Below are 72,089 nucleotides of genomic sequence, written 5' to 3'. Positions count from 1 at the left end.
CTTAACGTCCATGGACAGTGGGACCCCAGTGATGAGGAATATGAGTCTTCGCTGTGCGTTATGATATTACAAAGCTGGGGTATTCGTTTATCAGGTGAGAGCTTGTGTGTTCCAGCTTTGCCTTCCAATGGCCAGACGTAACAGAGTTGAGGTGATCCTGGTAGTTCGCTTAACAATCGGCCTCTTGCATGTGACAGTCCGTTGCAGAACACGTCGCTTGATTCTACTTGTGTCTGTTTTATCAGAATAGGAATAATCACTTTCCGGTGTTTAAGCGCGTCAGATAATTCCAAATTGGTTCCAGAAGGGGGTAGATCTCAATTTATGGCCTGCCCATGGCGCCAGTGGGCAATTCTCATGAGCGCGCACAGTGGCGTGTTGGATATGCGATCGTAGGCCAGGCAAAGTCAGAGGACTATCGGGGATGTGAGGAGGGCACACACCCTGTGTCACAGGGGCCCAACTCTCAGTCCCTTGTTGCCACAACAAGGCCTTGTAGTGCCCACTGATTCGGAAGTCCTATGGCGCCGTAGTCCGTTCCCCCTTTCTGGGGCCCTGGTCTCGTTTGATAAATCACAGTCTATAATTGTGCCCTACGCAGCTCCGAGATCAAGGGCGGCCTAGGCAGCTCAGAGATCAAGGGCGGGGGGCCTGACACAAAAACTGGCTGTGGCAAGCATGGTACCGGACATCAGGCTCATGCTTGGTGCGGTCTTCCAGGCGGTCAGGCACCCAGGAGGAAGCCCGCAATTTGTGTTGTCCGTGGCGCTGGAGGGGCAGACTGCATGTGACGAGATGTGGGCAAATGAAGCAGCTTATAGTGAAAGGTTGGTGCCAGCCCTCTATGTGTGCTGCGCTGTGAAAGTTCCCAATCAAGTGTTTGCACTATGAGGAGCCAGTACTGCTCCGTTGAAGAACGGGGGTGGTTTCACGTTACGCAGCAGTGCGTGGTCTCCGCGCGGGTGTCTCTGAGCTGTTATGAGACGAAATACACGCCCGCAGGGGAATCGGCATCGGGGGTCTGTTGCACTGACCTTATCCCGCGGCGGCCTCCTCACGGGTGTGCAGGGATAGCGACTGCAGTGCCTGCTCATCCAGTGGGCTTCATCTGGGTCCATCCTCCACAGGCGTGTGATTGTGCTCGACCATCCAGGGGCTGGGAGCAGCTCTGGTGGGCTTTGCGGGTCCACTTAAGGGCCAGGCGTGGCGTGGCACAGGTTCCCTCTGGTGGGCCCTGGCAGCGGTATGGGCTGGTGTGAGAGTTTTGGATCCGCTCGTAGCACAGCTTTGTGACCGCGCGAAAGTGCGGGACAGGTTCACAGGCCTTCCCTGCAATCAGCCATCGGATCGTCAGGAAGCAGGTTTCTCTGTTAAGGAAGCTCCGTTTCTGGTCGGGTTTTCTGCCAGGGCGTCCTGGTCACTGCCGACAGCCAAATCCAGTGTTATTTGAGTCGGGGGGGTCTCGTGGTGGGGGCTCAATCCACTTTTCAGGACCCTTCCGCAGAATTCACACGAAGAGGGATCTCATTCGCGCGCCCCCTCGTGGCCAACCCCCAAACCCCATTTTGACCAGGATCAAGAACATATAGTTCCATGAAACAGAGTCAAACACTTTTTTGGCTTCTAGAGTGACTGCAGCAGCTTTGACATTGGGATCTAGTTGCGATGTAATGGCGAAAAACCTCAGCAGGTTCAGTGCAGTTGATCGAGTTGGGATAAATCCCGACTGGTCCGTGTGGATTAGTTTATTCATGTACAGGATCAGGCAGTTAGCTATCGCTTTGGCGTATATTTTAGTGTCCGTGTTAATTAGAGATAGGGGGCGATAGGATGAGGGGTCCTGGGGGCGCTTGTGTGGCTTAAGCAGGACAGTTATTACCGCCTCTCTCATGGTGTGTGGTAATATCCCTCTCTCGAGTGCCTCCTCCCATACTTCCAGTAGTCTAGGGGCCATCTCGGACTTGAATACTTTATAAAAATTGACAGGGGTACCGTCCAATCCCGGTGCCTTGCCTGCCCGTAGATCCGCTATGGCTTGCTCGATTTCATCAGACGTCAATGGGAGGTCCAACAGTGCCCTCTCTTCTTCACCTAACCTGGGCAACGGGATGGAGTCTATGTATTCTTTGAGTTCTTTCAGGCCCACTGTGTCAGCATTTGTGTATAGTGTGGAATAGAACTGTTTAAATGCTTAATTGATTGCTTCTGGAGACATCTGTACTGACCCTGGGGAGTCACAGATGCTGGTAATTTGTCTCGCTCCCTGTTCAGTTTTGATAAGGATCGCCATTAATTTGCTGGCCTTGTTCCCCTCTCTGTATCTCCTTGCCTGCATAGGTTGTGTTATGTGATACAATTCTCTATCGGCCAGGCATTTTAATTTTTCCATTTGAGCCTGTATTTTCATCAGGTGTTCTCTCCCTTCATTACTGGGTTGCTGGATCTCGAGGTCTTGTAGTTCTCGTTCAGTATGGGAAAATTCCTTCTTTATGTTTCTTAGTATGCCATAGGATGTCCCCATCAGTTGGCCTCTCAGCCAAACTTTGAACGATTCCCATACCGACTTCAGGGTCTGCACTGATCCTTCATTCCGAGTGAAGAAATCTTCTATTTTGGTTCGGAGGGGTTCTATTATTGATTCAACTTTCAGCAGGCCTGGGGGCATGCGCCATTTTCAGGTCGTGCGTGTCATATTCCTCGGCATCAGCTGCAGGAGGACCGGGGAGTGGTCCGACAGCGTACGCGGGAGGATAGTACACTGCTCTACTTCAGCGATCAGTTGAGGAGAGCATAGCCAGTAATCGATCCTTGAGCTGGACCTGTGTCCCCCGGAGTAGAATGTATATTCCCTTAGTTGAGGATGTAATTCACACCAAGTATCCACCAGGGTTAATGTGGTCATTGCTTGCCTCAATGTCATCGCCGCTTTGGTGTGTTGTCTGCAGTTCCCTGTTGAGCGGTCTAGGCCCAGATCCAGTATTAAATTGAGGTCTCCTCCCCAGATCACTGACGCAGTGCCCACGGGTGACATCTGTTCTATGATTCGCAGGAAGAACCCTGGGGTGTCCAGATTCGGGCCATATAGGATAATGTCTTTGTTATGCAGTTGCCCCCATCTGATCACATACCGCCCCTCATCGTCTGCTATGGATTTGAGCATTTGGAAGTTTAGTCGTTTGTGCACCAGCATGAGTACACCTATGACCATCGAGGAGTAGTTTGTGGCAACTTTCACGGGTCCTCAGTTTCTTGCAAATGTGTCAGTGATCTTTTTAGTGGCATGCGTTTCTTGCAGGAGGAGGATGTTCACCTTGTGTCAATTTGCGTATGGCATTATTTTCCTTGCCTTTATCGGGTTCGCCAGACCCCTTATGTTCCAGGTGAGTAACTTAACTCCTTGTCCCTTTATTGCCATTGCGTTCAATGTCGTAGGCTTGCCATAGCTTGCGTTTAAGGCTTGTGGTGTCTTGCTACTTGTATTTCTCCCATCAGTGTTTTTGTTGTTTTCATACCGTCCTTGGTAGACTTTGTTTCCCATGTCAGTGTATGCCATCCTGCTTCTTGAATTGTGAAGCGGATTGTCCCTTCCAACTTGCGGGCAACAGGCCCTGTAACTCCCACTCCTCCCTTCCTCACTATCCCCCCAACTGGACAGTGTAAATCCCATTTTAAACTTCAACATTTGAGACAACTTTAGGGTGGCTCTGTTTAGGTAGTCTGAACTTCTCCCTCTTCCGACCAGACTGGTCCGATGGCCGCTGCTCTGTTATTGTATGAATCCAGATGGCTTGTCTTCAAGTGTTCGAATCGGGCTGTGAGTTCTTACCCTTCTGTGATTGCAGGATATTATGTTCGATATACCCCAAGGCCTCTTCTGGGGATTCGAAGAACTGTGCCCTCCCACTGTGCTGAAGGTGTAGCTTGGCGGGGAATAGCATTGCATATGGGATGGATCGTGCCCTGAGTGCTTTCTTGACCTGGTCGAAGGTGCGGCGTGCGGCCTGCACTCCGTTGGAAAAGTCAGGGTATATGTGTATCCTGTTGGAGTCAAATGCCCTTTTTCCCGAGAGAGGCAGAGGATCATGTCCCTGTCCCAGTAATTAAGAAGGCGGGCGATGACTGTGCGTGGTCCAGGTTTAGGAGGGGCCAGTAGGGTTCTGTGGGCTCTTTCAATTAAGAATTGTTGTGAAAACTGTGCATCCGGGAAAATGGTGCAGAGCACTTCCTCTGGGTACACCTCCATTGCGACATTGAGTTGCTTTTCCGCCAGCCCCACCACTCTTATATTGTTGCGGCGAGACCTCTATTCAAGGTCGTTCCACTTCATTTGTACCTGGGCTACGTTCTTTTTGATGGTTTCAATGTCCCTGCCAGGGTTCGTCACAACGTCCTCTACCATGCTAATGCGACACTCTGCCTCCGCCACTCGCGTGTTCACTTGGTGTAGGTCTGCTTTAATAGATGCCATTGTGGTCCCCATATCATCCAGTTTAGAATTTACTGCCGTGAAGGCAGCTTGGAGGGCTGTCATCTATGGGTCTGTTGAGTCATCTGTCAGGCGCTGGGGTGTTGATTGGCTGGCTTGTGGTATCCCCTCACTCCTACCCTCCTGAGCATTATTCGTGTATGCATCCATGGGGCCTTTTTTGTTTGCTTTGCTGGCTCTTGGCATATCTTATGCAGTACTTATGCGTCGGCCGGATTGCAAGGCTCAGGATGGACAGTGTTGAAAAGTTCCAGGAGTTCGGCAGCTGGCTTGTAGGGATATTTTGGCGCAGGTAGTGTTCTGTATTTCAGTTCTGCCTGGTTGTGTCCCATCAAAGTTTGGAAAAGATTTTTTTTTTTGGGTTTCGTATAGTAAAAATAGTGGGTTTTCCCCAAAAAACAGGGGTCTGGGGGGGACCCCCCAAAGAAAAAAGAAAAAAAAAGAAAACGTGCATTCGAAAAAACAAATTCTCGATGCTTTTGAGTAGAAACTGTTGTATTTTGACACTATGACTGTCGAAAATTTGACTATAAACCCTGCCTGGTGCTAGCTTTGGGGCGTGATGGCTGGCCCCCCGTCCTGTGAGGTGTACACTGCACAGTTCCCGTCCCTCCAGGAGCACAAGCTAGTGGGTACAAAACCTGACTGTCAACTGGGGTCGTGTCTATGCAGCACCCCGTGGATGGGGCAAGTGAGCTCTGCCTCACGGCTATCCTCAATTATGGCCAAGCACAATGGTAGATGGGAATAAGTTATGGCCCCAGATGTAAGTATTTGGTGTAGAGGGCTGTCCCTCTACCTCCGGAGTGTTCCACCTACCTTGTGGCTTGAGTGTGGATATTGATGGGGCTCACCCTCTATCCAGCAGGCCGGCCGCTCGCTCACAGCGTACACAGTGGCCACCGGGGAGGGGAAGCCCGCTCAGCCCACCATCTACTGTTTGTCAGTGGTCGCCAATGCTGTGTTGAATTATGGTGGATGACAAGGGGGAGAGACCCCCCTCGACCCAGCAGACCAGGCCGCTCGCACACAGCGTACACGGCGGCTGCCGGGGCGGGGGAGCCCCCTCCACCCGCTGTCTGCTGCCAGGTAGTGGATGATGGTAGGCGGGGGAGGGGCTCACCCCTGCCTCTGCAGGCCGTCACACCCGGCCGGCGCATATACAGCAGCTGCCGGGGGAGCCCTCTTCGCCCGCCGATTGCCGTAGGATACTGGTCCCCGCCGGTAGTTGGAGTGCGGATGGTAGCGAGGAGCGGGCTGCCCCACGATCCTGCAGGCATGCCGCTTGCCTAGCTCACACGTGGCCACCGAGGAGGAGGAGCCCACTCCGCTCGCTGCTTGTTGCAGGACAATGGTCCTCTTCTTCCGCGGGAGGCTTCGGCAGTCCCGACCTGGTTTTTCTCTGCCTCGTGACTGTTGTCGGTCCTCACTGCTGGGGTCCCTCGGCGACACCCTCGGTGCTCCAGCAGGCATCTGTTTGTGCACACGCCGCCTCACAGCCCTCAGGTCTCGGAGGGGGAGGGGAGTGCAACAAGGCCACGTCTCACTTCCAGGGGAGCTGCGCGTATCCCACCACGGTATTTCTTTGCGAGTATTCATAGTTAGACTGGCCCAAGTAAGTCATCAGATGCTCTGGGAGTCCAGCTACACAATCCGCCGTTTTGCAAGTGGTCTTCCCCTCTGGATTCGCAGGATATTAGTTCGGATTTGTTTTTTACGGCACAGCTACACAATGGGGCAGCCATTACCATCGTTGTCCAATAGCGCCCCCCATCCTGCTCCTTCTTCTGCAGCCAGAAACCTACATTGGAGTCATATTTGACAGTTCTCTATCCTTCCTCCCTCACACTCAGGACATTTCTAAGAAGTCACACTTCCAACTCTTCCTTCTCAAAGGAATTCTCCCATTTCTCACCTTCCCCCATAAACCCAATGTTTCCCGAACTCTGGTTCTCTCTAGGCTTGACTATTGCAACAGCCTCCTCCTCAATCTATCTTCATCCACTATGCGACCCCTTCAGCTAATCCAGAATATGGCAGCAACACTTATCTTTGGCCTTAAGCCCAGGGACTGCATCTCTCCTGCCCTAAAAAAAGCCTTCACTGGCTCCCGGGTTGTTGCACAGATCAAATTCAAATCCCTCTGCATCATCAACAAGGCTGTCTGGGTCCGGGAACCACTCCATCTTTAACGCTTCCTGACCAAATACTCCCCTTCTGGACTCCTGCGTTCCCCTGACACTGACTCCCTGCGTTTGTGCGGTTTCCTAAACAGAGTGCAGGTGGTCGCTCACTTTCCTCAGCTGGTTCCCTACTCTGAAACAGCCTCCCCCTGCCTCTGCGTGTTGAGCAGGACCTTTTTAAGTTCCGTAAGTACCTCAAGACTCTCCTCTTTTCCTCCTCCTTCCCTTCTGCCTTCCTCTGCTAATCCCACAGTTGCTGTGATTGGTGTCTTGGACCCTTAAGCATCCTCTGGGCCTCCGACCATTCACACCCAATCTCCTCAGCTTCTGTCTTCCTTCAGCACTTGCTTCGGCACACTCTGCGCATTGGATACTCGCACTTTCCACCCAACATGGGTCCTGGCTGCATAGCACTTACCATACCTTGAACTTCATCTGCTGCTCACCCTCGAGCACGGACATCACAGCAGCTACCACACTGCCCTCTTCCTTCCTGCACTTGCACGCTCTGAATACTCACAAGGCATGGTAAGTTTGGCCATCCCTTCCCCCACTGAATTTTTGTTTAAATTTAATAGTATTGTGATCCCATATTCTCTCCCTGCTGCCAGTGGGCGCTTTGAAACAGAATTTTATGTCCTGTATAAGCGCCTAACAAGCAAACAATAAATACATTACAAAAGCGCTCACAAAGCACCAGTTAGCTGTCTAAATCTACCTTCTCCTACAGGTCAGTTACAATATATCACACAAAACTCACGCAGCCCATGCCTCACCACGCCCACCTTATTCCGTGTTCTTCCTCATGCTACTTGGGGAATGGGGGAAAAACTTTGTGCATGCCTACAGGCCAAACCGCTGGACGGATTTGCACCAAATCTGCGGCAGGCGCTTGGTCCCGAAAGCGTGCTTTTGTAAATTTCGGTGACAATCCGTCCAGTAGTTTCCTTTAAAACGACCAAAAAAGTAGATCTGACAAAATTAGTGATATCTATGTCCGCTCCGCGGTCACACTTCCCTGTTCGCTCCGCGGACAAGAAATCGATTGGCTAATCCGTAGCGTCATGTCCGCGGACATGTGGCGCTTTCACTGATTGGTTGTGGAACAGCGTGAAGTGCGTCAGATTTCTTCGCTGCCTCCGCCATCTTTTGTTCATGTTTTGGTGTACACAGACATTGCCGGTAACACATACAAAACAAGACACCAATGCACTTGCTATACTTATGAAATACTGTTTCCGAAGGTGAGCTTTAATTAGGTTGGGATGGAATGTGGCAGCGCAAACTCAAAAAGTGGTGTTTTCTTGCCACCAAATTCATACGTAAAGTGGAAGTTGGTGCTCAATGTACGGCGACCAATGCCTGCGTCTGTGTTACAATGTTTTCGGATTAATATTGAAGTCAGACTGGCATCCTACGTTTTGAAATCTGAGACCGCCACCTGGAGTGTTTGATGGAAACAGTGGTTCTGGAGGCGTATGGGAGTAGCGGTTCTCATGATTGGATTCTCATATGTTGTTGCATAGTGAGAATGTATTTGCCTTCTGAGTGAAGGTCACTTGCTTTCCTTTTTTGGTTGCGAGCTCAGTAGGCCCACGCATCCAAGTCAATCCATAAGGGGCTATTGTTTTTTGACCTTGAGCGAAAGGGAAACTTCAAAAGCTATGCAAGGAATGAAAGCTTGGAAAAAAATACCATTTGATAAGGTTATGTTTTAAAAACGTTTGTAAGGAACATGAAATATCAGTTCACGACCATTCTTTGATGCAAACACATTGCTGTCTGACTTTGCCAAAAACAATGGAGGCAGTCAAGATCATGTAAGTTTAATTTGGACGACTATACACCGACCCGCATTTTAATTTTATATTACCAAACACTAATTGTGACAATGTAACTGAAGTATTATCTTTTTGCGCAGTTGTAATTTTCCTCCAATAACAGAGAGTGCACATTGTCCGCGTTTGCAGGCTATGACTAGAGTCACCCTTGTTGACCGTTATTTCTTCTTCTTTGAAATGTTATGCTTGCCCACATAGCTTTGTGTATCAGTTTGCACATTCTTTTGGTCTTGTGTAACATCAAGACATGTCATTTTTTCTTGCTTGTCCATTCATGTTGGCTTCATAACTGAATTACCATCTCACTGTGTAATTGCCCTTTTTTTAACCCTTACGGCGAGTGCTGATTCTCGTCGTTTGTAGGCTGTCACTGTATGTACCCATGGTCAACGCTAATACTTCCTTAAAATGTCATGTTTGTCCACTTCCATTTGTGTACTACTTTCCACAATCTTTGTGTCTTTTTTGGAATTTTTTCCTAAAGGTTGGGTATTGACACAGATTTTCTCTTACGTTTTCCGCCTAGCTACATCTTGCCGTACTGTGCGTGCATGGTTTCCAGATGCGTAGTGACGGCTTCTTTCAACGCCAGATGCAACTGCTCGTGACCGGCTGCCTGTCCATTACAATGTTGTGGGATGACCGTCCAGGCCCCCTCTGTCCCTACGCTCAACTAGCCATTAGGAGTAACTTAACATAATTTATGGTGGTGTAGGGCAACGGTGATGGTGCCGTTTTAGAAATACCTGTGCAAACAAAGCGGGTGCTTTAACAGAAACGCATACTTTATGTGTGTGAAAATAACTGCATGTGCCTCACCATGAACATTTTCAATGTCGCCCTTAGATCCATTGTTACAATTTAATTGAAAATGGGATTAGTTCGATGGTCTCTGACAGTTGTTTGTTAAATAAAACTACTTTACAAATTCTAAAATGTTAATGTTTTCTTTTAAAATCCAGTGTATCATTTCAAAATGTAAGGTACCACGTTTTATGTCGCTGTATGTTTATGTACAGGTTCTGCGTCACAGCACGTACTTTTCCTTTTTGGAGGCTGTGATGGAAAGCGAAGAGGGGCAATGTATGGAACAACCGCCTTCCCTTTCTATGGTGGCCATCTTGAAAAAGGATTTTGTTTTGTAATCGCTGTATGTTTATGTACAGGTTCTGCGTCTCGGCACATACTTTTGCTTTTTTCTGGCTGCCATGGAAAGCGAAGAGGGGCCATGTTTTGAACAACCACCTTTCCTTTCGATAGTGGCCATCTTGAAAAAGGATTATAACCAGAAATCCTATTTTTCAGTAGCACACGTTAATGCTTTGCACATCTATACTATTACTGACAAATCTTATTGCATCTATGTCCTTTACTGAGAAATATAAAGTGCATGGAGTGTATGCGATTTTTAAAAAATATATTTACACTGTGAAAGGTGATTCTTAATGCAACATTTACTTTGTTAATGGATGGCTTTCTTTTTTGGTAGGACAGCTAATAAGGCCATTTGCGAACGGAAATGAGGAAGAAGGCATCAAACAGAGATATGGAGGGGTGGGTGGATGGTGCAAAAATATTGTGCGTTTGTTATTTCTAAGGTTGGGGCAGTGTTTGTCATGCTCCTTCATTACAGCAGTGCTGCTGTTTCTTGGGGAGGAGGGATGGCCTTAGCTGGTGTCATTTTCAGATAACTAGAACTTTTGCGAAAAGTATGTAATGTGTACTACATTGTTAATGGCTGACTACCAACACCTGTTGCCGCTGTGCAAGGCAAATGTTTCAGGTGGACATTCCTACATCAATATAAAATCTGTTTCCACACTGTCCACGAGGCAAACATCTTACTGTTAAGTGTTTACAGATTCTGGGATACGTTACCGTGCTGTACACCAGCATATTAAGCAACAAAGAAGAAGAAATGGGGTCACGGAATCCGTCCCACTGGAAGGATCAAGCAGAGTAAATTGCTCTCAATCTAGGAGCTCAATGAGCTCAATGAGGGGATAGGCCAGGTCAAGGATAGTATAAAATCAATCAATCACAGACTGTTTAGGTCGGAATGGTGACAAGTAGTGCAAATCTGTTTACAATCATTGCATTTCCAACTTGTCAGATCATTTTAAATACTATTTGGAATTGGGGACAATATTAGAAGATCACAGGGGATATTACTTCCTGTTTTCACACTCAGTGTATTTTGCCTTTCCCCTTTTCCTCTTTTCCCTTTTTGCTATATATTTTTTGGTTGGAATTGTGTGATATTATTTTTTGAAAATTGGACTTCTTTCTTGTGCATTATGTTTCTAAATTGCAATTGCACTATGCACTTTATGTTTATCCCGCATTGCAGGATGATCAGTAGATAACTATGCACTTTAATTGTAGACATCTAACATTGTTTGGTTGTTTTTATGCTGTTTTGCCCTGGATTCAGCACTATGTGTATGTAATTTGATATGTGAACAATAAAGATTGATTGATTTTATACTATCCTTGACCTGGCCTATCCCTCATTGACCTCCTAGATTGAGAGCAATTTACCCTGCTTGATCCTTCTAGTGGGACGGTTTCCGTAACCCCATGTCTTCTTCTTTGTTGCTTGTTCTGTTACTCCCCTGGGTTCACGGAGTCTGGGGACGCCTATCCTTGATCATTTAGTACACCAGCATGTAGTCATGTGGTATTCTCCGCAAGGTGTGTAAATAAGTCAGAAGTTACTTTAGATTATGGTTACGTGCCACTACTATAAACCGATCATCTTTAGCAAACAAACTTTGCAAAAGGGGCGGTATGGTTAAGTTGCGCTACTAAAAACCTGTGAAATTCACTAAAAAAAACTTTATAAACGTGACATTATGGTTCGAAGTAAAACCGAAAACCCCCTGAAATTCGCCAGTTATGGTAGGCTAAGGAACCATAACTGGCCGCACCACTGTGCACTGCTAACACTAACACCCAAGACATCAAAGATGACATCACAAATGTCATTGATGACATCACTGATGACATCACATGTACATTTAGTTTTCATGCAGAGGCTCCACAAGGAATTGCAGTTATATCATTGGCAGAAAAGTATCAGAGATGATTGACGAACTAAGATATGCCACGTAGGTCATTAAGCAATGCATTGCTGAAAAAAAACAATTTATATATTAAAAGTGCACATATAAAAAGGGTATAATGTCATTGTATAAAAGTAGTGGGACTCAATCTAGGTTTGCCGGACCGGTAACAACGGTGTCGGTAAGCTCACCGGCACTGTTGTTTCCGGACCGGCAAACTACAAGTCTGCCTGCTGGGGCCGCTGTGCCCGACAGGTTTGACGCAGTGGTCATGGTAGGCAGACTTTTCACGGGAGCACGGACACCGTTAGCAATGTTGCTGGTGCTCCCGTGTCCCTACTCCCATAGAGTCCCGTAGGACTCTATGGGAAAGGGGATTAACAAATATACCGGCATCTGAGTTCCCGTCCGCTGGACTCAGAATGAGCCAGTGTCACCGGGAGGTCAGGCACCAGTAAATTATTCCGAGTCCGGCGGCAATCCGCCAGTAGCACCGGCAGAGTTACCGCTAGACTCACAATAACGCCCAATGTGCTTAAAACGAACAGCAACAACAACAAAAAGTATAGCGCAAGACAAATAAATAAATAAACAATTCTTTCCTTACTTTTTTTGGCAAAGGATCGACGTCAAACAAAAAGATAGAATTAGACAAAACCAAAGTAGAAGTAAAGAAGACAGTCTAAATATACTAAAAAACCAAGAACGAAATAAAAATAATGAACAGAAAGTACAAACGAAAGAGTTTGAAAACTAGCGTTGAAAACATTGGGCCTCATTCCGAGTATGGCGGTAAGGGATAGCGGCCACCGGTAACGAGACCGGTGGCGGTATTCCCTTACCGCCGTACTCCGAGTTCCCTCTGCGCCCTCGCCCTTAACGCCTGCTTTGAGCAGGCGTTAAAGTCGAGGGCGCAAAGGGGCCTCCAAGCCAATAACGGTGACCGTAATGAACGGTCACCGTTATTTGCATCTTCCCCATTCCCATTGAGCCCTATGGGGGCTCATTTGGGAATGGGGAAGAGCCTTGGTGAATGGGGAATTACCGCCCCGCCAACCTTGGAATGGGGCGGTGATTCCGCCATCCACCAAGGCACTGCCGGTCCGGGTACGGCGTCAACCAAGGCGTTAATAGCGCCATTGGTGAGCGCCGTACTCGGAATGAGGCCCATTTTGTTTTAAAAAATAATGAACAAAGATAGGGGAAATATCCTGATCTTTTGGAATACGAGTGGTGACTGATGGTGCCTACTCAAAAATATTGAAACAATATATTTAATTAATTTGGAAGTAAGAGAAACATTTGAGTAAGTATTGACAGCCTGAATCAGCTTGTCGTAACACTTCTCACACACCTGTGCAGGACACTGCCAAGATATACAGTCAAGATTATGCAGTACCATTCTGAATGGATTATGGGCACGGTCAATAAGACATTTGTGCCCCGGCCTCCAGGAGGTTCAATATCAAATATCATACCACCTTGTTATGAATATTGGCCTAAACCCATTCGCGTTGCACAGAAAACTGCATTTGAAATGCTCCAATCTCTGATCAACTTCGCTGCCATTTTAAGAAGTATCCGCCATTTTGATTTTAGCTCTTGCTTTGTGTCCTAAAATGGTGGAGTGTGTTTTCAACTACAGCCGAGCCGAATGAACCTTGAGTTACGTGAACATTTAGGCTGACCGGGAGCAGACTGCTTGTTCTGTGCAAATAAACCTTGTTACTCGTATGAACTGCAATCCAAGTGTTGTCTGCACTCACAAGCCTCATCCTCATCTAAACAACAGAACAATGTAGAGCAAACTCAAACCGTTTGGTTGTAATATATTGTGTTCCTTCTTGAAACTAAGCTTACTATGGGCCTCATTACGACCCAGGCGGTAAGTTACCGCCTGGGCCGTCACTTTACCACCATGGCGTAAACTACGTTTACGCCATGGTGGTTGGCGGACTTACCGCCCCATTCCGACCTTGGCGGGGCGGTAAGTCCCCAATCCCCATTTACCCTTCCCCATTCCCATTTTTGCCCCATAGGGCATAATGGGAGTGGGGAAGGCGTTAATTACGCCACCGTAAATTACGGTGGCGTAATTAACTCCATGGTCCCTTAGCGCCATGGATTTTAACACCCGCTAAAAGCGGGTGTTAAAACCTCCATGGCGCTAAGGGACCTCGTAATTGGCGGTAAGGGGTCGGCGCAGCTAACGCTGGCGTAAACCCCTTACCGCCAGGGTCATAATGAGGCCCTATGAGTCTGAGACCCAACACTGCCATTGCATCTTCATGGACAAGCAAACTTGTTAAATATGTTAACCAATATTGTCATATTTGTCATATAAACTGGGCACGAACCCTAGCATGTAAATTATTAGTTTGGAGAGGGGCTGGGCAATGATTGGAAAAATGTATAAAAGAACTCGCATTAAGATGTCCAGCACTCTCACCCCTCACTGTGTGTGCTGGTACACACTGCAAGGTGTTGGGAGCCAGATAGCTATCTGTTTTGCTTTGAATTTTGTACAGAAATAAAGATACTTGTATCTTTCGACCCGTGATTGGCGGATTTCATTTTGTGGTACTAAGCCTCGATATGTCTTTGGTCTTTCAGTATCAGTTTGAGATGATATAATAAAGGCGACTGATGAGGGTGGTATCAGTATGTTAGTCATGCTGGACCTATCAGCCGCTTTCGATACAGTGGATTTTGATATCCCAATTTCTAGACTTTCTTCAGTGGCTCATGTGTCTGATGACTCACTGAAATGGTTTACATCCTTTCTGACCAGACAACCCAATAGGTCAAACTGGGCTTGTTCAGCTCTGCCTCGCTAGCAGTGAAATGTGGAGTTCCTCAGGGCTCATCCCTCTCTCCACTGCTATTTAATATTTACATACATTTCCTATTGGACATCTTTTCGGAGTTTGATCTGCAGTATCACTAGTATGCGGATGATATGCAGATTTATGTCCGATTAAGAGAACCAGTGGAAACTGTGGATAGAGTGGTAGCTTGTGCTACTAAGATTATAAATTGGATATTGACTAACAAACTCCAATTGAATCCAGCCAAAACAGATATTATAATTTTTGGTTCCAAGCCAAAAATTAGTATAATCCCTCAATATATGTCCTGTTCTACACTCTTCGGGGCTCACGCAACATTTGCATCTAAGGTAAAGAACCTTGGGTGCATCTGGCAGGCTAACCTTGGCAGTAATCTACAGATAAATGAAAAGGTTTACTCTGTGTACTATCTTAGATTGCTGAAACCCCTGCTGCCCCTTGTTTCAGAGAAAGATCGACCTCTGATTGTCGGTACTTTAGTAAACTCTAGATTAGATTACTGCAACGCGCTGCTAATCGGAATTCCTTAAGGCCAGATACAGCATTTGCAGATGACCCAAAATGCAGCTCTCAGGCTGATCTACTCTTTACCCAGACGCATACATATTTCTCAGTTTCGGAGAAACCTTCATTGGTTACCGGTACAGCAAAGAGTTATTTTTAAGGTTCTCTGTTTGATCTTGTGCTGGCAAGGGTCTGCCCCCTATATCTCTCATCAAAGATTATTGCTTACCATCCTGACCGCTGTCTATGGTCATCAGGGCAACCCTTGTTGGTAGTCCCTCCGTCTAGGTCAGTGTCCTGGGGTAACGGATGCTTCCCATGTGCAGGACCTCGTGCCGGGAATTCCCTGCCCCATGAACTGCAAAAAATTGAAACACTCGGGGAGTTCAGAAAACAACTGAAAACGTTCCTTTTTGTATAAGTGTCTAGGGTCAGCTCTGGCTTTTTGCTTCTCGCTTCTGCATTTTCATATAATCTGCGCCCAAGTGCAATTTGTTTGCTCGTTGTCTGTGTACCTATTTGCGATATAAATCTAAAAATCAAATCATCAGCTGAGATATCCGACCCGTGCTGTCATTGCTCACTGCTGTCTCATGATCTTCCACTGAAGGCAGCATGCCCTGCTATATACAGTTCTGAGGATTACTTCAAATGGTTTCTACTGGATCCAGTAGAAGGCAGCTGAAATATCCCACCCGTGCTGTCATTGTCCACTGCTGTCTCATGATCTTCCACTGAAGGCAGAGTGCCCTGCTATATACATTTCAGATGATTATGTTGAAATGGGTTCTATAGGATCCAATTGTTCACATTCGAGTGTGTGTACAGCTGCTAAAGTTCTACCTAGAAAGAGCTCGGGGTGATTTTCTTTCATCAGGTGAATTACATTATTAAAACCCATGTGTTGCACCTGGCTTCACAAGAAACCATATCTTAGAGGTTCCACTTGCACGAGCTACTCACAGCTGGCATGGCACCGCTTCCCAGCTCAGGTTTTTCACTTGAAGGAAGGTTGCCCTGTGGATGTTCTCTCACTTCAGCCGAGCTCTCTCTCTTTCTCGTGGATCGGAAGTCTTCAACATGGCCCCCCAGCTCCGGAAGCATCTCTCACCTCAGATCTGAACCATCCCAGATCAGTTGTCCTTCCTCTGGGCGATCACCTCGGGGACCGTCACACTCTACAAGAACTTTGGGTATCATTACAAGTTTGGAGGCATCCATGCCCGTAATAAGGGCATGGCTGCCTCCAAACTCGGGTGCGTGTCCGTGGTCCCTGAATGGGGAAATACCGGGCCATTCGACTTTGGAGGGCCCGGTATTTCCCCATTCAGGCAACCCGGACCATCCCCATTCCCATTTGAGCCCCCTTAGGGCTCAATGGGAATGGGGAGCATGCTAACAATGGGCCCCTTAAGGACGGGCCCATTGTTAGCATGCTCGTCCCCTCGCGGGACCCGCTAAGGACGTCTAGTAAAACCAGACATCCAGAGCGGGTCCCGCAAGGGGACCTCGTAATAGGGCGGTATGGGGTTAACGGATCTGGCGCCTTTACTGGTACCGTTAACCCCTTACCGCCCACCTCGTAATGAGGCCCTAAGTATCGTTGCGGTGCATGATTAGTGTATCGGTAGTGTAGTTGAAGTGTCTGATAAGTATATCTGTAGTGTTTGTTTAGTGTAGTTGCAGTGCATGATTAGTATATCTGTAGTGTTTGTTTAGTGTAGTTGCAGTGATTAGTGTATCTGTAGTGTTTGGTTGGTGTAGTTGCAGTGCATGGTTAGTGTATCTTTATTTTTAGTTTAGCGTAGTTGTAGTGCTTGATTAGTGTATCTGTAGTGTTTGTTTAGTGTGTTTGCAGTGCATGATTAGTGTATCTGTAGTGTTTCAGTGTAGTTGCAGTGGATGATTAGTGCATCTGTAGTGTTTTAGTGCAGTTGCAGTGCATGATTAGTTTATCTGTAGTGTTTGTTTATTGTCATTGCAGTGCATGATTTGTGTATCTGTAGTGTTTTTGAGTATTTGCAGTGAATGATTAGTTTATCTGAAGTGTTTTAGCATAGTTGCAGTGCATGATTAGTGTATCTGTAGTGTGTTATTGTAGTTGCAGTGGATGATTAGTGTATCTGTAGTGTTTGGTTGGTTTAGTTGCAGTGCATGGTTAGTGTATCTGTAGTTTTAGTTTAGTGTAGTTGTAGTGCATGATTTGTGTATCTGTAGTGTTTTAGAGTAGTTGCAGTGCATGATTAGTTTATCTGAAGTGTTCTAGCATAGCTGCAGTGCATGATTAGTGTATCTGTAGTGTTTCTTTAGTGTAGTTGCAGTGATTAGTTGGTGTAGTTGCAGTGCATGGTTAGTGTATCTGTAGTTTTAGTTTAGTGTAGTTGTAGTGCATGATTTGTGTATCTGTAGTGTTTTAGAGTAGTTGCAGTGCATGATTAGTTTATCTGAAGTGTTTTAGCATAGTTGCAGTGCTTGATTAGTGTATCTGTAGTGTTTTAATATAGTTACAGTGCATGATTAGATTATCTGTAGTGTGTTATTGTAGTTGCAGTGGATGATTAGTGTATCTGTAGTGTTTTAGTGTAGTTGCAGTGCATGATTAGTGCATCTGTAGTGTTTTAGTGTAGTTGCAGTGCAAGATTAGTGTATCTGTAGTGTTTCTTTAGTGTAGTTGCAGTGATTAGTGTATCTGTAGTGTTTGGTTGGTTTAGTTGCAGTGCATGGTTAGTGTATCTGTAGTTCTAGTTTAGTGTAGTTGTAGTGCATGATTTGTGTATCTGTAGTGTTTTAGGGTAGTTGCAGTGCATGATTAGTTTATCTGAAGTGTTTTAGCATAGATGTAGTGCATGATTAGTGTATCTGTAGGTTTTTTTAGTGTAGTTGCAGTGATTAGTGTATCTGTAGTGTTTGGTCGGTGTAGTTGCAGTGCCTGGTTAGTGTATCTGTAGTTTTAGTTTAGTGTAGTTGTAGTGCATGATTTGTGTATCTGTAGTGTTTTAGAGTAGTTGCAGTGCATGATTAGTTTATCTGAAGTGTTTTAGCATAGTTGCAGTGCTTGATTAGTGTATCTGTAGTGTTTTAGTATAGTTGCAGTGCATGATTAGTGCATCTGTAGTGTTTTAGTGTAGTTGCAGTGCAAGATTAGTGTATCTGTAGTGTTACTTTAGTGTAGTTGCAGTAATTAGTGTATCTGTAGTGTTTGGTTGGTGTAGTTGCAGTGCCTGGTTAGTGTATCTGTAGTTTTAGTTTAGTGTAGTTGTAGTGCATGATTTGTGTATCTGTAGTGTTTTAGAGTAGTTGCAGTGCATGATTAGTTTATCTGAAGTGTTTGAGCATAGTTGCAGTGCTTGATTAGTGTATCTGTAGTGTTTTAATATAGTTACAGTGCATGATTAGATTATCTGTAGTGTGTTATTGTAGTTGCAGTGGATGATTAGTGTATCTGTAGTGTTTTAGTGTAGTTGCAGTGCATGATTAGTGTATCTGTAGTGTTTTAGTGTAGTTGCAGTGCATGATTAGTGCATCTGTAGTGTTTTAGTGTAGTTGCAGTGCAAGATTAGTGTATCTGTAGTGTTTCTTTAGTGTAGTTGCAGTGATTAGTGTATCTGTAGTGTTTGGTTGGTTTAGTTGCAGTGCATGGTTAGTGTATCTGTAGTTCTAGTTTAGTGTAGTTGTAGTGCATGATTTGTGTATCTGTAGTGTTTTAGGGTAGTTGCAGTGCATGATTAGTTTATCTGAAGTGTTTTAGCATAGATGTAGTGCATGATTAGTGTATCTGTAGGTTTTTTTAGTGTAGTTGCAGTGATTAGTGTATCTGTAGTGTTTGGTCGGTGTAGTTGCAGTGCCTGGTTAGTGTATCTGTAGTTTTAGTTTAGTGTAGTTGTAGTGCATGATTTGTGTATCTGTAGTGTTTTAGAGTAGTTGCAGTGCATGATTAGTTTATCTGAAGTGTTTTAGCATAGTTGCAGTGCTTGATTAGTGTATCTGTAGTGTTTTAGTATAGTTGCAGTGCATGATTAGTGCATCTGTAGTGTTTTAGTGTAGTTGCAGTGCAAGATTAGTGTATCTGTAGTGTTTCTTTAGTGTAGTTGCAGTGATTAGTGTATCTGTAGTGTTTGGTTGGTGTAGTTGCAGTGCCTGGTTAGTGTATCTGTAATTTTAGTTTAGTGTAGTTGTAGTGCATGATTTGTGTATCTGTAGTGTTTTAGAGTAGTTGCAGTGCATGATTAGTTTATCTGAAGTGTTTGAGCATAGTTGCAGTGCTTGATTAGTGTATCTGTAGTGTTTTAATATAGTTACAGTGCATGATTAGATTATCTGTAGTGTGTTATTGTAGTTGCCGTGGATGATTAGTGTATCTGTAGTGTTTGGTTGGTGTAGTTGCAGTGCATGGTTAGTGTGTCTGTAGATTTAGTTTAGTGTAGTGTAGTTGTAAGTACATTATTAGTGTATCTGTAGTGTTTTAGTGTAGTTGCAGTGCATGATTAGTTTATCTGTAGTTTTTGTTTAGTGTAGATGCAGTGCATGATTAGTGTATCTGAAGTGTTCTAGCATAGTTGCAGTGCATTATTAGTGTATCTGTAGTGTTTCTTTAGTGCAGTTGCAGTGATTAGTGTATCTGTAGTGTTTCTTTAGTGTAGTTGTAGTGATTAGTGTATCTGTAGTGTTTGGTTGGTGTAGTTGCAGTGCATGGTTAGTGTATCTGTGGTGTTTTGTTAGTGTAGTTGCAGTGCATAACTAGTGTATCTGTAGTGTTTCTTTAGTGCAGTTGCAGAGATTAGCGTATCTGTAGTGTTTGGTTGGTGTAGTTGCAGTGCATGGTTAGTGTGTCTGTAGATTTAGTTTAGTGTAGTTGCAGTGCATGATTAGTGTATCTGAAGTGTTTTAGCATAGTTGCAGTGCATTATTAGTGTATCTGGAGTGTTTCTTTAGTGTAGTTCAGTGATTAGTTGATGTAGTTGCAGTGCATGGTTAGTGTATCTGTAGTTTTAGTTTAGTGTAGTTGTAGTGCATGATTTGTGTATCAGTAGTATTTTAGAGTAGTTACAGTGCATGATTAGTTTATCCGAAGTGTTTTAGCATAGTTGCAGTGCATGATTAGTGTATCTGTAGTGTTTTAATATAGTTACAGTGCATGATTAGATTATCTGTAGTGTGTTATTGTAGTTGCAGTGGATGATTAGTGTATCTGTAGTGTTTTATTATAGTTGCAGTGCATGATTAGTGCATCTGTAGTGTTTTAGTGTAGTTGCAGTACATGATTTGTTTATCTGTAGTGTTTGTTTAGTGTAGTTGCAGTGCATGATTAGTGTATCTGTAGTGTGTTTTGGTGTGGTTGCAGTGATTAGTGTATCTGTAGTGTTTGGTTGGTGTAGTTGCAGTGCATGGTTAGTGTATCTGTAGTTTTAGTTTAGTGTAGCTGTAGTGCATGATTTGTGTATCTGTAGTGTTTTAGAGTAGTTGCAGTGCATGATTAGTTTATCTGAAGTGTTTTAGCATAGTTGCAGGGCATGATTAGTGTATCTGTAGTGTTTCTTTAGTGTGGTTGCAGTGATTAGTTGGTGTAGTTGCAGTGCATGGTTAGTGTATCTGTAGTTTTAGTTTAGTGTAGTTGTTGTGCATGATTTATGTATCAGTAGTGTTTTAGAGTAGTTGCAGTGCATGATTAGTTTATCTGAAGTGTTTTAGCATAGTTGCAGTGCATGATTAGTGTATCTGTGGTGTTTTAATATAGTTACAGCGCATTATTAGATTATCTGTAGTGTGTTATTGTAGTTGCAGTGGATGATTAGTGTATCTGTAGTGTTTTAGTATAGTTGCAGTGCATGATTAGTGCATCTGTAGTGTTTTAGTGTAGTTGCAGTGCATGATTAGTTTATCTGTAGTGTTTGTTTAGTGTATTTGCAGTGCATGATTAGTGTATCTGTGGTGTTTTGTTAGTGTAGTTGCAGTGCATAATTAGTGTATCTGTAGTGTTTCTTTAGTGCAGTTGCAGTGATTAGTGTATCTGTAGTGTTTGGTTGGTGTAGTTGCAGTGCATGGTTAGTGTGTCTGTAGATTTAGTTTAGTGTAGTGTAGTTGTAAGTGCATTATTAGTGTATCTGTAGTGCTTTAGTGTAGTTGCAGTGCATGATTAGTTTATCTGTAGTTTTTGTTTAGTGTAGTTGCAGTGCATGATTAGTGTATCTGAAGTGTTTTAGCATAGTTGCAGTGCATCATTAGTGTATCTATAGTGTTTCTTTAGTGTATTTCAGTGATTAGTTGGTGTAGTTGCAGTGCATGGTTAGTGTATCTGTAGTTTTAGTTTAGTGTAGTTGTAGTGCATGATTTGTGTATCAGTAGTGTTTTAGAGTAGTTACAGTGAATGATTAGTTTATCCAAAGTGTTTTAGCATAGTTGCAGTGCATGACTAGTGTATCTGTAGTGTTTTAATATAGTTACAGTGCATGATTAGATTATCTGTAGTGTGTTATTGTGGTTGCAGTGGATGATTAGTGTATCTGTAGTGTTTTAGTATAATTGCAGTGCATGATTAGTGCATCTGTAGTGTTTTAGTGTAGTTGCAGTGCATGATTTGTTCATCTGTAGTGTTTGTTTAGTGTAGTTGCAGTGCATGATTAGTGTATCTGTAGTGTTTTTGTGTGTAGTTGCAGTGATTAGTGTATCTGTAGTGTTTGGTTGGTGTAGTTGCAGTGCATGGTTAGTGTATCTGTAGTTTTAGTTTAGTGTAGTTTAGTGCATGATGTGTGTATCTGGAGTGTTTTAGAGTAGTTGCAGTGCATGATTAGTGTATCTGTGGTGTTTTAATATAGTTACAGTGCATGATTAGATTATCTGTAGTGTGTTATTGTTATTGTAGTTGCAGTGGATGATTAGTGTATCTGTAGTGTTTTAGTGTAGTTTCAGTGCATGATTGGCTTATCTTTAGTGTTTGTCTAGTGTATTTGCAGTGCATGATTAGTGTATATGTGGTGTTTTGTTAGTGTAGTTGGAGTGCATAATTAGTGTATCTGTAGTGTTTGTTTGGTGTCATTGCAGTGCATGATTAGTGTATCTGTAGTTTTTTAATATAGTTACAGGGCATGATTAGATTATCTGTAGTGTTTGTTTAGTGTATTTGCAGTGCATGATTAGTGAATCTGTAATGTTTTAGTGTAGTTGCAGTGCATGATTAGTGCATCTGTAGTATTTTAGAATAGTTGCAGTGGATGATTAGTGTATCTGTAGTGTTGTAGTATAGTTGCAGTGCATGATTAGTGCATCTGTCGTGTTTTAATGTAGTTGCAGTGCATGATAAGTGTATCTGTTGTGTTTGTTTTGTGTCATTGCAGTCTATGAATAGTCTCTCTGTAGTATTTTAGAGTAGTTGCAGTGCATGATTAGTTTATCTGAAGTGTTTTAGTATAGTTGCAGTGCATGATTAGTTTAGCTGAAGTGTTTTAGCATAGTTGCAGTGCATGAGTAGTGTATCTCTAGTGTTTTAATATAGTTACAGTGCATGATTAGATTATCTGTAGTGTTTGTTTAGTGTATTTGTAGTGCATGATTAGTGAATCTGTAATGTTTTAGTGTAGTTGCAGCGCATGATTAGTGCATCTCTAGTGTTTTAGTGTAGTTGTAGTGCATGAGCAGTTTATCTGTAGTGTTTGTTTAGTGTAGTTGCAGTGCATGATTAGTGCATCTGTAGGGTTTTAGTGTAGTTGCAGTGCATGATTAATTTATCTGTAGTGTTTGTTTAGTGTATTTGAAGTGCATGATCAGTTTATCTGTAGTATATAATTATCATTTGTATAGTGCCTTTCACCATGTTTATGGCACCAACACACTGTAGGTTGAACGCCATTGGGGGACCGAAGTCCAGGTACAGGAAATTCGTCAGAGAGGTATAGAATGCTTGTGTGTATTTTAGCCAGTACAACGGTAGCTAGGGGTGGCCAGGTCCCTGCTAGCCACCCAGGGTGAGCTGGCACGTGGATGGGTGCAGAGAGGTAGTCTGGAGGGTATGTGAGAGCAGAAGAATCATTATCTGTGCGGCTAGACCGATTTTGATTGTTGGGGATAGCTGCATTCTTATGGCTGAGGTGTTGTGTAGTGTGCCTTAGAGTAGTCCCGGTAGTGCAAGGGAGCTGAAAGGTGGTCTGGAGAGTGTGTGAGAGTAGAGGTGGGTGCATGATGTATGCGGCTAGACTGAATTTGATTGTTGGGGGGATAGCTGCATTTGTATGGCTGAGGTGTTGTGTAGTGTGCCTTAGAGTAGTCCCGGTAGTGCAAGGGAGCTGAAAGGTGGTCTGGAGAGTGTGTGAGAGTAAAGGTGGGTGCATGATGTATGCGGCTAGACTGAATTTGATTGTTGGCGGGATAGCTGCATTCTTATGGCAGAGGTGTTGTGCAGTGTGCCTTAGAGTAGTCCCGGTAGTGCAAGGGAGCTGAAAGGTGGTCTGGAGAGTGTGTGAGAGTGGAGGTGGGGGGCATTATGTATGCGGCTAGACTGAATTTGATTGTTGGGGGAATAGCTGCATTCTTATGGCAGAGGTGTTGTGCAGTGTGCCTTAGAGTAGTCCCGGTAGTGGAAGGGAGCTGAAAGGTGGTCTGGAGAGTGTGTAAGAGTTGAGGTGGGGGGCATTATGTATGCGGCTAGACTGAATTTGATTGTTGGGGATAGCTGCATTCCTATGGTGGAGGGGTTGAGCAGTGCGTCTTAGAGTAGTGCATGCTAGCAGATGCGTGCGGTGTGATGGCCGTGCCTTCAGTTAGTTTCCACGAGAGTGGAGTGCGATAGATACCTGTGTGACCACGCTGCTTTCTTTGTTACATAGAAGCAGCTGAATGCAATAGATTGTCTGCTTTCAAATTTCATCTATATAATACTTCATGTTTATGTGGAGTGTAGTTGCAGTGCACAATTAGTGTATCTGTAGTGTACGTTAAGTGTAGTTGTAGTGTATCAATAATATACCTATAGCGTGTTTTAGGTTTTGTTGGAATATATGCTTAGTGCACTTGTAGGGTGGTGGTGGTAGTGCTGGAGTAGTGAAATGAATATTAGTCCAGCACATACACTGCTTCTGCTTTGGATTTTCAGGTCTCTTGCAAAACATGTGTTGCCTTGAAGAGGTGCAACCTTTTTGCATACACCTCTTCAGAGGCGTGTCCAGGGAGTGACCTGAGGTTGCACGTGCTACCCCTGGAATCTGATTGGCCACCCCAGGTGCCACCCATTATCCTAATCTATGATCATTATGTGTGTGTACGCTCGTACTTCATACCACCCCGACTTGTTCCCCACTTGAGGAACAAGTGCACATTTTGCACGTAAAGCAAGTTTATTGCACAATTGTCCTGGGAGGAGCTAGATGACATTGCAGAATCAAACAAAGCCAAGTCTCACTGAACCACATATGTTCACACATTATAAACATTTTTGCAACAGTTAAAACATTCCCATATATTTTATTATAATCCACCCCCAATTGTGACTGGACAAAACCTCCCATCGCTCTTCAATTCCTACATTCTCATTGGTAGCAGTTATCTTAACTACCCTCTTCAGCTCATGTGTAAAACGCACCGCCTTTTAGGATATGTTCATGGTACGTCATGACATCATGATACAATAAAAAATTCACCTACAAACATAATACATTACAAGTAACAACTGGCCTAAGCCCTTTGACCTTAATTGTGATTGCACATGGTCTGCATGGATACTTTAAGCAAAATGAGGAAAAGCTAAGCAAACAAGTTCTCTCTTAACTATTGATTGCTGTCTCATTCCCCCCAGCTCACTGGCTCCATTGAGACAATCAAATATATGCGACTACCACTTCAACATGTATGGCCTCTAGTTTCAGCCTGAGATAACAATTTAGTATCGGACACCATGACCCCGGGTGCCACTTCACCCCATGTTTATTGCTGGCCAGAGCAAATGGCCAGATCTCTCTGCAAGACTTCAATGCACGGAAGGAGATTACATCTGTTTTCTGCGATACTATCAGGCCATAAAAACCATGGCCGGCTCCTTTAGCTGAACTGACCATCGCTAAGGCCGTAGTTACTTATTTCCTCATCTTCTGGCATCTAAACCTCTGCAGAACCTGTTTCTCAAAGTCAAACCCTGACTGCTGTGTTTTAAACTGTTTATAAAAAAGCCCACTACATGTAGATTCATAAATCCCATTGACATGTTTTTTCAGTGTGCATGCATGTTTAATAAATACTATCTTTCCTTTACAGTGCATTCTTTAGGACAGGCCCCCTCCCTTTCTCGCATGCGCATTATGAAAACTCCTCATTGCCTGTTACTGGGAACTCCATAGCACATTGTCTGAATCCTATTTATATTTAATTTTGTGGTTTCAGCATTTTATCTTTCTATGTGCGTGCAATCTAATATGTATCAACTTTAAACAAAAATTAACACTAATGTATCATATCGTATTCGCGATTAACTACACTGGACACATATGAAATTGGAACATTGCGCCTACTTCGCCGCACCCCGAGTCACAAATATGGCACACGCAATATGAACCCCTCTTGATCGTGGGGACCTTTCCTGAACATCCCAACAATAGAATCTGAACACGCCACTGCACCTCTAATGCTTTTTCCAGTCATTCAACAACACCGCTCACTAAAAACAATGCTAGCAAAAACACCAGGGTATTGTGAGAACCAAGGAACAGACAGCAGTCACCTGTGTCTAATAACAGACCTCACTGCTGGCATAACAAGACTCAAGCCCAAAATGTTGGGACCGACCTGAGCTCAACTACAGCACCTTATAACATATAACAACAGCCTTTATAGAGCATACATTCCCCCGGTGGGGCATTTTGGCACTAATAACAAATATGTATTGTTACCCCGCTCAGTGTTACCCATTCTATTGGCCTCAGTGGAGCTGCCAGTGACCATGCGGTCAAACACAGATCGAGTCACTGAGCAGCAGACTCGACACCAGGAGCATGGAATGCTGGGTGCATTAGGCAGGAAGCTGTCAAACTGCAGGCCCCAAGGCCAGGGTGGGATTCTCTGTTCTCTGATAAGTGGGTTAGTGTGATGAGTAAGCGAGGACACTCCTTGAGAAGCAACCCCCAAACATCTACCTAATGGATATTGAAAATAGTGCTGACCTGAGAGAGATCGAGAAGGAACGGGAAGATCTCAAGGCCCGTAGAGTGAGTTTGAACCTTGGGTCATCCTCAACTATTTCAGTTCTTCTGTAGAACTTAATATCCTGAGCTTGCGAGCTCAGGCAACAAATATAGCCTTTTCAATGGGATTACCTACATGTTGGAAATAATGTCAGGTTATTTCAAACGTTATATCAATGTACTCTGCCTCCAACCCATTAAGCAGGACTGGTGAATCATACAATCTGAGGTTCAGCATTCACCAATGAAATGTATACAGCTCACACATTGGGTCCAGTAAGATCTGAGGACCAGAGCTGCAGTGTTAGCATGTCGCCTGAAAGCTACAGGAAAAGTGAATTAATCCAGGGAACAAATGTGAGGCTTAATCTGGCCTCATGCAGTCACTGCACCAATCAGAGACGTGGATCTCTAGCAATGCATTTACTGTACCAATGAGAGATCAGAGTCCACAGCAAGATCTACTGTGGCACCAAAAGAGCTCACTGTCTAGCAAGCATCCGCTGTGCAAGTAAGAGAGTGGAATCTGGAGCAAAGGATCCACTTATCAAAAAGAGAAAAAGAGTTTCAGATGGGCCTCCACTGTATGAATGAGAGAATTGGATCTGCAGCAAAGGATCCATTGTACTACTAAGAGAGATGGGTCACCAGCAAGGCATCTGAGGTGACAAGAGACTTCAAGCTGCGTAAAGGTAACCACTCTACCAATGTAATGGATCTCTATCCATGGATCCACCGGACCAAAAGAGAGCTGAGTCTTCATAAAGCTATCTACTGCACCAATGAGAGATATGTATCATCAACAAGAATCCATTGTACCAAAAGAGAGCTGGATCCCCATCAAGCTATGCACTATACACATGAGAGAAATGGATCTCGAGCCAATGATCCACTGTACCATAAGAGAGCTTAACCTTCATAAATCTATCTACTGCACCAATGAGAGAAATGGATCACCACAAGGATCAGTTGTACCAAAAGAGAGCTGGATCCCCATCAAGCTATTCAGTGTACCAATGAGAAGAATAGATCTCCAGCCTAGGATCCACTGTACCAAAAGAGAGTTAAATCTTCATAAAGCTATCTACTACACCAATGATAGACATGGATCACCAATAAGGGGTCCACTATAGCAAAAGAGAGCTGGATTCCCATCAAGCTATCAACTGAGCCAATGAGAGAAATAGATCTCCAGCCAAGGATCCACTGTACCAAAAGAGAGCTGGATCCTCATCAAGCTATCCACTGTACCAATAAGATTAATGCATTGCCACCAACGTTCCACTGTACCAATAAGCAAATAGGATCCCCATCAAGATATCCCCTGTACCAATGGGAGATCTGGGCCTCCCCCATGGCATCCACTGTAGCAACAAGAGACCTTGATCCCCATCAAGGTAACCGCTGTGCCAATGAGAAAAATTGATCTGTAACAAAAGATCCACTTACCAAAGAGAGAGATAGAGAGCGCGCACCAGCAATTTCTCCACTGTAATAATGAGATAATCAGATCTTCAGCAAATTATCCACTGTACCAAATGAGAGCTGTATCTCCATCAAGCTATCTACTGTACCAATGAGAGAACTGGATCTGCAGCAAAGGATCCACTGTACCAAAAAAGAGCTGGATCTTCAACAAGCTATCTACTGTACCAATGATAGAAATGGATCACCAACAAAGGACCCGCTCTATCAATAAGAGCACACATATAATAAGGTGCCCATTGTACCAAGGAGAGGAATGGATCTCCTGCCAAGGATCCACTGTACCAATAAGAGCATACATATAGCAAGGTCCACAGTGTACCAATGAGAGGAATTGATCTCCAGCGAAGGATCCACTGTGCCAATAAGAGGATCCACTGTACCAAAAAAGAGCTGGATCTCCAACAAGCTATCTACTGTACCAATGATAGAAATGGATCACCAACAAAGGACCCACTGTACCAATAAGAGCACACATATAATAAGGTGCCCAGTGTACCAAGGAGAGGAATGGATCACCTGCCAAGGATCCACTGTACTAATAAGAGCACACATATAGCAAGGTCCACAGCATACCAATGAGAGGAATGGCTCTCCAGCGAAGGATCCACTGTGCCAATAAGAGCCCCCATAGAGCAAGGTGCCCAGTGTACCGATGAGAGGAATGGATCTCCAGCCAAGGATTTACTGCACCAATACGAACACACTTATAGCAAGGTGCCCAGTGTGCCAATGAGAAGAATGGATCTGCAGCCAAGCATCCACTGTACCAATAAGAGCACACGTACAGCAAGGTTCCCAATGTATCAATGAGAGTAGTGTATCTCCAGCCAATGATCCACTGTACCAATAAGAGCACACATACAGCAAGGTGGGTGCCCAGTGTACCAATGAGAGGAATGGACCTCCAGTCAAGGATCCACTGTACCAATAAGAGCACACTTACAGCAAGGTGCCCAGTTACATACAGCAAGGTGCCCAGTGTACACATGATAGAAATGGATCTCCAGCCAATGATCCACTGTACCAATAAGAGCACACGTATAGCACCGTGTCCAGTGTACCAATGAGAGGAAGGATCTCCAGCCAAAGATCCACTGTACCAATAAGAGCACATGCATAGCAAGGTGCCCAGTGTAACAATGAGAGGAATGGATCTGCAACCAAGGATCCACTGTACCAATAAGAGCACACGTACAGCAAGGTGCCCAGTGTACCAATGAGAGGAATGGATCTCCAGCCAAGAATCCACTGTACCAATAAGAGCACATGTATAGCAAGGTGCCCAGTAAAACAATGAGAGGAATGGATCTCCAGCCAAGGATCCACTGTACCAATAAGAGCACATGTATAGCAAGGTGCCCAGTGTAACAATAAGAGGAATGGATCTCCAGCCAAGGGTCCACTGTACCAATAAGAGCACACGTACAGCAAGGTGTCCAGTGTACCAATGAGAGGAATGGATCTCCAGCCAAGGATCCACTGTACCCATAAGAGCATATGTATAGCAAGGTACCCAGTGTAACAATGAGAGGAATGGATCTCCAGCCAAGGAACTACTGTCCCAATAAGAGCACACGTACAGCAAGGTGCCCAGTGTACCAATGAGAGGAATGGATCTCCAGCCAAGGAACTACTGTCCCAATAAGAGCACACGTACAGCAAGGAGCCCAGTGTATGAATGAGAGGAATGGATCTCCAGCCATGGATCCACTGTACCAATAAGAGCACACATACAGCAAACAGCACACACACAGCAACGTGCCAGTGTAACAATGAGAGGAATGGATCTCCAGCCAAGGATCCACTGTACGAATAAGAGCACATGTATAGCAAGGTGCCCAGTGTAACAATGAGAGGAATGGATCTCCAGCCAAGGATCCACTGTACCAATAAGAGCACACATACAGCAAAAAGCACACACACAGCAACGTGCCAGTGTAACAATGAGAGGAATGGATCTCCAGCCAAGGATCCACTGTACCTATAAGAGCACATGTATAGCAAGGTGCCCAGTGTAACAATGAGAGGAATGGCTCTCCAGCCAAGGATCCACTGTACCTATAAAAGCACATGTATATCAAGGTGCCCAGTGTAACAATGAGAGCAATGGCTCTCCAGCCAAGGATCCATTGTACCAATAATAGCACGCATAAACAAGGTGTGCAGTGTACCAATGACAGAAATGGATCTCCAGCCAAGGATCCACTGTATCAATAAGAGCACGCATACAGCAAGGTGCCCAGTGTACCAATGATAGAAATGGATCTCCAGCCAAGGATCCACTGTACCAATAAGAGCACACATACAGCAAGGTGCACAGTGTACCAATGAGAGGAATGGATCTCCAGCCAAGGATCGACTGTACCAATAAGAGCACACATACAGCAAAAAGCACACACACAGAAAGGTGCCCAGTGTAACAATGAGAGAAATGGCTCTCCAGCCAAGGATCCACTCTACCAATAAGAGCACACATAAACAAGGAGTGTAGTGTACCAATGAGAGGAATAGATCTCCAGCCACACATCCACTGTACCAATAAGAGCACATGTATAGCAAGGTGACCAGTGTAACAATGAGAGCAATGGCTCTCCAGCCAAGGATCCACTGTACCAATAAGAGCGCGCGTAAACAAGGAGTGCAGTGTACCAATGAGAGGAATAGATCTTCAGCCATAGATCCACTGTACCAATAAGAGCACACATACAGCAAGGTGCCCAGTGTACCAATGAGATGAATGGATCTCCAGCCAAGGATCCACTGTACCTATAAGAGAACATGGATAGCAAGGTGCCCAGTGTAACAATGAGAGGAATGGCTCTCCAGCAAAGGATCCACTGTACCTATAAGAGCACATGTATAGCAAGGTGCCCAGTGTAACAATGAGAGGAATGGCTCTCCAGCCAAGCATCCACTGTACCTATAAGAGCACATTTATAGCAAGGTGCCCAGTGTAACAATGAGTGCAATGGCTCTCAGCCAAGGATCCACTGTACCAACAGGAGCATGCGTAAACAAGGAGTGCAGTGTACCAATGCGAGGAATAGATCTCCAGGCACACATCCACTGTACCAATAAGAGCATGCGTACAGCAAGGTGCCCAGTGTACCAATGCAAGGAATAGATCTCCAGCCACACATTCACTGTACCAATAAGAGCACGCGTACAGCAAAAAGCACACACACAGCAAGGTGCCCAGTGTACCAATGAGAGCAATGGCTCTCCAACCAAGGATCCACTGTACCAATAATAGCACGCATAAACAAGGAGTGCAGTGTACCAATGAGATGAATGGATCTCCAGCCAAGGATCCACTGTACCTATAAGAGAACATGGATAGCAAGGTGCCCAGTGTAACAATGAGAGGAATGGCTCTCCAGCAAAGGATCCACTGTACCAATAAGAGCACGCATACAGCAAGGTGCCCGGTGTACCAATGATAGAAATGGATCTCCAGCCAAGGATCCACTGTACCAATAAGAGCACACATACAGCAAGGTGCACAGTGTACCAATGATAGAAATTGATCTCCAGCCAAGGATCCACTGTACCAATAAGAGTACATGTATAGCAAGGTGCCCAGTGTACCAATGAGAGGAATGGATCTCCAGCCAAGGATCGACTGTACCAATAAGAGCACACATACAGCAAAAAGCACACACACAGAAAGGTGCCCAGTGTAACAATGAGAGCAATGGCTCTCCAGCCAAGGATCCACTGTACCAATAAGAGCGCACGTAAACAAGGAGTGCAGTGTACCAATGAGAGGAATAGATCTTCAGCCATAGATCCACTGTACCATTAAGAGCACGCATACAGCAAGGTGCCCAGTGTACCAATGATAGAAATGGATCTCCAGCCAAGGATCCACTGTACCAATAAGAGCACACATACAGCAAGGTGCCCAGTGTACCAATGAGAGGAATAGATCTCCAGCCACACATCCACTGTACCAATAAGAGCACGCGTACAGCAAGGTGCCCAGTGTACCAATGATAGAAATGGATCTCCAGCCAAGGATCCACTGTACCAATAAGAGCACACATACAGCAATGTGCCCAGCGTACCAATGAGAGGAATGGATCTCCAGCCAAGGATCCTCTGTACCTATAAGAGCACATGTATAGCAAGGTGCCCAGTGTAACAATGAGAGCAATGGCTCTCCAGCCAAGGATCCACTGTACCAATAAGAGCGCACGTAAACAAGGAGTGCAGTGTACCAATGCGAGGAATAGATCTCCAGCCACACATCCGCTGTACCATTAAGAGCACGCGTACAGCAAGGTGCCCAGTGTACAAATGCGAGGAATAGATCTCCAGTCAAGGATCCACTGTATCAATAAGAGCACACATACAGCAAGGTGCCCAGTGTACCAATGATAGAAATTGATCTCCAGCAAAGGATCCACTGTACCTATAAGAGCACATGTATAGCAAGGTGCCCAGTGTAACAATGAGAGGAATGGCTCTCCAGCCAAGCATCCACTGTACCTATAAGAGCACATTTATAGCAAGGTGCCCAGTGTAACAATGAGTGCAATGGCTCTCAGCCAAGGATCCACTGTACCAACAGGAGCATGCGTAAACAAGGAGTGCAGTGTACCAATGCGAGGAATAGATCTCCAGGCACACATCCACTGTACCAATAAGAGCATGCGTACAGCAAGGTGCCCAGTGTACCAATGCAAGGAATAGATCTCCAGCCACACATTCACTGTACCAATAAGAGCACGCGTACAGCAAAAAGCACACACACAGCAAGGTGCCCAGTGTACCAATGAGAGCAATGGCTCTCCAACCAAGGATCCACTGTACCAATAATAGCACGCATAAACAAGGAGTGCAGTGTACCAATGAGATGAATGGATCTCCAGCCAAGGATCCACTGTACCTATAAGAGAACATGGATAGCAAGGTGCCCAGTGTAACAATGAGAGGAATGGCTCTCCAGCAAAGGATCCACTGTACCAATAAGAGCACGCATACAGCAAGGTGCCCGGTGTACCAATGATAGAAATGGATCTCCAGCCAAGGATCCACTGTACCAATAAGAGCACACATACAGCAAGGTGCACAGTGTACCAATGATAGAAATTGATCTCCAGCCAAGGATCCACTGTACCAATAAGAGTACATGTATAGCAAGGTGCCCAGTGTACCAATGAGAGGAATGGATCTCCAGCCAAGGATCGACTGTACCAATAAGAGCACACATACAGCAAAAAGCACACACACAGAAAGGTGCCCAGTGTAACAATGAGAGCAATGGCTCTCCAGCCAAGGATCCACTGTACCAATAAGAGCGCACGTAAACAAGGAGTGCAGTGTACCAATGAGAGGAATAGATCTTCAGCCATAGATCCACTGTACCATTAAGAGCACGCATACAGCAAGGTGCCCAGTGTACCAATGAGAGGAATAGATCTCCAGCCACACATCCACTGTACCAATAAGAGCACGCGTACAGCAAGGTGCCCAGTGTACCAATGATAGAAATGGATCTCCAGCCAAGGATCCACTGTACCAATAAGAGCACACATACAGCAATGTGCCCAGCGTACCAATGAGAGGAATGGATCTCCAGCCAAGGATCCTCTGTACCTATAAGAGCACATGTATAGCAAGGTGCCCAGTGTAACAATGAGAGCAATGGCTCTCCAGCCAAGGATCCACTGTACCAATAAGAGCGCACGTAAACAAGGAGTGCAGTGTACCAATGCGAGGAATAGATCTCCAGCCACACATCCGCTGTACCATTAAGAGCACGCGTACAGCAAGGTGCCCAGTGTACAAATGCGAGGAATAGATCTCCAGTCAAGGATCCACTGTATCAATAAGAGCACACATACAGCAAGGTGCCCAGTGTACCAATGATAGAAATTGATCTCCAGCCAAGGATCCACTGTACCAATAAGAGCACATTTATAGCAAGATGCCCAGTGTAACAATGAGAGGAATGGCTCTCCAGCCAAGGATCCACTGTACCAATAAGAGCACGCATACAGCAAGGTGCCCGGTGTACCAATGATAGAAATGGATCTCCAGCCAAGGGTCCACTGTACCAATAAGAGCACACATACAGCAAGGTGCACAGTGTACCAATGATAGAAATTGATCTCCAGCCAAGGATCCACTGTACCAATAAGAGTACATGTATAGCAAGGTGCCCAGTGTACCAATGAGAGGAATAGATCTCCAGCCACACATCACTGTACCAATAAGAGCACGCGTACAGCAAGGTGCCCAGTGTACCAATGCGAGGAATGGATCTCCAGCCACACATCCACTGTACCAATAAGAGCACGCGTACAGCAAGGTGCCCAGTGTACCAATGCGAGGAATGGATCTCCAGCCACACATCCACTGTACCAATAAGAGCACGCGTACAGCAAGGTGCCCAGTGTACAAATGTGAGGAATAGATCTCCAGCCACACATCCACTGTCCCAATAAGAGCATGCATACAGCAAGGTGCACAGTGTACCAATGAGAGGAATAGATCTCCAGCCAAGGATCCTCTGTACCTATAAGAGCACATGTATAGCAAGGTGCCCAGTGTAACAATGAGAGGAATGGATCTCCAGCCAAGGATCCACTGTACCAATAAGAGCACACATACAGCAAGGTGCCCATTTACATACAGCAAGGTGCCCAGTGTACCAATGAGAGAGCGTGACCTCAACTTATGCACCCTCAGGAAAGAGGATACCAATGACTAATCATTTGCTCTATGACTTATTGGACTTATATCTGTTCATGTCCAGGTCCGCTATACACAGAAGCTTAGGTGAGCCAACCTGTAAAGGCATTTCCCCTTTAATAAATTGAAAACAATGGGGGTGAGCAACCAATCAGTCGTGCATACCCCCTGCACGCTCTGTCATGGAGATCACGTCAATAACCCAATGAATGACTGTGGGTGCACAGCCACCGTACGCACCAGCGCCAATAGATGGCTTCGAAACTAATTCTGTGAGGTAATAACAGATCACACACCTTGTGATGAGCTCTTAAAATATGGGACGAATTCGCTTCACCTGCGAATAGGCTGCGGCATGAGAAGCTCCGTACTACCATTGAGCGGCTATGCTGCTGTATATAGGGTAACGGGGAAAGTAACTAGCAAGTATTTATGTCTACTTTGCTTCATGCGTACCCTGCCCCACTGCCGCCAATGGTATGTACTTTTGAACCTTGTTTGTAATGGCATGGTGGCTAATGGCAAAAACAAAATGGGTCTGTATAATTTCTGTGCTTTTACTTAAATCATCCATATGGACTACAATCGTATGGGAATAATATGAACCTATTGTATCATAATACCAACAGCCCTGAAAAAGACGATCTAGTCGAAACACGTGTTGGCTGTTCAAACAAAGAATACATTGTATTGAGCAAGGACACCATGAATGTTGTCAGCAATAATTTGGAACTTTTCACTAAATGAAGTGTTGAAGTATAACTGTTTGAAAAGTTGGGGGCATAGCGCGTTGAGCTGATAGTATACACACACCCTGGCTCCACCCCCTGCGAACAAAGCACTCTTTCTTCTGGAACCTGCAACGTCACTCGCTGCTGAGACGGGGCCAAGAGCGCATCAGTGCATGGCCTTGCAGCACAAGCTCATTTATAAGGTATAGACATAGCGCTGTGTAGTGGCCTCTGGGCACTAAGCTCTTGCCATGTAGAAGGGGGAATGTGCTAGTCGGGCTCTTTCGTGATGTGGATCACGAGCGGGTAAAACATCCAGGTTTACTGAAAAGGGGGGTGCTTTCCATTTCTGCAAAGAGCAACTGAGTGAGAGTTCCAGAGGGAGTGCCCAGGACAAAGAATGCCCGGCCGCTTTGAGAGAGTGGGTTGGTCTCTGAGGGCCTGGGAGGATGGAGGCGGTCTACATCTAGTCCTTCATAAGGTCAGCACAAGGAAATATTACTATAATGTCTTACACGAAGGGATTTGCATGAACAGCTGGCTCACCCATTGCTAGGGAGTCTAAAGATTCAGGCTGCACTTGGTAAGAACCGGATGGGGCCCTCAGATTACAGAACAGCACAGAGATGAAGCGTCTAAGGACCAGGTTATTATAAAAAAATAACTTTGTTATCAAAAGAGAAATATCACACAGCTATACTTTAGCAAAGTTTTGCATAATAAAAGATATCAGAAGAGAAAAGCTGCATTTGTTCTTTAAACAATAGCGATGGCTCCATAAATCAGAGGATACAGTAGGTCACTAATGATTTAATATTAATAACATCTTTATCTGGCGCTGCATACAAGATTCCTCACACTTCTAAGCAATGCCATGATGAGTGGTATTACCCAAGGCAATGGCGCTCAATTCATTCATTTCTGAAGGCTGAACTGCTGACTCAGCACTGCCAAAATCCGAAATCATGTCCTGCAGGCAAAACAAAGATGTCTGGCGCAAGTGCTTCGCTCGCTGAGCTATGTCTCTGCTATTCCACTCCTGCAATCGTGGTATAAAATGTCTTCTCGTGAGCACTCTGTGCAATGATAAGCGTCTGACTTATCTGTGGCCGAGCTCAACACTATAGGGGCTAATTACGAGTGAGGTGGAAGAAATGCCAGTAATACCGGCTCTGGCAATTTTACCGGACCAGCACACTCAAAGTTTGCCAGTAGCGGCACTAACGGTGCCAGTGATTGCAGCAAACCCAATCCATGTAGTCCTATGGCACTCCATACTTATCACCTGTGCTTGGCTCAGGCCTTTAACTCAGACTGCCAGGCCGTTTCCCCCCAGTGCAGCCCGGCGTGGAACGGGTTACTAACGCCATATTCTTTGCTGTTGCGGGGTTCTACTGGAGGCATCAAGGCCTCTTATGCTGCAGGAGTCATACTTTGCCGCCTTAGCTGCTGTTAAAGGAGTCAATATTTTCAAGAGCTTCTCCTCCGAATCAGCTGTAAAATATCTTCCTTTTAGCAAAATTCTGGAAAGAAAATATGCTTCAAGTTGCCTCAGCCCCATTTTATAAAAAATTGCTTGAATGGGGTAACTGCACCCGTTACTTGCTCGATGAGGGATCCAGGAACTCTTCACAACTGTTATCACTAGGACAAAATGTCTGGATCCAACGTAAATGGGGTTCCTGTCCTAGTCTTTAGTAATGCGCCGACCTCCCATTGGTACAGTGTGTTCCTAGTCTTTAGTAATGCGCACACCTCCCATTGGTACAGTCTGTTCCTAGTCTTCTGTAATGTGCCCACTTCCCGTTGGTTCAGTCTGTTCATGGTCTTTTGTTATGCACCCATCTCCCATTGGTACAGTCTGTTCCTAGTCTTCAGTAATGCACCCCATTTCCCATTGGTACAGTCTGTTCCTAGTCTTCAGTAATGCACCCCACTTCCCATTGGTACAGTCTGTTCCTAGTCTTCTGTAATGTACCCACTTCCCGTTGGTAAAGTCTGTTCATGGTCTTTTGTTATGCACCCATCTCCCATTGGTACAGTCTGTTCCTAGTCTTCAGTAATGCACCCCACTTTCCATTGGTACAGTCTGTTCCTAGTCTTCAGTAATGCACCTCACTTCCCATTGGTACAGTCTGTTCCTAGTCTTCTGTAATGTGCCCATCTCCCATTGCTACAGGCTGCTCCTAGTCTTCAGTAATGCGTCCAACCCCAATTGGTACAGTCTGTTCTTAGTCTTCAGTAATGCGCCCACTTCCCATTGGTACAGTCCATTCCTAGTCTTCTGTAATGTGCCCATCTCCCATTGGTACAGTCTGTTCCTAGTCTTTAGTAATGCGCGAACCTCCCATTGCTACAAGCTCTTCTTAGTCTTCAGTAATGCGCCCATTTCCCATTGGTACAGTCCGTTCCTAGTCTTCTGTAATGTGCCCACTTCCCGTTGGTACAGTATGTTCCTAGTCTTCGGTTATGTGCCCATCTCCCATTGGTACAGTCTGTTCCTCGTCTTCACTAATGTGCCCACCTCCCATTGGTACAGTCTGTTCCTAGTCTTCTGTAATGTGCACACTTCCCATCAGTACAGTCTGTTCCTAGTCTTCTGTAATGTGCCCATCTCCCATTCGTACAGTCTGTTCATGGTCTTTTGTAATGCGCCCATCTCCCATTGGTACACTCTGTTCCTAGTCTTCTGCAATGCGCCCACCTTCCATTGGTAAAGTCTGTTCCTAGTATTTAGTAATGCACCCACCTCCCATTGGGACAGTCTGTTCTTAGTCTTCACTAATGCGCCCACTTCCCATTGGTACAGTCCGTACCTAGTCTTCTGTAATGCGCCCATATCCCATTGCTGCTGTCTGTCAATAGTCTTTAGTAATGCGCTGACCTCCCATTGATACAGTCTGTTCCTAGTCTTTAGTAATGCGCCGACCTCCCATTGGTACAATCTTTTCTTAGTCTTCAGTAATGTGCCCACTTCCCGTTGGAACAGTCTGTTCCTAGTCTTCTGTAATACGCCCACCTCCCATTGGTACAGTATGTTCCTAGTCTTCAGTAATGCACCACACTTCCCATTGGTACAGTCTGTCCCTAGTATTCTGTAATGCGCCCATCTCCCATTGCTACAGTCTGTTCCTAGTCTTCAGTAATGCGTCCAACCCCAATTGGTACAGTCTGTTATTAGTCTTCTGTAATGTGCCCACTTCCCATTGGTACAGTCCGTTCCTAGTCTTCTGTAATGTGCCCACTTCCCGTTGGTACAGTCTGTTCCTAGTCTTCTGTAAGGTGCCCATCTCCCATTGGTACAGTCTGTTCCTAGTCTTCACTAATGTGCCCACCTCCCAATGGTACAGTCTGTTCCTAGTCTTCTGTAATGCGCCCACTTCCCATCGGTACAGTCTGTTCCTAGTCTTCTGTAATGCCCCCACCTCCCATTGGTACAGTCTGTTCCTGGTCTTCTGTAATGTGCCCATCTCCCATCGTACAGTCTGTTCATGGTCTTCTGTAATGCGCCCATCTCCGATTGGTATAGTCTGTTCCTAGTCTTCTGCAATGTGCCCACCTTCCATTGGTAAAGTCTGTTCCTAGTATTTAGTAATGCACCCACCTCCCATTGGGACAGTCTGTTCTTAGTCTTCACTAATGCGCCCACTTCCCATTGTTACAGTCCATACCTAGTCTTCTGTAATGCGCCCATCTCCCATTGCTACCGTCTGTCACTAGTCCTTATTAATGCGCCGCACTCCCATTGGTACAATCTCTTCTTAGTCTTCAGTAATGCGCCCACTTCCCGTTGGAACAGTCTGTTCCTAGTCTTCTGTAATACGCCCACCTCCCATTGGTACAGTATATTCCTAGTCTTCAGTAATGCACCCCACTTCCCATTGGTACAGTCTGTTCCTAGTATTCTGTAATGCGCCCATCTCCCATTCCTACAGTGTGTTCCTAGTCTTCAGTAATGCGTCCAACCCCAATTGGTACAGTCTGTTATTAGTCTACAGTAATGCGCCCACTTCCCATTTGTACAGTCCGTTCCTAGTCTTCTGTAATGTGCCCACTTCCCGTTGGTACAGTCTGTTCCTAGTCTTCTGTAAGGTGCCCATCTCCCATTGGTACAGTCTGTTCCTAGTCTTCACTAATGTGCCCAACTCCCATTGGTACAGTCTGTTCCTAGTCTTCTGTAATGCGCCCACTTCCCATCGGTACAGTCTGTTCCTAGTCTTCTGTAATGCACCCACCTCCTATTGGTTCAGTCTGTTCCTAGTCTTCTGTAATGACCCCATCTCCCATTCATACAGTCTGTTTACGGTCTTTTGTAATGCGCCCATCTCCCATTGGTACAGTCTGTTCCTAGTCTTCTGCAATGCGCCCACCTTCCATTGGTAAAGTCTGTTCCTAGTCTTTAGTAATGCACCCACCTCCCATTGGGACAGTCTGTTCTTAGTCTTCACTAATGCGCCCACTTCCATTTGGTACAGTCCGTACCTAGTCTTCTGTAATGCGCCCATCTCCCATTGCTACCGTCTTTCACTAGTCTTTAGTAATGCGCCGACCTCCCATTGGTACAGTCTGTTCCTACTCTTTAGTAATGCGCCGATCTCCCATTGGTACAATCTCTTCTTACTCTTCAGTAATGCTCCCACTTCCCATTGGAACAGTCTGTTCCTAGTCTTCTGTAATACGCCTACCTCCCATTGGTACAGTATGTTCCAAGTCTACAGTAATGCACCCCACTTACCATTGGTACAGTCTGTTCCTAGTATTCTGTAATGCGTCCAACCCCAATTGGTACAGTCTGTTATTAGTCTTCAGTAATGTGCCCACTTCCCATTGGTACAGTCCGTTCCTAGTCTTCTGTAATGTGCCCACCTCCCGTTGGTACATTCTGTTCCTAGTCTTCTGTAAGGTGCCCATCTCCCATTGGTACAGTCTGTTTCTAGTCTTCACTAATGTGCCCACCTCCCATTGGTACAATCTGTTCCTAGTCTTCTGTAATGCGCCCACTTCCCATCGGTACAGTCTGTTCCTAGTTTTCTGTAATGACCCCACCCCCTATTGGTTCAGTCTGTTCCTAGTCTTCTGTAATGCGCCCATCTCCCATTCGGACAGTCTGTTCATTGTCTTTTGTAATGCGCCGACCTCCCATGGGTACACTCTGTTCTTAGTCTTCAGTAATGTGCTCACTTCCCATTGGTACAGTCCATTCCTAGTCTTCTGTAATGCACCCTCCTCCCATTGGTGCAGTCTGTTCCTAGTCTTCAGTAATGTGCCCATCTCACATTAGTACAGTATGTTCTTTGTCTTCTGTGATGCGCTCATCTCCCATTGGTACAGTCTGTTCCTACTCTTTAGTAATGTGCCCGTTTCCCATTGGTGAAGTCTGTTCCTAGTCTTCTGTAATGCACCCATCTCCCATTCGTACAGTCTGTTCATGGTCTTCTGTAATGCGCCCATCTCCCATTGGCACAGTCTGTTCCTAGTCTTCTGCAATGTGCCCACCTTCCATTGGTAAAGTCTGTTCCTAGTATTTAGTAATGCACCCACCTCCCATTGGGACAGTCTGTTCTTAGTCTTCAATAATGCGCCCACTTCCCGCTGGAACAGCGTGTTCCTAGTCTTCTGTAATACGCCCACCTCCCATTGGTACAGTATATTCCTAGTCTTCAGTAATGCACCCCACTTCCCATTGGTACAGTCTGTTCCTAGTATTCTGTAATGCGCCCATCTCCCATTGCTACAGTCCGTTCCTAGTCTTCAGTAATGCGTCCAACCCCAATTGGTACAGTCTGTTATTAGTCTTCAGTAATGCGCCCACTTCCCATTGGTACAGTCCGTTCCTAGTCTTCTGTAATGTGCACACTTCCCGTTGGTACAGTCTGTTCCTAGTCTTCTGTAAGGTGCCCATCTCCCATTGGTAGAGTCTGTTCCTAGTCTTCACTAATGTGCCCACCTCCCATTGGTACAGTCTGTTCCTAGTCTTCTGTAATGCACCCACTTCCCATCGGTACAGTCTGTTCCTAGTCTTCTGTAATGCCCCCACCTCCTATTGGTTCAGTCTTTTCCTAGTCTTCTGTAATGCACCCATCTCCCATTCATACAGTCTGTTCATGGTCTTTTGTAAAGCGCCCATCGGCCATTGGTACAGTCTGTTCCTAGTCTTGTACAATGCACCCACCTTCCATTGGTAAAGTCTGTTCCTAGTCTTTTGTAATGCACCCACCTCCCATTCGGACAGTGTGTTCTTAGTCTTCACTAATGCGCCCACTTCCATTTGGTACAGTCCGTACCTAGTCTTCTGTAATGCGCCCATCTCCCATTTCTACCGTCTTTCATTAGTCTTTAGTAATGCGCCGACCTCCCATTGGTACAGTCTGTTCCTAGTCTTTAGTAATGCGCCGACCTCCCATTGGTACAATCTCTTCTTAGTCTTCAGTAATGCGCCCACTTCCCATTGGTACAGTATGTTCCTAGTCTTCAGTAATGCACCCCACTTCCCATTGGTACAGTTTGTTCCTAGTCTTCTGTAATGTGTCCATCTCCCATTGCTACAGTCTGTTCCTAGTCTTCAGTAATGCGTCCAACCCCAATTGGTACAATCTGTTATTAGTCTTCAGTAATGCGCCCACTTCCCATTGGTACAGTCCGTACCTAGTCTTCTGTAATATGCCCACTTCCCGTTGGTACATTCTGTTCCTAGTCTTCTGTAAGGTGCCATCTCCCATTGGTACAGTCTGTTCCTGGTCTTCACTAATGTGCCCACCTCCCATTGGTACAATCTGTTCCTAGTCTTCTGTAATGCGCCCACTTCCCATCGGTACAGTCTGTTCCTAGTCTTCTGTAATACGCCCATCTCCCATTCGTACAGTCTGTTCATGGTCTTTTGTAATGCGCCCATCTCCCATCGGTACAGTCCATACCTAGTCTTCTGTAATGCGCCCATCTCCCATTGCTACAGTCTGTCAATAGTCTTTAGTAATGCGCCGACCTCCCATTGGTACAAGGATTGGTACTAAGATCTGTTCTTAGTCTTCAGTAATGCGCTCACTTCCCATTGGTACAGTCCATTCCTAGTCTTCTGTAATGCACCCTCCTCCCATTGGTACAGTCTGTTCCTAGTCTTCAGTATTGTGCCCATCTCCCATTGGTACAGTATGTTCTATGTCTTCTGTGATGCGCTCATCTCCCATTGGTACAGTCTGTTCCTACTCTTTAGTAATGTGCCCGTCTCCCAGTGGTGAAGTCTGTTCCTAGTCTTCTGTAATGCACCCATCTCCCATTGTTACAGTCTGTTCCTAGTCTTCAATAATGTGCCCATCTCCCATTGGTACAGTATGTCCCTTGTCTTCTATGATACACTCATCTCCCATTGGTACAGTTTGTTCCTAGTCTTTAGTAATGTGCCCGTCTCCCATTGGTAAAGTCTGTTCCTAGTCTTCTGTAATGCGCCCATCTCCTATTGCTACAGTCTGTTCTCAGTCTTCAGTAATGCACCCATCTCCCATTGGTACAGTATGTTCCTTGTCCTCTGTGATGCGCTCATCTCCCATTGGTGCAGTCTGTAACTAGTCTTTAGTAATGTGCCTGTCTCCTATTGGTAAAGTCTGTTCCTAGTCTTCTGTAATGCGCCCATCTATAATTGGTACAGTATGTTCCTAGTTTTCTGTAATGCACCCATCTCCCATTGGTACAGTCTGTTCCTAGTCTTCAGTAATGCACCCATCTCCCATCGGTACAGCATGGTCCTTGTCTTCTGTGATACACTCATCACCCATTGGTACAGTGTGTTCCTAGTCTTTAGTAATGTGCCTGTCTCCCATTGGTACAGTCTGTTCCTAGTCTTCTGTAATGCGCCCATCTCCCATTGGCACAGACTGTTCCTAGTCTTCACTAATGTTCCCACCTCCCATTGGTACAGTCTGTTCCTAGTCTTCTGTAATGCCCCCACCTCCCATTGGTACAGTCTGTTCCTAGTCTTCTGTAATGCACCCATCTCCCATTCGTACAGTCTGTTCATGGTCGTTTGTAATGCGCCCATCTCCCATTGGTACAGTCTGTTGCTAGTCTTCAGTAAAGCGCCCACCTTCCATTGGTAAAGTCTGTTCCTAGTCTTTAGTAATGCACCCACCTCCCATTGGGAAAGTCTGTTCTTAGTCTTCACTAATGCACCCACTTCCCATTGGTACAGTCTGTTCCTAGTCTTCTGTAATGCGCCCATCTCCCCTTGCTACAGTCTGTCACTAGTCTTTAGTAATGCGCCAACCTCCCATTGGTACAGTCTGTTCTTAGTCTTCAGTAATGCGCTCACTTCCCATTGGTACAGTCCATTCCTAGTCTTCTGTAATGCACCCACTTCCCATTGGTACAGTCTGTTCCTAGTCTTCAGTAATGTGCTCATCTCCCATTGGTACAGTATGTTCCATGTCTTCTGTGATGCACTCATCTCCCATTGGTACAGTCTGTTCCTACTCTTTAGAAATGTGCCCGTCTCCCATTGGTGAAGTCTGTTCCTAGTCTTCTGTAATGCGCCCATCTCCAATTGGTACACTCTGTTCCTAGTTTTCTGTAATGCACCCATCTCCCATTGGTACAGTCTGTTCCTAGTCTTCAGTAATGTGCCCATCTCCCATTGGTACAGTATGTCCCTTGTCTTCTGTGATACACTCATCTCCCATTGGTACAGTCTGTTCCTAGTCTTTAGTAATGTGCCCGTCTCCCATTGGTAAAGTCTGTTCCTAGTCTTCTGTAATGCGCCCATCTCCTATTGCTACAGTCTGTTCCTAGTCTTTAGTAATGCACCCATCTCCCATTGGTACAGTCTGTTCCTAGTCTTCAGTAATGCACCCATCTGCCATTGGCACAGTATGTTCCTTGTCTTCTGTGATACACTTATCTCCCATTGGTACAGTCTGTTCCTAGTCTTTAGTAATGTGCCCGTCTCCCATTGGTACAGTCTGTTCCTAGTCCTCTGTAATGCGCTTATCTCCCATTGGTACAGTCTGTTCATGGTCTTTTGTTATGGGCACATCTCCCATTGGTACAGTCTATTCCTAGTCTTTAGTAATGTGCCCGTCTCCCATTGGTACAGTCTGTTCCTAGTCTTCACTAATGTGCCCACCTCCCATTGGTACAGTCTGTTCCTAGTCTTCTGTAATGCACCCACCTCCCATTGGTACAGTCTGTTCCTAGTCTTCAGTAATGTGCTCATCTCCCATTGGTACAGTATGTTCCATGTCTTCTGTGATGCACTCATCTCCCATTGGTACAGTCTGTTCCTACTCTTTAGAAATGTGCCCGTCTCCCATTGGTGAAGTCTGTTCCTAGTCTTCTGTAATGCGCCCATCTCCAATTGGTACACTCTGTTCCTAGTTTTCTGTAATGCACCCATCTCCCATTGGTACAGTCTGTTCCTAGTCTTCAGTAATGTGCCCATCTCCCATTGGTACAGTATGTCCCTTGTCTTCTGTGATACACTCATCTCCCATTGGTACAGTCTGTTCCTAGTCTTTAGTAATGTGCCCGTCTCCCATTGGTAAAGTCTGTTCCTAGTCTTCTGTAATGCGCCCATCTCCTATTGCTACAGTCTGTTCCTAGTCTTTAGTAATGCACCCATCTTTCATTGGTACAGTCTGTTCCTAGTCTTCAGTAATGCACCCATCTGCCATTGGCACAGTATGTTCCTTGTCTTCTGTGATACACTCATCTCCCATTGGTACAGTCTGTTCCTAGTCTTTAGTAATGTGCCCGTCTCCCATTGGTACAGTCTGTTCCTAGTCCTCTGTAATGCGCTTATCTCCCATTGGTACAGTCTGTTCATGGTCTTTTGTTATGCGCACATCTCCCATTGGTACAGTCTATTCCTAGTCTTTAGTAATGTGCCCGTCTCCCATTGCTACAGTCTGTTCCTAGTCTTTAGTAATGTGCCTGTCTCCCATTGGTACAGTCTGTTCCTAGTCTTCTGTAATGCGCCCATCTCCCATTGGTACAGACTGTTCCTAGTCTTCACTAATGTGCCCATCTCCCATTGGTACAGACTGTTCCTAGTCTTCACTAATGTGCCCACCTCCCATTGGTACAGTCTGTTCCTAGTCTTCTGTAATGCCCCCACCTCCCATTGGTACAGTCTGTTCCTAGTCTTCTGTAATGCGCCCATCTCCCATTCGTACAGTCTGTTCATGGTGTTTTGTAATGCGCCCATCTCTCATTAGTACAGTCTGTTGCTAGTCTTCCGTAAAGCGCCCACCTTCCATTGGTAAAGTCTGTTCCTAATCTTTAGTAATGCCCCCACCTCCCATTGGTACAGTCTGTTCCTAGTCGTCTGTAATGCGCCCATCTCCCATTGGTACAGCCTGTTCCTAGTCTTCTGCAATGCACCCACCTCCCATTGGTAAAGTCTGTTCCTAGTCTTTAGTAATGCACCCACCTCCCATTGGGACAGTCTGTTCCTAGTCTTCACTAATGCGCCCACTTCCCATTACCACAGTCCGTACCTAGTCTTCTGTAATGCGCCCATCTCCCATTGCTACAGTCTGTTACTAGCCTTTAGTAATGCGCCGACCTCCCATTGGTACAGTCTGTTCTTAGTCTTCAGTAATGTGCCCATCTCCCATTGGTACAGTATGTTCCTTGTTTTCTGTGATGCGCTCATCTCCCATTGTTACAGTCTGTTCCTACTCTTTAGAAATGTGCCCGTCTCCCATTGGTGAAGTCTGTTCCTAGTCTTCTGTAATGCGCCCATCTCCAATTGGTACACTCTGTTCCTAGTTTTCTGTAATGCACCCATCTTCCATTGGTACAGTCTGTTCCTAGTCTTCAGTAATGTGCCCATCTCTCATTGGTACAGTATGTCCCTTGTCTTCTGTGATACACTCATCTCCCATTGGTACGGTCTGTTCCTAGTCTTTAGTAATGTGCCCGTCTCCCATTGGTAAAGTCTGTTCCTAGTCTTCTGTAATGCGCCCATCTCCTATTGCTACAGTCTGTTACTAGTCTTTAGTAATGCACCCATCTCCCATTGGTACAGTCTGTTCCTAGTCTTCAGTAATGCACCCATCTGCCATTGGTACAGTATGTTCCTTGTCTTCTGTGATACACTCATCTCCCATTGGTACAGTCTTTTCCTAGTCTTCTGTAATGTGCCCACTTCCCGTTGGTACAGTCCGTTCCTAGTCTTCTGTAATGTGCCCACTTCCCGTTGGTACAGTCTGTTCCTAGTCTTCTGTAAGGTGCCCATCTCCCATTGGTACAGTCTGTTCCTAGTCTTCACTAATGTGCCCACCTCCCATTGGTACAGTCTGTTCCTAGTCTTATGTAATGCGCCCACTTCCCATCGGTACAGTCTGTTCCTAGTCTTCTGTAATGCCCCCACCTCCTATTGGTTCAGTCTGTTCCTAGTCTTCTGTAATGCGCCCATCTCCCATTCATAGAGTCTGTTCACGGTCTTTTGTAATGCGCCCATCTCCCATTGGTACAGTCTGTTCCTAGTCTTCTGCAATGCGCACACCTTCCATTGGTAAAGTCTGTTCCTAGTCTTTAGTAATGCACCCACCTCCCATTGGGACAGTCTGTTCTTAGTCTTCACTAATGCGCCCACTTCCATTTGGTACAGTCCGTACCTAGTCTTCTGTAATGCACCCATCTCCCATTGCTACCGTCTTTCACTAGTCTTTAGTAATGCGCCGACCTCCCATTGGTACAGTCTGTTCCTAGTCTTTAGTAATGCGCCGACCTCCCATTGGTACAATCTCTTCTTAGTCTTCAGTAATGCGCCCACTTCCCATTGGAACAGTCTGTTCCTAGTCTTCTGTAATACGCCTACCTCCCATTGGTACAGTATGTTCAAAGTCTTCAGTAATGCACCCCAATTCCCATTGGTACAGTCTGTTCCTAGTATTCTGTAATGCGTCCAACCCCAATTGGTACAGTCTATTATTAGTCTTCAGTAATTTGCCAACTTCCCATTGGTACAGTCCGTTCCTAGTCTTCTGTAATGTGCCCACTTCCCGTTGGTACATTCTGTTCCTAGTCTTCTGTAAGGTGCCCATCTCCCATTGGTACAGTCTGTTTCTAGTCTTCACTAATGTGACCACCTCCCATTGGTACAATCTGTTCCTAGTCTTCTGTAATGCGCCCACTTCCCATCGGTACAGTCTGTTCCTAGTCTTCTGTAATGCCCCCACCCCCTATTGGTTCAGTCTGTTCCTAGTCTTCTGTAATGCGCCCATCTCCCATTCGTACAGTCTGTTCATGGTCTTTTGTAATGCGCCCATCTCCCATTGGTACAGTCCGTACCTGGTCTTCTGTAATGCGCCCATCTCCCATTGCTACAGTCTGTCAATAGTCTTTAGTAATGCGCCGACCTCCCATTGGTACACTCTGTTCTTAGTCTTCAGTAATGCGCTCACTTCCCATTGGTACAGTCCATTCCCAGTCTTCTGTAATGCACCCTCCTCCCATTGGTACAGTCTGTTCCTATTCTTCAGTAATGTGCCCATCTCCCATTGGTACAGTATGTTCTTTGTCTTCTGTGATGCGCTCATCTCCCATTGGTACAGTCTGTTCCTACTCTTTAGTAATGTGCCCGTCTCCCATTGGGGAAGTCTGTTCCTAGTCTTCTGTAATGCACCCATCTCCCATTCGTACAGTCTGTTCATGGTCTTCTGTAATGCGCCCATCACCCATTGGTACAGTCTGTTCCTAGTCTTCTGCAATGTGCCCACCTTCCATTGGTAAAGTCTGTTCCTAGTATTTAGTAATGCACCCACCTCCCATTGGGACAGTCTGTTCTTAGTCTTCAATAATGCGCCCACTTCCCATTGGTACAGTCCATACCTAGTCTTCTGTAATGCGCCCATCTCCCATTGCTACCGTCTGTCACTAGTCTTTAGTAATGCGCCGACCTCCCATTGATACAGTCTGTTCCTAGTCTTTAGTAATGCACCAACCCATTGGTACAATCTCTTCTTAGTCTTCAGTTATGCGCCCACTTCCCGCTGGAACAGTGTGTTCCTAGTCTTCTGTAATACGCCCACCTCCCATTGGTACAGTATATTCCTAGTCTTCAGTAATGTGCCCATCTCTCATTGGTACAGTATGTCCCTTGTCTTCTGTGATACACTCATCTCCCATTGGTACTGTCTGTTCCTAGTCTTTAGTAATGTGCCCGTCTCCCATTGGTAAAGTCTGTTCCTAGTCTTCTGTAATGCGTCCATCTCCTATTGCTACAGTCTGTTCCTAGTCTTTAGTAATGCACCCATCTCCCATTGGTACAGTCTGTTCCTAGTCTTCAGTAATGCACCCATCTGCCATTGGTACAGTATGTTCCTTGTCTTCTGTGATACACTCATCTCCCATTGGTACAGTCTGTTCCTAGTCTTTAGTAATGTGCCCGTCTCCCATTGGTACAGTCTGTTCCTAGTCCCCTGTAATGCGCCTATCTCCCATTGGTACAGTCTGTTCATGGTCTTTTGTTATGCGCACATCTCCCATTGGTACAGTCTATTCCTAGTCTTTAGTAATGTGCCCGTCTCACATTGCTACAGTCTGCTCCTAGTCTTCAGTAATGTGCCCATCTCCCATTGGTACAGTATGTCCCTTGTCTTCTGTGATACACTCATCTCCCATTGGTACAGTCTGTTCCTAGACTTTAGTAATGTGCCCGTCTCCCATTGGTAAAGTCTATTCCTAGTCTTCTGTAATGCGCCCATCTCCCATTGCTACAGTCTGTTCTTAGTCTTTAGTAATGCGCTCATCTCCATTGGTACAGTATGTTCCTAGTCTTCAGTAATGCACCCATATCCCATTGGTACAGTATGTTCTTTGTACTCTGTGATGCGCTCATCTCCCATTGGTACAGTCTGTTCCTAGTCTTTAGTAATGTGCCTGTCTCCTATTGGTAAAGTCTATTCCTAGTCTTCTGTAATGCGCCCATCTCCCATTGCTACAGTCTGTTCTTAGTCTTTAGTAATGCGCTCATCTCCATTGGTACAGTATGTTCCTAGTCTTCAGTAATGCACCCATATCCCATTGGTACAGTATGTTCTTTGTACTCTGTGATGCGCTCATCTCCCATTGGTACAGTCTGTTCCTAGTCTTCTGTAATGCGCCCATCTATAATTGGTACAGTCTGTTCCTAGTCTTCAGTAATGCACCCATCTCTCATTGGTACAGTATGTTCCTTGTCCTCTGTGATGCGCTCATCTCCCATTGGTACAGTCTGATCCTAGTCCTTAGTAATGCGCCCATCTCCCATTGGTACAGTCTGTTCCTAGTCTTCAGTAATGCGCCCATCTCCCATTGGCAGAGTATCTTCCTTGTCTTCTGTGATACACTCATCTCCCATTGGTACAGTCTGTTCCTAGTCTTTAGTAATGTGCCCGTCTCCCATTGGTACAGTTTGTTCCGAGTCTTTAGTAATGTGCCCGTCTCCCATTGGTAAAGTCTGTTCCTAGTCTTCTGTAATGCGCCCATCTCCCATTGCTACAGTCTGTTCCTAGTCTTTAGTAATGTTCCAGTCTCCCATTGGTACAGTCTGTTCCTAGTGTTCAGTAATGTGCCCATCTCCCATTGGTACAGTATGTTCCTTGTCCTCTGTGATGCGCTCATCTCCCTTTGGTACAGTCTGTTCCTAGTCTTTAGTAATGTGCCTGTCTCCTATTGGTAAAGTCTGTTCCTAATCTTCTGTATGCGCCCATCTATAATTGGTACAGTCTGTTCCTAGTTTTCTGTAATGCACCCATCTCCCATTGGTACAGTTTGTTCCTAGTCTTCAGTAATGCGCCCATCTCCCATTGGTACAGTATGTCCCTTGTCTTCTGTGATACACTCATCTCCCATTGGTACGGTCTGTTCCTAGTCTTTAGTAATGTGCCCGTCTCCCATTGGTAAAGTCTGTTCCTAGTCTTCTGTAATGCGCCCATCTCCTATTGCTACAGTCTGTTCCTAGTCTTTAGTAATGCACCCATCTCCCATTGGTACAGTCTGTTCCTAGTCTTCAGTAATGCACCCATCTGCCATTGGTACAGTCTGTTCCTTGTCTTCTGTGATACACTCATCTCCCATTGGTACAGTCTGTTCCTAGTCTTTAGTAATGTGACCGCCTCCCATTGGTGCAGTCTGTTCCTAGTCTTCTGTAATGCGGCCATCTCCCATTGGTACAGTCTGTTCCTAGTCTTTAGTAATGTGCCCGTCTCCTATTGGTACAGTCTGTTCCTAGTCTTCACTAATGCACCCACTTTCCATTGGTACAGTCTGTTCCTAGTCTTCTGTAATGCGCCCACTTCCTATTGGTACAGTCCGTTCCTAGTCTTCTGTAATGCCCCCACCTCCCATTGGTATTGTCTGTTCCTAGTCGTCTGTAATGCGCCCATCTCCCATTGGTACAGTCTGTTCCTAGTCTTCTGCAATGCGCCCACCTCCCATTGGTAAAGTCTGTTCCTAGTCTTTAGTAATGCACCCACCTCCCATTGGGACAGTCTGTTCCTAGTCTTCACTAATGCGCCCACTTCCCATTACCACAGTCCGTACCTAGTCTTCTGTAATGCGCCCATCTCCCATTGCTACAGTCTGTTACTAGCCTTTAGTAATGCGCCGACCTCCCATTGGTACAGTCTGTTCTTAGTCTTCAGTAATGTGCCCATCTCCCATTGGTACAGTATGCTCCTTGTCTTCTGTGATGCACTCATCTCCCATTGTTACAGTCTGTTCCTACTCTTTAGAAATGTTCCCGTCTCCCATTGGTGAAGTCTGTTCCTAGTCTTCTGTAATGCGCCCATCTCCAATTGGTACACTTTGTTCCTAGTTTTCTATAATGCACCCATCTCCCATTGGTACAGTCTGTTCCTAGTCTTCAGTAATGTGCCCATCTCTCATTGGTACAGTATGTTCCTTGTCTTCTGTGATACACTCATCTTCCATTGGTACAGTCTTTTCCTAGTCTTCTGTAATGTGCCCACTTCCCGTTGGTACAGTCCGTTCCTAGTCTTCTGTAATGTGCCCACTTCCCTTTGGTACAGTCTGTTCCTAGTCTTCTGTAAGGTGCCCATCTCCCATTGGTACAGTCTGTTCCTAGTCTTCACTAATGTGCCCACCTCCCATTGGTACAGTCTGTTCCTAGTCTTCTGTAATGCGCCCACTTCCCATCGGTACAGTCTGTTCCTAGTCTTCTGTAATGCCCCCACCTCCTATTGGTTCAGTCTGTTCCTAGTCTTCTATAATGCGCCCATCTCCCATTCATAGAGTCTGTTCACGGTCTTTTGTAATGCGCCCATCTCCCATTGGTACAGTCTGTTCCTAGTCTTCTGCAATGCGCACACCTTCCATTGGTAAAGTCTGTTCCTAGTCTTTAGTAATGCACCCACCTCCCATTGGGACAGTCTGTTCTTAGTCTTCACTAATGCGCCCACTTCCATTTGGTACAGTCCGTACCTAGTCTTCTGTAATGCACCCATCTCCCATTGCTACCGTCTTTCACTAGTCTTTAGTAATGCGCAGACCTCCCATTGGTACAGTCTGTTCCTAGTCTTTAGTAATGCGCCGACCTCCCATTGGTACAATCTCTTCTTAGTCTTCAGTAATGCGCCCACTTCCCATTGGAACAGACTGTTCCTAGTCTTCTGTAATACGCCTACCTCCCATTGGTACAGTATGTTCCAAGTCTTCAGTAATGCACCCCACTTCCCATTGGTACAGTCTGTTCCTAGTATTCTGTAATGCGTCCAACCCCAATTGGTACAGTCTGTTATTAGTCTTCAGTAATTTGCCAACTTACCATTGGCACAGTCCGTTCCTAGTCTTCTGTAATGTGCCCACTTCCCGTTGGTACATTCTGTTCCTAGTCTTCTGTAAGGTGCCCATCTTCCATTGGTACAGTCTGTTTCTAGTCTTCACTAATGTGACCACCTCCCATTGGTACAATCTGTTCCTAGTCTTCTGTAATGTGCCCACTTCCCATCGGTACAGTCTGTTCCTAGTCTTCTGTAATGCCCCCACCCCCTATTGGTTCAGTCTGTTCCTAGTCTTCTGTAATGCGCCCATCTCCCATTGGTACAGTCTGTTCATGGTCTTTTGTAATGCGCCCATCTCCCATTGGTACAGTCCGTACCTGGTCTTCTGTAATGCGCCCATCTCCCATTGCTACAGTCTGTCAATAGTCTTTAGTAATGCGCCAACCTCCCATTGGTACACTCTGTTCTTAGTCTTCAGTAATGCGCTCACTTCCCATTGGTACAGTCCATTCCCAGTCTTCTGTAATGCACCCTCCTCCCATTGGTACAGTCTGTTCCTAGTCTTCATTAATGTGCCCATCTCCCATTGGTACAGTATGTTCTTTGTCTTCTGTGATGCGCTCATCTCCCATTGGTACAGTCTGTTCCTACTCTTTAGTAATGTGCCCGTCTCCCATTGTGGAAGTCTGTTCCTAGTCTTCTGTAATGCACCCATCTCCCATTCGTACAGTCTGTTCATGGTCTTCTGTAATGCGCCCATCTCCCATTGGTACAGTCTGTTCCTAGTCTTCTGCAATGTGCCCACCTTCCATTGGTAAAGTCTGTTCCTAGTATTTAGTAATGCACCCACCTCCCATTGGGACAGTCTGTTCTTAGTCTTCAATAATGCGCCCACTTCCCGCTGGAACAGTGTGTTCCTAGTCTTCTGTAATACGCCCACCTCCCATTGGTACAGTATATTCTTAGTCTTCAGTAATGCACCCCACTTCCCATTGGTACAGTCTGTTCCTAGTATTCTGTAATGCACCCATCTCCCATTGCTACAGTCCGTTCCTAGTCTTCAGTAATGCGTCCAACCCCAATTGGTACAGTCTGTTATTAGTCTTCAGTAATGCGCCCACTTCCCATTGGTACAGTCCGTTCCTAGTCTTCTGTAATGTGCACACTTCCCGTTGGGACAGTCTGTTCCTAGTCTTCTGTAAGGTACCCATCTCCCATTGGTAGAGTCTGTTCCTAGTCTTCACTAATGTGCCCACCTCCCATTGGTACAGTCTGTTCCTAGTCTTCTGTAATGCACCCACTTCCCATCGGTACAGTCTGTTCCTAGTCTTCTGTAATGCCCCCACCTCCTATTGGTTCAGTCTTTTCCTAGTCTTCTGTAATGCACCCATCTCCCATTCATACAGTCTGTTCATGGTCTTTTGTAAAGCGCCCATCGGCCATTGGTACAGTCTTTTCCTAGTCTTGTACAATGCACCCACCTTCCATTGGTAAAGTCTGTTCCTAGTCTTTTGTAATGCACCCACCTCCCATTCGGACAGTGTGTTCTTAGTCTTCACTAATGCGCCCACTTCCATTTGGTACAGTCCGTACCTAGTCTTCTGTAATGCGCCCATCTCCCATTTCTACCGTCTTTCACTAGTCTTTAGTAATGCGCCGACCTCCCATTGGTACAGTCTGTTCCCAGTCTTTAGTAATGCGCCGACCTCCCATTGGTACAATCTCTTCTTAGTCTTCAGTAATGCGCCCACTTCCCATTGGAACAGTCTGTTCCTAGTCTTCTGTAATACGCCTACCTCCAATTGGTACAGTATGTTCCTAGTCTTCAGTAATGCACCCCACTTCCCATTGGTACAGTTTGTTCCTAGTCTTCTGTAATGTGTCCATCTCCCATTGCTACAGTCTGTTCCTAGTCTTCTGTAATGCCCACACCCCCTATTGGTTCAGTCTGTTCCTAGTCTTCTGTAATACGCCCATCTCCCATTCGTACAGTCTGTTCATGGTCTTTTGTAATGCGCCCATCTCCCATCGGTACAGTCCGTACCTAGTCTTCTGTAATGCGCTCACTTCCCATTGGTACAGTCCATTCCCAGTCTTCTGTAATGCACCCTCCTCCCATTGGTACAGTCTGTTCCTAGTCTTCAGTAATGTGCCCATCTCCCATTGGTACAGTATGTTCTTTGTCTTCTGTGATGCGCTCATCTCCCATTGGTACAGTCTGTTCCTACTCTTTAGTAATGTGCCCGTCTCCCAGTGGTGAAGTCTGTTCCTAGTCTTCTGTAATGCACCCATCTCCCATTGTTACAGTCTGTTCCTAGTCTTCAATAATGTGCCCATCTCCAATTGGTACAGTATGTCCCTTGTCTTCTATGATACACTCATCTCGCATTGGTACAGTTTGTTCCTAGTCTTTAGTAATGTGCCCGTCTCCCATTGGTAAAGTCTGTTCCTAGTCTTCTGTAATGCGCCCATCTCCTATTGCTACAGTCTGTTCTCAGTCTTCAGTAATGCACCCATCTCCCATTGGCACAGTATGTTCCTTGTCCTCTGTGATGCGCTCATCTCCCATTGGTGCAGTCTGTAACTAGTCTTTAGTAATGTGCCTGTCTCCTATTGGTAAAGTCTGTTCCTACTCTTCTGTCATGCGCCCATCTATAATTGGTACAGTATGTTCCTAGTTTTCTGTAATGCACCCATCTCCCATTGGTACAGTCTGTTCCTAGCCTTCAGTAATGCACCCATCTCCCATCGGTACAGTATGTTCCTTGTCTTCTGTGATACACTCATCACCCATTGGTACAGTGTGTTCCTAGTCTTTAGTAATGTGCCTGTCTCCCATTGGTACAGTCTGTTCCTAGTCTTCTGTAATGTGCCCATCTCCCATTGGCACAGACTGTTCCTAGTCTTCACTAATGTTCCCACCTCCCATTGGTACAGTCTGTTCCTAGTCTTCTGTAATGCCCCCACCTCCCATTGGTACAGTCTGTTCCTAGTCTTCTGTAATGCACCCATCTCCCATTCGTACAGTCTGTTCATGGTCTTTTGTAATGCGCCCATCTCCCATTGGTACAGTCTGTTGCTAGTCTTCCGTAAAGCGCCCACCTTCCATTGGTAAAGTCTGTTCCTAGTCTTCACTAATGCACCCACTTCCCATTGGTACAGTCTGTTCCTAGTCTTCTGTAATGCGCCCATCTCCCCTTGCTACAGTCTGTCACTAGTCTTTAGTAATGCGCCGACCTCCCATTGGTACAGTCTGTTCTTAGTCTTCAGTAATGCGCTCACTTCCCATTGGTACAGTCCATTCCTAGTCTTCTGTAATGCACCCACCTCCCATTGGTACAGTCTGTTCCTAGTCTTCAGTAATGTGCTCATCTCCCATTGGTACAGTATGTTCCATGTCTTCTGTGATGCACTCATCTCCCATTGGTACAGTCTGTTCCTACTCTTTAGAAATGTGCCCGTCTCCCATTGGTGAAGTCTGTTCCTAGTCTTCTGTAATGCGCCCATCTCCAATTGGTACACTCTGTTCCTAGTTTTCTGTAATGCACCCATCTCCCATTGGTACAGTCTGTTCCTAGTCTTCAGTAATGTGCCCATCTCCCATTGGTACAGTATGTCCCTTGTCTTCTGTGATACACTCATCTCCCATTGGTACAGTCTGTTCCTAGTCTTTAGTAATGTGCCCGTCTCCCATTGGTAAAGTCTCTTCCTAGTCTTCTGTAATGCGCCCATCTCCTATTGCTACAGTCTGTTCCTAGTCTTTAGTAATGCACCCATCTCCCATTGGTACAGTCTGTTCCTAGTCTTCACTAATGCACCCATCTGCCATTGGCACAGTATGTTCCTTGTCTTCTGTGATACACTCATCCCCCATTGGTACAGTCTGTTCCTAGTCTTTAGTAATGTGCCCGTCTCCCATTGGTACAGTCTGTTCCTAGTCCTCTGTAATGCGCTTATCTCCCATTGGTACAGTCTGTTCATGGTCTTTTGTTATACGCACATCTCCCATTGGTACAGTCTATTCCTAGTCTTTAGTAATGTGCCAGTCTCCCATTGCTACAGTCTGTTCCTAGTCTTTAGTAATGTGCCTGTCTCCCATTGGTACAGTCTGTTCCTAGTCTTCTGTAATGCGCTGTTAGGCAGAAACCTGTGCAGTTCCCTTGGGGAACACTGCAAAAGATTTAAGACTACAGGTAGAGCAGTAAACCCCTTTGGTAGCAGTCTGTACCACCCAGATTTACCTGGTAGCTGTGGCTGAGCAGTCAGACTTCTCTCAAGAAGAGTTAGGCAGTATGTAAAGTATACACAATATGTACCAAAACACAATAGCACAAGCAAACACTGACCAGAGCTTGGTTTCAAAAGTATATAGTTATTTATTTAAAATACACATAAGTTAAAAACACTCTAGCAAAAATATAGTAAAAGCACTTCAACACAGTTATACTGAAAGTAAATTCAATCCTTTCTCCTATCTAGACAACTCTAGGTTAACACCACTTAATTAAAACAGAGGTGAGTGCTTAACGTTAGATGACACTCTAGTAGTTTCCAAGAAAGGGAGAGAAAAAGCAGAAATAGGTTAGACACACCACTCTAAGGTCCAGAACACTTGCAATAGGCTTAAAGAAGAATAAAGTCACAGGTGAGCAAAAGTCACTAGGCAGGGCCCACTCTTAGAGTAGCCGGAGCGAAAATGTGCCCAAGATCACACTGTTAGTTAGAGATTCAAAGTCTTGCAAAGAGTCAAAAAGAGTTTAGAGTGGCTCAGAAAGTTTAGCCAAAGTGTCCCAGGCACTCCCAGGTTCGAAAGCCGGGGACTAAATCTACCCCGTACAGTCGGTAGCAAGGGAAGCCAGGCGGAACACAGTACCTTAAGCGGAAAGGATCCTCCAGCGGGGGCAGTTGTTCCAGGCAGCGACAGCAAGGCTCGACGTCGGTCAGGGGAGAAGAATATCTCGCTGAAGAGCAGAAGAGAAAGGTCGTAGCACTGCCCGGGAAGAAACCAGCCGCGGAGTCCTCCGGTTAAAGGGTTGGTACCGACTTTCGCGGTATGGGGGTAAAGTGTGGTATTCCGGATGCCGGGGTGCTTGGCACAGGCAAGGCGGCCACGAGATACCTCAAAAGGACGGAAAGAAGGCGAAAACTGGTTGTCCCCACCAGTCAAGGGAAGGAGCCACTCCGTTAAGAGTTCTCCTCGGTCGTCGGGAAAAAATGGTGAGACGGTTCAGCAGGGCTCCACCGGGTGGTGTCGTCGAAGCAGGTCGGCTCAGCTCTTCCCTCGTCGGATTCTTGGTCCTGTGGCGACTTCTGAAGTCCCAGTCCCCAAAGCCCTGCTTTTATGCAGCAAACCCCCATTCACCCAGCCTAGCTGTCACTCAACCATGCTAAGTGGTGAGCCGGGCGGCTCACCACTTGGGCCAATCAGGACGGAGTGCGACTTGAGTTACCAAGGTAACTCAGTCCAGGGTGCCTAAATCCCCCTCCACCCCTCCTAAGTACCCCAGACAGAGTGGCACCACTTTGGAGGGCTTCTGTGGAGAAGCCCGCCAAAAGTGGAACAAAGGGCTCCACTTTGGGTCAGAGTTACAGAGGCGAACACCAACGCCATTTTAGAATCAAGTTTTGGCAAAAAGTCCCAACCGGAGTTATAAAAATAAATATATAAACCGGCGGTATGTTTAAGGCTACCGTAAATAAATAATTAAATGTGTTAGCCTAAAACAATGGGAAATCCCATAGGGAAATATTCGCGGTCGAATATAAAAAGTAGTTTCCACTGCCACCAGCCAAAACTCGATCAGGGGGGACGGAGACGTGCCCCCTCGACTAACAGACCCTGGGGCAATCGAATTGCCCCAGCCAGTACGTCCACAATATGATGGTTTGTACTGGTTCTGTTCAGGATTCAAGACTAGCAAAGTCTTTGGTGACTTTACATGCCCTGGGAGACAGTAGTCAGTCCCAGGGTATGGAGTCTATGTTGGGGAGTCCCTAGGACACCCCTGGGTCACGGCACAGAGGGTGCTGTGTGACCCACATCACAAAAATACATGAGGCCCTATGGAGTAAAAGACCCCATAGCCCATTCAACACAAGGTTTAACCAAGAAAACACACTTCAACATGTCCAAGAGTGAGGGTAAAAGAGTCTCACTCTTGGCAGGAGAAAAAAATTAAACCCCAGAAATCCAGCAAAGCTGCTGGGGGACTCACTAGGTAGGGAAATTCAGCCTAACCAGAGAATTCTCCCTAACACTCGCCCCCCCCAGACTAAGGGACAGGAGGATTTAATCCACTCCTGGATGAACCTCATACCTCTAGTCGATGATATACATCCTAGAGAGTCCATCAGCATTTTGATGGTGACACCTTGACCTATGTTCAATGGAGAACTCAAAGGTTTTCTTTTGCAAGCTAACGGACCTACAGACCCTTTGAGGAACATCAGTCTTTTTGTTATAGGGGATCTGGTTGACCAGTCCCTCAGAAGTTGGTACAACTTCTGAACCTATGTTAGGCTTTTTGAAGGGGTCCTTATAAAGGATTCCCTTAGATCTAGAGGGGCCTCCAAGGTTCCTCACCACCTCTCTTGTGGGAGCAGGTTGGGTCTTAGGCCTCTTGGTTGGAGGGGTTGGGGTTAGGCAATGTACCTGCTTCCCCTTCCTCTTAGATCTACCTTTACCTATTTTAGGAGTTTCCCCCCTAATATTAGGATTGGAGTTGGGGTCTTCAGTAGAAGGTCCAACAGTCCGAAGGTTTTTGGCCTTAGACTTTTCTTTTCTGGTTTTCCACCAGCACTGAGAATTACCAGTTCTCTCAGGTCCAGATAGGGGCCTAGTTGGTCTATCCACCTCTTCCTCAGAAGCAGGGGGGGTCAGAGACTCGGAAACTAGGGGAACAAGGGTGGAGCTTGGTTGGGGCTCCCATGTTCCTAGCATACTATCCTGAAATGTGCCTGGGTTAGAGGTCAACTTACTAACACCAGGGCTTGTAGTGGGGTTCTCAGTAGAGGGTCCCACAGGCTTAGAAGGGTCCTTCAAGGTAGCCTGTCTAGCCAATTTGGTTAAGTTCTGCTTCTCCATACTGGGAGGCCTGGGGGTATGTGACACTACTCCTAGAGTTCTTAGGTCATTCCCCAACAGGACCTTCCCAGGTACCTCAGTCTGAACACTGACAGGGATCCTCACTGTCATGTTGTTACACTGAATGAGGGCTGGTAGAATAGGAACCATTTGGACAGGGCCTCCAGACATTTTAGTGGGACCTTTGGGTGCTTTGGCCACATCCTCAGGTTGAAAGAAGCTTTCATCCACTACTGTTCTGCTGGCCCCAGTGTCTCTCCTGGCAGGAGTATCCTGGCCATTGACAAGAACACTGTCCACATAATACACCTTAGAGTTAACAGGTAGGGAGTTATACACAACCCTATTCTGGGGACTAACCAGACCCATAGGCTCTAAGTTTACAGTTGCTTGAAGACCCAAGGGTTCTTCAGCAAAGAGTTCAAAGTGGGCACTAGCCATCTGTACTTCATCCTCAGGAGTGAAGGCTAAGGAGACTGTGCTGATCCCTGCAGGTTTACCCTTGCACTTGGGATCTCCTTTGATATGGTCAGTACCCTGACAGACATAGCATTGTCCAAATGCTCTCTGGAAGGGTGGCTTGTTCTGACCTCCTTCTGGCTTGTGGCCAGAAGGTACAGTAGCCTGACTAGGTTTCCCATGGGGCTTACCCTGGTTATTTTGTGGTTTGGGGCCCTCTTTGGGATAGGAATTATTAGAATTCTCTTTGGAGTCTTTTTTAGGCTGTTTCTCCCCATCCTTCTTCTGAGTTACCCCAGAATCCTTGTGAGTGGCCCTGTTGGCAACCCACAAGTCAGCAGCCTTAGCTAGTTTCCGGGAATCTAATTCCCTGGAATCAGCCAAGTGTTGTCTGAGCTCAGGAGAGCAGGCATCATAAATAGTCTCCAACATAAACAAATTCTTCATACCTTCATAAGTGTTCACCTTGTAACCCTTAATCCATCCCTCTAAGTTTTTCAAACATTCACTCACCCAGGTAGCCCAAGGGGTACCATCATGCTTTTTGAGGCTCCTAAACCTCTTAAGATACTGGGAAGGGGTCTTCCCAAACCTAGCTATCAAAGCTAGTTTCACACATTCATAGTCCTTCCTATCCTCCTCCCCCATCTCCATTACCACATCAGTTGCAACAGGGGGAAGCCTAGAGAACAACCAGGTGAGTAAGTCATTTCCTGTGATGTTCTGGAGCCCATGATTATATTCAAACAGAGACAACCAATCCAACACATCCAACTTAGGCTCATACATACCAACCAATTCTTTAGGCATCCGGGGTCTTTTAGGACTGGAACTTCTAGAGGAGCCAGAGAGAGAAACATTCTCAACAGATAATTTCTTCATTTCTAAGTCATACTTGAGCTCCATTTCCCTTAGCCTTAGTTCTTTGTCAGTTTGAGCATTAAGTTTCTTATACTCCAATTCTAGCTTCATTTTCTCCAGTTCAAAGTACTGAGGACTAAATGTGGGACCTGGTAAAGGTCCAGTAGGCACAGCAGGTAGAGCAGGCAGAGGCCTAGGGGGGACAGTTACAACAGCCTCACCCTCCTCTTCTGACTCTTCCTCAGAAACATCAACATTTTGCTCCATGTTAACTTCAATACTGTCATCTACAGTTGCTGGAGTGGTAGGCTCCTCTGAACCATCACCCAGACTTTGGTTAGCTAACAATCTTTCAATCAGCTCCATTTTCTTGCCCTTAGTCAGGAGATCCTTATGTTTACAGAGCACTCTTAAACAATCAGCAGTTTTGGCTGCAAGGGACTCTTGACTATAGCTTTCTATAACTGACATGTTAGAGGTTTTACTTTTTCAGTGCTAAGCTTTGTGGTTAGTTGCACTAAGGTATCTAAAGCACAATAAAATGTATACTCAATACAAATCCCACCGCTGTACACCAGTGTTAGGCAGAAACCTGTGCAGTTCCCTTGGGGAACACTGCAAAAGATTTAAGACTACAGGTAGAGCAGTAAACCCCTTTGGTAGCAGTCTGTACCACCCAGATTTACCTGGTAGCTGTGGCTGAGCAGTCAGACTTCTCTCAAGAAGAGTTAGGCAGTATGTAAAGTATACACAATATGTACCAAAACACAATAGCACAAGCAAACACTGACCAGAGCTTGGTTTCAAAAGTATATAGTTATTTATTTAAAATACACATAAGTTAAAAACACTCTAGCAAAAATATAGTAAAAGCACTTCAACACAGTTATACTGAAAGTAAATTCAATCCTTTCTCCTATCTAGACAACTCTAGGTTAACACCACTTAATTAAAACAGAGGTGAGTGCTTAACGTTAGATGACACTCTAGTAGTTTCCAAGAAAGGGAGAGAAAAAGCAGAAATAGGTTAGACACACCACTCTAAGGTCCAGAACACTTGCAATAGGCTTAAAGAAGAATAAAGTCACAGGTGAGCAAAAGTCACTAGGCAGGGCCCACTCTTAGAGTAGCCGGAGCGAAAATGTGCCCAAGATCACACTGTTAGTTAGAGATTCAAAGTCTTGCAAAGAGTCAAAAAGAGTTTAGAGTGGCTCAGAAAGTTTAGCCAAAGTGTCCCAGGCACTCCCAGGTTCGAAAGCCGGGGACTAAATCTACCCCGTACAGTCGGTAGCAAGGGAAGCCAGGCGGAACACAGTACCTTAAGCGGAAAGGATCCTCCAGCGGGGGCAGTTGTTCCAGGCAGCGACAGCAAGGCTCGACGTCGGTCAGGGGAGAAGAATATCTCGCTGAAGAGCAGAAGAGAAAGGTCGTAGCACTGCCCGGGAAGAAACCAGCCGCGGAGTCCTCCGGTTAAAGGGTTGGTACCGACTTTCGCGGTATGGGGGTAAAGTGTGGTATTCCGGATGCCGGGGTGCTTGGCACAGGCAAGGCGGCCACGAGATACCTCAAAAGGACGGAAAGAAGGCGAAAACTGGTTGTCCCCACCAGTCAAGGGAAGGAGCCACTCCGTTAAGAGTTCTCCTCGGTCGTCGGGAAAAAATGGTGAGACGGTTCAGCAGGGCTCCACCGGGTGGTGTCGTCGAAGCAGGTCGGCTCAGCTCTTCCCTCGTCGGATTCTTGGTCCTGTGGCGACTTCTGAAGTCCCAGTCCCCAAAGCCCTGCTTTTATGCAGCAAACCCCCATTCACCCAGCCTAGCTGTCACTCAACCATGCTAAGTGGTGAGCCGGGCGGCTCACCACTTGGGCCAATCAGGACGGAGTGCGACTTGAGTTACCAAGGTAACTCAGTCCAGGGTGCCTAAATCCCCCTCCACCCCTCCTAAGTACCCCAGACAGAGTGGCACCACTTTGGAGGGCTTCTGTGGAGAAGCCCGCCAAAAGTGGAACAAAGGGCTCCACTTTGGGTCAGAGTTACAGAGGCGAACACCAACGCCATTTTAGAATCAAGTTTTGGCAAAAAGTCCCAACCGGAGTTATAAAAATAAATATATAAACCGGCGGTATGTTTAAGGCTACCGTAAATAAATAATTAAATGTGTTAGCCTAAAACAATGGGAAATCCCATAGGGAAATATTCGCGGTCGAATATAAAAAGTAGTTTCCACTGCCACCAGCCAAAACTCGATCAGGGGGGACGGAGACGTGCCCCCTCGACTAACAGACCCTGGGGCAATCGAATTGCCCCAGCCAGTACGTCCACAATATGATGGTTTGTACTGGTTCTGTTCAGGATTCAAGACTAGCAAAGTCTTTGGTGACTTTACATGCCCTGGGAGACAGTAGTCAGTCCCAGGGTATGGAGTCTATGTTGGGGAGTCCCTAGGACACCCCTGGGTCACGGCACAGAGGGTGCTGTGTGACCCACATCACAAAAATACATGAGGCCCTATGGAGTAAAAGACCCCATAGCCCATTCAACACAAGGTTTAACCAAGAAAACACACTTCAACATGTCCAAGAGTGAGGGTAAAAGAGTCTCACTCTTGGCAGGAGAAAAAAATTAAACCCCAGAAATCCAGCAAAGCTGCTGGGGGACTCACTAGGTAGGGAAATTCAGCCTAACCAGAGAATTCTCCCTAACATGCGCCCATCTCCCATTGGTAAAGACTGTTCCTAGTCCTCACTAATGTGCCCATCTCCCATTGGTACAGACTATTCCTAGTCTTCACTAATGTGCCCACCTCCCATTGGTACAGTCTGTTCCTAGTCTTCTGTAATGCCCCCACCTCCCATTGGTACAGTCTGTTCCTAGTCTTCTGTAATGCGCCCATCTCCCATTCGTACAGTCTGTTCATGGTGTTTTGTAATGCGCCCATCTCTCATTAGTACAGTCTGTTGCTAGCCTACCGTAAAGCGCCCACCTTCCATTGGTAAAGTCTGTTTCTAGTCTTTAGTAATGCCCCCACCTCCCATTGGTACAGTCTGTTCCTAGTCGTCTGTAATGCGCCCATCTCCCATTGGTACAGTCTGTTCCTAGTCTTCTGCAATGCGCCCACCTCCCATTGGTAAAGTCTGTTCCTAGTCTTTAGTAATGCACCCACCTCCCATTGGGACAGTCTGTTCCTAATCTTCACTAATGCGCCCACTTCCCATTACCACAGTCCGTACCTAGTCTTCTGTAATGCGCCCATCTCCCATTGCTACAGTCTGTTACTAGCCTTTAGTAATGCGCCGACCTCCCATTGTTACAGTCTGTTCCTACTCTTTAGAAATGTGCCCGTCTCCCATTGGTGAAGTCTGTTCCTAGACTTCTGTAATGCGCCCATCTCCAATTGGTACACTCTGTTCCTAGTTTTCTGTAATGCACCCATCTCCCATTGGTACAGTCTGTTCCTAGTCTTCAGTAATGTGCCCATCTCTCATTGGTACAGTATGTCCCTTGTCTTCTGTGATACACTCATCTCCCATTGGTACGGTCTGTTCCTAGTCTTTAGTAATGTGCCCGTCTCCCATTGGTAAAGTCTGTTCCTAGTCTTCTGTAATGCGCCCATCTCCTATTGCTACAGTCTGTTCCTAGTCTTTAGTAATGCACCCATCTCCCATTGGTACAGTCTGTTCCTAGTCTTCAGTAATGCACCCATCTGCCATTGGTACAGTATGTTCCTTGTCTTCTGTGATACACTCATCTCCCATTGGTACAGTCTTTTCCTAGTCTTCTGTAATGTGCCCACTTCCCGTTGGTACAGTCCGTTCCTAGTCTTCTGTAATGTGCCCTCTTCCCGTTGGTACAGTCTGTTCCTAGTCTTCTGTAAGGTGCCCATCTCCCATTGGTACAGTCTGTTCCTAGTCTTCACTAATGTGCCCACCTCCCATTGGTACAGTCTGTTCCTAGTCTTCTGTAATGCGCCCACTTCCCATCGGTACAGTCTGTTCCTAGTATTCTTTAATGCCCCACCTCCTATTGGTTCAGTCTGTTCCTAGTCTTCTGTAATGCGCCCATCTCCCATTCATAGAGTCTTTTCACGGTCTTTTCTAATGCGCCCATCTCCCATTGGTACAGTCTGTTCCTAGTCTTCTGCAATGAGCACACCTTCCATTGGTAAAGTCTGTTCCTAGTCTTTAGTAATGCACCCACCTCCCATTGGGACAGTCTGTTCTTAGTCTTCACTAATGCGCCCACTTCCATTTGGTACAGTCCGTACCTAGTCTTCTGTAATGCACCCATCTCCCATTGCTACCGTCTTTCACTAGTCTTTAGTAATGCGCCGACCTCCCATTTGTACAGTCTGTTCCTAGTCTTTAGTAATGCGCCGACCTCCCATTGGTACAATCTCTTCTTAGTCTTCAGTAATACGCCTACCTCCCATTGGTACAGTATGCTCCTAGTCTTCTGCAATGCGCACACCTTCCATTGGTAAAGTCTGTTCCTAGTCTTTAGTAATGCACCCACCTCCCATTGGAACAGTCTGTTCCTAGTCTTCTGTAATACGCCTACCTCCCATTGGTACAGTATGTTCCAAGTCTTCAGTAATGCACCCCACTTCCCATTGGTACAGTCTGTTCCTAGTATTCTGTAATGCGTCCAACCCCAATTGGTACAGTCTGTTATTAGTCTTCAGTAATTTGCCAACTTCCCATTGGTACAGTCCGTTCCTAGTCTTCTGTAATGTGCCCACTTCCCGTTGGTACATTCTGTTCCTAGTTTTCTGTAAGGTGCCCATCTCCCATTGGTACAGTCTGTTTCTAGTCTTCACTAATGTGACCACCTCCCATTGGTACAGTCTGTTCCTAGTCTTCTGCAATGCGCACACCTTCCATTGGTAAAGTCTGTTCCTAGTCTTTAGTAATGCACCCACCTCCCATTGGGACAGTCTGTTCTTAGTCTTCACTAATGCGCCCACTTCCATTTGGTACAGTCCGTACCTAGTCTTCTGTAATGCACCCATCTCCCATTGCTACCGTCTTTCACTAGTCTTTAGTAATGCGCCGACCTCCCATTTGTACAGTCTGTTCCTAGTCTTTAGTAATGCGCCGACCTCCCATTGGTACAATCTCTTCTTAGTCTTCAGTAATACGCCTACCTCCCATTGGTACAGTATGCTCCTAGTCTTCTGCAATGCGCACACCTTCCATTGGTAAAGTCTGTTCCTAGTCTTTAGTAATGCACCCACCTCCCATTGGAACAGTCTGTTCCTAGTCTTCTGTAATACGCCTACCTCCCATTGGTACAGTATGTTCCAAGTCTTCAGTAATGCACCCCACTTCCCATTGGTACAGTCTGTTCCTAGTATTCTGTAATGCGTCCAACCCCAATTGGTACAGTCTGTTATTAGTCTTCAGTAATTTGCCAACTTCCCATTGGTACAGTCCGTTCCTAGTCTTCTGTAATGTGCCCACTTCCCGTTGGTACATTCTGTTCCTAGTTTTCTGTAAGGTGCCCATCTCCCATTGGTACAGTCTGTTTCTAGTCTTCACTAATGTCACCACCTCCCATTGGTACAATCTGTTCCTAGTCTTCTGTAATGCGCCCACTTCCCATCGGTACAGTCTGTTCCTAGTCTTCTGTAATGCCCCCACCCCCTATTGGTTCAGTCTGTTCCTAGTCTTCTGTAATGCGCCCATCTCCCATTCGTACAGTCTGTTCATGGTCTTTTGTAATGCGCCCATCTCCCATTGGTACAGTCCGTACCTGGTCTTCTGTAATGCGCCCATCTCCCATTGCTACAGTCTGTCAATAGTCTTTAGTAATGCGCCGACCTCCCATTGGTACACTCTGTTCTTAGTCTTCAGTAATGTGCTCACTTTCCATTGGTACAGCCCATTCCCAGTCTTCTGTAATGCACCCTCCTCCCATTGGTACAGTCTGTTCCTAGTCTTCAGTAATGTGCCCATCTCCCATTGGTACAGTATTTTTCTTATTTTTTTTTTTATTTGATTTAATTGTATAATACAATTTTTACAAAATAAGAATGTAATCCTCCCATTCACTTGTTCGAAGATCACTAACAGAACGGCGTGAGGTCTTATTTTAACCTGGGTTATAGTCACACGTAGTTCACACTCCAATTCTACACCAGGATCATGCACAGGGACCGCGACCCCCACAAAAGTGGGGGTTAAGAACACCCAGTTGGCTATCCTGCCCATCCATGACTGCGGTCAGGTAAGCAGGCCAATCTCTTGGAAGAACCCTACCACTGCAATCACCCATGTAGTCTTTTCCCCACTTATGAGCCGGCGCCACCATTCCTCTTCCTCGTAGGCGTATAGGTTTTTGAACAAATGTCCGAGGTGTCTCTGGCGGGGGCCTGTGACGCCTAAGCAGTTGAGCAGGAGGTGTCTTGTGGTTTCCGCCATCTCTACCTTCGTGCAGAATCTACATGCTTCGTCCGGGGCCAGTTTTCTACGAAATAGGACTTCCCTTGTGTGAACAATGTTAAGGCGGATTCTTAAGAAATTCATCCTAAGTTTAGAGTTCGGTCCTCTTAATAAGTAAGGTTTAAGTTCATTTACTTTGGACAGCTGTGGAATAGGATCTGTAAACAGCTTTGAGGCGGCAGCTTTTTCCAAGGTGTTAATCCAGTCTTGATTTAATAATCGAAATTTCGCCTTGGACGGGTTATTAATTAGTTCATCTTTAGAACTTCCAGCATTCTCTAAGATTGATTCGATCTTTACCATCCAACTTGTGAGCATTTTACATGATCCAGACAGTATTTCATACTGGATATCTTTCATAATCCCTGCGGGGTTTGGAAGTAGGCACTTTCGAAATAACATTGCTTCATTACGGGAGACAATAGAGGTCAAAGATTGTAGGGAAAGTTCCCTTCTTATTATCACCATTGGTAGCGAGTCAGGAAGGTTAAGAACCTTTCTCCAGTAGCAGCCTTCTACTTTTAGCCAGAAAGATGTTGGCAGATTCGGTAGGGCTTCAGCTCCATATGTAAGTGTTGGAATCACTTTGGCCTTGTAGAAGGTTATCACAGGGGTCATGGTGAATTTTCCATATTTTTTCAATATTGCCTGAGATTGAGAGGCGAGAAGTCTCGCCTTAGTCATGATGTTCTCCTGCATTAGTTTTTCCTTGCGGTTCTTGCTGATAGTCACTCCCAAGTATTTAAAGCTGTCTACCAATTCAATTTTGGTGTTATTTACCGCCCATGTGAATTTTTCTGACTTCCTTTCGTTTCCTCCCAAAGACATGATTTTGGTCTTTTCCAAATTCATCAGGAGGTTATTCTCTTTGAGGTAAGAGTCAAGGTTATTTATCTGTCTTTGGAGGCCGATGGGAGTTACATCAAAGAGGATTATGTCGTCCGCGTAAAGCAGTCGTGAAATTTTGCTAGCTCCCAATGTCGGTGGAAATGTCCGGACTCTAGCTTCATACTCTTTGAAGTCGGCCGTGTATGCGTTATACAGGGCGGGAGCTAAGGGGCATCCCTGCTTTACCCCTCTTACTGTCTTCATCCAGGTGGACAGAAGACCTTGATTGTTGAGTCGGACACATATTGTGGTATCTGTGTATAAGGCCTTTATGGGTTCCAGTATCCTTGGGGGGCAGGCGTGGTGCTGTAGTTTGTCCCATAATCGTTGCCTATCTACCCGGTCAAACGCCTGGACCAGGTCGATGAATGCCATATAGATCTTAGGGCTGCCTTCGAATACCTTGGCTTTTAGTGTGCTCACTGCCAAAACATTAGCCAGGGTGCCGACGTTTTTCACAAACCCCGCTTGGAAGGGATCTGACAGACCAGTCGCCGAGATCCAGTTCCTAAAGTTGTCCAGGATTAAGGCCCCAAAGAGCTTTCCTATGGAGTCTAGAAGAGCGATCGGCCGGTAGTGTGCAGGGTTGTCTTTACATCCTTTTTTGAAAATAGGGACCAAAATCGCTTTCTTCCAGGATGATGGAATGGTCGAGAGACTAATACAGTTTAAAAAACCTTCCTGGATGAAAGGGGCCCAAAATTCCGATTTGATCTTTATATCGAAATTGGTTATACCATCGGGTCCTGCCGCTCTGGATCCGTTAAGCTGAGTGATTTTCCCTTTAATTGTGTTCAGATCCGTTGGAATATCCCACAGTTCTCCAGAACTAGGTATCCGGTTTTCTATAACCTTATCCCGGAGTCCGTATAGGTTTTCAAAGTGAGATATCCAGGCTTTTTCACCAATTGTGTTTTGTAGTGCCTGGTTTGCTAATTGGGAGTTGCCTTTAATCAGTGACCAGAAGTCGCGTACCTTTTGGCCACTAATGGCCTTCAGCATGTTTTCCGCGTCTGCCTGGTACCTATTTGCCTTGGTTGATTTCAGCCAAACTTTGTAGGCTTTTCCTGCAATAGCGGCTTCGACCTTCTTACTTGGTGACATAGTTTTTGCTGCCACCTGTTGAAGCTTTCTGACCTCCTTTCTTCGGGTAACTAATTGTTCGTTATATGTGTGAAGTGGGGCTTTAGATCCGTATTGTAGCACTTGTTTTTTTTTCCTGTGATAGACTGTGAGTAGGGGGAGATATTCGATCCTGCTTGATGGACTTAGCTGCTTAATCAGCTTGTGTTCCTTATATTGGTTGGTTATTTTGGAAATAGCTACTTCTGACAGTCTCAGTCTTATCCCGCTTTGGTTTACTAACAGATCCTGTGCGCCGTGCTCCTCCTTTCTTCTCCTTGACTCCCACGAGAAAGTTAGTAGATTATGGTCGCTGTGCTGTGTTCTTATAGTTGTAAGGGGTGAGCACAGCGGCAGGAAGCTCTTGGACACCTGGATGTAATCAATTGTTGCTGTTTGGTTTCCTCTTTCCCAAGTTGGGATGTCTTCAGTTTGCTTATCGGCCCTTTGCCCCAGGATGTGCATCTCTCTTGTGTCAAGGAGGTTGTGCCACATGCTGTTTCTGTCTTGGGGTTCTTTGGAGTCGAGAGTTAGGTCCGTATTCAAATCTCCGGCAATGATCACATCGCTCGAGGTAGATGTTATTAGGAAGTCATCTATTAGGCTCTCAATTTGTGCGAGAAAAGTGTCATTGTTCACTCGCTTTGGGTTCCAGTATACGTTAATCAGCAGGATTTCTGATTTATAATTGCGGTCTGCAGGGCCTTTCGGCCTTTCCCACTCCAGAAGCGTTGCCAAAAAAAATTCTGATGCCACGAGTGTTTTGGACAATGATAGTCCAGAACCCGCTCTTAGGGCCGTAATGAGGCCAGATCTAGGCCTGCCTCTCTCCTCTCTAAGGGCGGGTGAGTGTGCCATTTGAAAGCCGTCCAGCGTTGGTGGCTCCATTAGCCACGTTTCCTGCAAACATAAAACGTCGAAGCTCCCCAAGTTGACATCTGAGGAGACCGTTAGATGGTTGAAGCCTCTGGTGTTCCATGATCCCAGTTTCAATGATGTCTCCGGGACTTCTGTAGAGATCGATGCTTTCTCAGAGGCGCCACCGAAGAGGGCGTCTAGTGGCTACTTGTTATTGTTTCTCCTTCCTTCCCCAACAGGGTAAGTTTTCCCCGAAAGACTACTGTCTAGTTGCGGTATATCCTCGGCTTGCTCCACACGTTGAAAAATTCTTGGGGTGGGGTTTCGCGTCGAGAATGGAACCCGGGCGGGGCTTCTCTGCCCACTCCTTCTCCTTTCTGTGTCGCGTCGATTGGTCAGATTGTTAAGCGCTCTCTGAGAGCGTTTTTCATCATGTTTGCTGAACGTTTCGGGCCTTGTAGGGGTTTTGTAAGGCACCGAGTCTTGGTCGTGATCTTGATGTCTGGGTCGATGGAAGGACCGCTCCCAGAGAGGCGAGTTTGCTCTATTGCCCTCCTTAGCATTTAGCAAGTCAAAGCCCAAGTTATATAGTCTCTCTCTTGCTTTCCAGATTTGGTCTTGAATGTAGTTCGATCCAATATGTAGGTACGAACTGTCAGATCTTCCATTAGGGTTCGGTTCCAAAATATTTATGTCTTTTGTGACATCGATATGAGATAACCGACTCTTCTGGAATAATTCGAGTAGTGCCTTTTGATTTAGTGTCCATCTATCCTGTCTTTCTTGCGTTCTTTGGAGTTTAAATGTTCTTGTCATCATTTTTCTTTGCCCGAGCAGAGGTGGGCTGTAAAGGCGAGTAGATCTGCCCTCCCGCCGACCTGTACCCGACAAGGTGTGGACTCTGGATCTATAATGACGTTTGGGTTTATCTGGGGAAGGGCTTCTGTACTTTCTACTCTCTATTTGGGTCCAGGGATTTTTCGCCCCGGGGGAGCTGCGGCTTTGATGTAGGTTTCGGGGGTGGGCTTCCAGTTGGTTTCTCCCATGGGGTCTCTTGCCCAGCGCTGGGCCTGGATTCTTGCTTACTCTTCTCAGGGGCAGAGTGGTTTTTGCCGCAGCCCGCGGAGAAGTCGAAGGAGAGTCAAGAAGCAAGGCCTTTGATTTTGGTTCGTCCTTATCTCCGTTATCACGAGTTTCCGGTTTTTTTCTTTTTTGGGCCAACGCTTGGGGAATTTCTGATTCTGATTCCTCAACCGTGTAAATGCTCATATTCAGTAGATCAATTGAGCTGCTGGAGCCCTCTCGCGATCTTTCTAGACTCCGAGAGGTCGACCGCGTCTTGTCCGCGGGTTTTAATTTGAAGACTTGACGATTTTGAGTTGGTGGGGTAGTTTTTCCTTCGTTCCTCAAGACCTTGTTCTCAGGTTTAGCCTTTTGTGTGGGGTCTAGCTGAGACTTGTTTTTTAGAGCTTTCTTCCCCTTAGCGATAGGGTTGCTTTGACCTTTGTGTTGGAAAATTTCGAAGGTGGATGGAATTTTCATCGTGGAGAAGTCTATTGGTTTCACACATGATTGAATTATTGCGTTTTTTGGAAGGGAGAATGCCACTGATCCATTTTTCTTTCCTGATTTACTGGCTGAACGACTCAGGGACTGGCCGTCCTTAATGATATTTTCCGGCTGGTTAGCAGATTTTGCCGGAGAACGGGGTCTCTCTGTCAGCCGGTTCCCCTCCTCACTGTCCCCTACCTCCTCACGTCCTTTGGTCGTCACCATAGGTTCGTTCATCCCAGGTCGCTCTATAGTTTGTGTCCCTTGGGTGTTTGTTTGCCAGTTTGCCAAGCTTAAGTTGGGAGTGACTGATTTTTCAACGGGTCTTGAACGGATCTCAGCAATCGAGATTTCCTTGTCATCTCCTTTATGATGTAAGTGTGCAGTGATAAAGCCCTCTAGAAAGGTCAGTTTGGTGTGCATGTGTGCAATCAGAGTAGTTTGATCTTTTAAAGTGTCACTGATTGCTTCATATAGTTTCCCAAACGGGGCCAATGCAATGGTGACCGAGGACAGCATAGGCATGAGATCCTCTTTTTTCAGGGGTATTTCTTGTACTTCACTGGGGGGATTTTCTCCTTGCCATCTAGGAGCCAACTGAGGGCCCAGATCTTTGGGGTGTCTCGAGCTTGTATCGTTTGGGGGAACATCCCCTTCTGTGAGTGCTTCAGGACTAATCGCTATGAGATGAGGAAATAGTGAAACGGGTGCATTGGGCGAAATAGGAGGGCCCATTTCCGGGGCTGGGGGCAGATGTGGCTCTTCTGTTGGGGTTTCCAACGTGCCCAAGCCCACTCCTTTCATCCTCGTATCGAATGCGTTGTCAGTAGGTAGGGTCACCCTTCTAGGGGTGTCACTTCCCACTGGTATTGTCTTGACGTTTAACTGAGTTATGACCAGCTCTTTGTTCAACCAGTCACTAGGTGCAGGAGCGGAGCCAGGTACTGGGCTGCCCTTCCCGGTTACTGCATTTGTGCCCATACTAATTGGATTCAGAGTCTGGTTCCATTGAGTCGGCAGGTGTGATGAGTTATTAGCCACTTTCTCTGGCAAAAGAATCATCTCAGGGGGAGGGTTCAAGTGTAGAAAGTGCATTGCTCTGTCT

The sequence above is a fragment of the Ambystoma mexicanum genome, chromosome 13, assembly GCF_040938575.1.
Source record: "Ambystoma mexicanum isolate Mex_15411 chromosome 13, UKY_AmexF1_1, whole genome shotgun sequence".
Taxonomy (NCBI): Eukaryota; Metazoa; Chordata; class Amphibia; order Caudata; family Ambystomatidae; genus Ambystoma; species Ambystoma mexicanum.
The sequence above is the reverse complement of the archived record's forward strand: the minus strand, read 5'-3'. Positions refer to the sequence as shown.